Raw genomic sequence first — 72,089 nt, 5'->3', positions numbered from 1 at the left:
AGATTCAGGAAATTCCATGTCCCTACGAAGGGAATCCATCCATGACCTCTTAGTAAAAAACGAAAATAAAAAAAGCCACAAACCCAAGAAGAAATTTTATAATGAATAATTGCAGTCCCCAAAGAAAAGAAGCACCAAGCAAGATTACAGTGGGGAAGAAAGGGATCCACCAAACCTGAGGAAGAGATTGAGACCTTGCAGGATATACACAAACTAAAGCCCAGGAGACCGCCACATTTACATTGCACATGCGCAGTGAGCACTATTTGCTCCATGAACTGTCACTTATGCCTGAGGAAGAACGAGCATGCTTTTGTTTACCAGTGTTGCTTAGCAACGACTGTTCTATAACTGGATGCTTCGGTTTGACTGGTCAAACTATAGCCTCAAACTTGTGGGAGTCACAGGGTTAGGCTCTGGTTGTTAGACGGTCAGTGGTTAAAAGTCCATCATTTCCTAAAATTACTTAGTGTTGAGTTGATAGAAAGGTGGTCGCAGCTATGTTGTCCACCCCGAGGAAGCTCTTATGCTTTAAGAAGGAGCCGAAAACTCCCTTGGGGTTTTGTGATGGCCCAAGCAGGGCAACGGGATACTTGTCCTGCTTTTACTGTGGAACTGAAGACAGGTACTGCCAGCCTTATGACCCTGAAAACGAATTTCATGAAGCAGTATGCATGGGAAAGCTCAAAGTGGTGCTGCGTCTCCTCATGAAGAAGAATTTTCATGTGAATGATGAGGATGAAGGGAAACGGTAAGAACACTTGGAAGCTAATGATGAGGGGCCTTGAGGAAATCGGGTGATGGGAGAAGCCTACCTTGACTAGCTCTGTTGAGGGCACCAGGGGTGAGGAGAGACCAGCTGTGCTTTCTGGACTACAGTCTCCTTGGTACCCGTGATCACACAGAGGTCCAGTGTCCAGATCTTCTTCTGGAGCAGGAGAACCATAGACCAAAGCTCCAGCAGGTTTACTGTCACCCCGCAATCCCCCTATGGAGCATTTTCTTATGGAGCATCGAATACACAATGGAATAATCTAACAAACTATAAGGAAATGGGATTTAATTTCAATGTACCTAATAAACACAATGTTGTGTGTAGATGTAACCAATCGTCTTATTAAAATAAGAAACACAGGGCCAATGTAAAAGAGAAAGCCAAGAGGTCAGAGCTCAGAGCTAAAATCTTACTTCCTGCAGTGCTCCTAGCTTCCCGGAGAGAGAGCTTCTTCCTGTTTGCCTGTCTTTAGTCTTTCTGTTGTGCCTTCTCATTGGTTGTAAACCCAACCACATGACTGCCTCATCACTGCCTGTAAGTACCGCCCTCCAGGTCTTAAAGACGTATGTCTCCAACATTGGCTGTATCACTGAACACACAGAAATATACCTAGCTCTTCTAACCACCACTCTCTTGCTATGGCTCTAATAGCTCTGACCCCAGGGCAACTTTATTTATTAACATACAATTAAAATCGTATTACAGTACAAATAAAATACCACCATATTTCCCCTTTTCTATTTTAATAAAAAGAAAAAAGGCAAAATGTTATAACAAAAGAAAAACTATATACAAAAGTACAATAACTATATACAATATATACAAGTAACAAATACCTAAACGATGTCTAGTCCATTTGTATTTGACAAATCAGAGAAAATAATTCCCTTATCTATCCTATTTTAGTAAGTCCAAAATGTATCTAATTCACTTTCTATCCTTATTAATCTTCAACTATAACTAACTAAACTTCAACTCCCTCAGAGACCCAAGAAGGAAATAATATTAGCTAACAAAAATAAAAACAGGAAGTGCACGCAAGCAACTTCCAAAAATTTTGTGAGTTGACAGAAACAGCCAGCTGCCTGCACAGTCACCTGAGGTTTCTCCACAGTGTTGGGGCATCATATTCAGCCTATAGGCTTAGTGTATCTGACAGACTCATTTGTGAAGTAGGTTGTACACAAGGTCAACAGTTCAACCTCACATTGGGTGAGAGAAATCCATGTACCAGAAACACCTGAATTCCACTAGTGTCATGTCATAATTCAGGTTTTTAAATTCTGGAAATTGTTGATGATTTTTGAATTCAGCTGTCCATTCTTCTTGGCTGTGTATATATGGCTTCATCTCAGCATCGCCTTCTTCTCCACATCCCTCTATTAAATGCCAGTCTACTATTGAGAGGCGTGAGCTTTCAGTTGCTGTTCCATTGCACAACAGAAGCCATTGGCCCACTGTCTGTTCAGCTGCCTTCATAGAAAATGACACTGTACCTTTTCTGGATTGCGAAGGCCACTTCAGGGATGGTGCCACATTGTCCTGGCCTCAGCAGATGCCTTTTGATAAAGCCATAATCACACTTGTTTTGGCAGGAATCGGTAGTCCTTTGTTTCGTGTCTTGTCTGTCCATTTTGTCCTGTTGATTCGAGCATACTTTGTTGTCCAGTGGCTAACTTTTGCCACAATGAAAGTTAACTCCATATGCAGTTTCTTCAATGCCCATATTTTCTCTGAAGTAGATTGGTACTGCCAGGAGCCAACATGTCTCAAAAAAGAAAAATTTCTAAGTTATTAAAACATTTTAAATGCCATATTTGGTAGATCTCTGAAGGGTTTGACGATGACCTGTCTAAAATATATCTGCTCAATTTTTAAAACATATCTAATATGACTACAAGTTCTATTGTAATGTCTAACTATTAACTTTCATTTCTTTATATCCTAATAGTTGGTAATAATGTAAAGTATTTAAAACTAGTAATTGTCTTTTTCTTTTCTTTTCTTTCTTTTTTTTAAACAAGAACCTTAAATCTAATCTCCTTTGCGTAGCCTTTTTCCTAACCCTTGACAACAACTTGTAACCAAACCCCCTAAATAATGAAAATTATCCCAGACCCCAAACCCATTAAAAGAACCAAAAAACCACCTGCCCCACACCACCTCTTTGGGAATGTGGGTGTCGTATTCTTAAAACTGCTTCCTTCTGGGTATGGGCGAAGTTATCTTTATCCTGAAAGAAAAATTTTAGGTTAATTGTCAAATTCTAGGAAAGGTAACTATATCCTTCATTATTATCCCGTCTGTGTATAATGCCAAAGTTCAAGGTTTACCTCAAGTCCTTATTCAAGTAGTCCTTCAGACTGGTTCATCTCAGCTAGTCATCTCAAAATTGCTCTGAGTACCTTGTAGTTCAAAGCTGATCTGTAGATGATGTTTGTCAGCTTAGTGATATTATTATTGTCCACGTGGAATTGTTGTTGTTGTGGGGCCCCATCTTCTTCCTGGAGACTTCAGTTGATGTTAGGCCTGGCCGTGATTTCCTGCTGAAACCTGATAAGAGACTTGAGCACAAAGACATATATATGCAGCTAATTGAAGCCTTTTTTTCTAGAATTAGTACTCTATATGACCATTCATATCTTAACAAATTTTAAAATGTATATATATATATATATATATATATATATATATATATATTAACCTTGTAAATTTTGATATAAAATTTATACTTTAAGAAAAGTTTAAAGAATCAGAATAGAATCAAAGAGTTGAGATTAGTAATAGAATAGCCCCTTAATTAATTTGGCTTTTTTTCCTGTCCCATAGCAGAAAATGACTCTTTTATTCTGGCATGATACAGGAAGTTTGCATTTTCCTTTTAACAACATGCTTGTGTTTAAAGAAGGAGAGAGCCATTCTCCATCTCCAAAGTCAGCTTTAGATTTTAATTGAACTGAGACTATTAGAAGACCAATAGTGTTAAATCTTTAGAGAAAAGCAGAAACAAACATTTAGGAAGACATAAAATTTTTTAGATAATATATACCTATACACCGTTTCACTCTGTTTCCTGGGATAGATGATTTGTCCCCTTTCTTCAGTTTTCTCATTTGTCTTGTGTTCTTCAGATTCCTTAACCTTCATTCTCCTAAAAGACAAAAACAAAAACCTTTCTCCAAGACTAATTTTGGGGATGTTCCTTTTTGGCAAGTTATTATCTGAATAAATGAAAAGGCATGTGTTACTGGTACAAGTTAGTTTAAATTGGATGTTCATGCTGGTTGATGAACTATCACCTCCTCTAATTAAGAGGTTTCTCTTGTTCAAATCGAACCTTTATCAATTTTGATAGTACCCACAGCTTATCTTCTCCTGTAGAAACAAAAGCAAAACCTTGTCCCCAACGTAATACATACCCTGGTTTCCATTCTGAGGTCAGCACAACCTTAAAGTATATAGGCTGATTTAATTCTATAGTTTTTTCTATTATGCAATGTCTCTCTGCAGCCGTTGTTCCTTTCTCATTGGCATTGAGAAAATTCAAAGTTAATAGAGCATTAAGCAGTCTATTTCTGGGGGTTATTGTTACTCCTTTCTGTTTATTTAGCATATCCTTTAGAGTTTTGTTTGATCTTTCTATAACTGCTTGACCTGTAGGATTATGTGGTATACCTGTAATATGCTTTATTTTGTAATAAGCAAAAAACTGTTTCATTTTAACAGCAACATATGATGGAGCATTGTCAGTTTTGATTTGTGCAGGTATACCCATGATGGCCATAACTTCTAGCAAATGAGTGATTACAGAATCAGCTTTTTCAGAACACAAAGCAGTTGCCCATTGAAATCCTGAATAAGTATTGATGGTGTGATGTACATATTTCAATTTTCCAAATTCTGCAAAGTGAAACACATCCATCTGCATGATTTCATTCCTCTGAGTACCCTTTGGGTTACATCCTGCTGGTAATGGCGTTTGATTGTAGAAGGAACAAGTAGGACATTTCTTTACTATTTCTTTGGCTTGTTGCCAGATTATGGAAAAATCCTTTTTTAAACCTTTACTATTGACATGATGTTTTTTATGAAATTCTAAGGCCTCCAGCACATTTCCTATCAATAATTTATCAATCTCATCATTGCTTTGTGCTAAAGGGCCTGGCAGACCAGTATGAGATTGGATGTGAGTTATATATAAAGGATGATTCCTTTTCCTGATTATATCTTGTAATTGAATAAATAATTCAGTTAATTCTGAAGCATCAGGAATAAATTCTGCAGACTCAATATTTAATACCACTCTTTCAGCATACTGAGAGTCAGTTACTATGTTGAGAGGTTCTGAAAAATCCATTAATACCAACAGAATAGCATACAATTCTGATTTTTGAACTGAATTATAAGGACTTTGAACCACTTTACTTAAATTTTCTGATTTGTAACCTGTCTTTCCTTGTTTGTTGGCATCTGTATAAAATGTATGAACTCCAGATATGGGATTTTGCCGTACAATTTGAGGCAAGATCCAATCGCTCTCTTTATAAGATCAATTCTATCACTTTTGGGATATTTGATGTTAATTTCTCCAAAAAAATTACTGCAAGCTCTTTGCCAAGGTTCACTTTCTGTCCATAATTTTTCAATGTCCTCCTCAGTTAAAGGTATGACAATTTCTGCTGGGTCTATTCCTGCTAATTGACGAAGTCTTAATTTTCCTTTCCAAATCAAGACAGAGTTTTTTCCCCATAAGTTTTTAATTTTTTATTTGGTTTATTTGGTAAAAATATCCATTTCAATATAATATCTTCCCTCTGCATTAATATTCCAGTAGGAGAATGCCTAGAAGGTAAAATAACCAAAATGCAATGCAGCTTTGGATCAATATGATCTACGTACACTTCTTGTACTTTCTTTTCTACCAAGGCTAATTCTTTCTCAGCTTCAGGTGATAATTCTCTTGGACTATTTAAGTCCTTGTCACCTTCTAAGGTTTTGAACAAATTAGTCAGTTCATCATTTTTTACCTCAACAATAGTTCATAGATGAGAAATATCTACAAATAATCTTTGAAAGACATTAAGAGTCTGTAGTCTATCTCTCCTAATTTGCAACTTTTGGGGTCTAATTTTTGTAGCTCTATTTTATATCCTAAATAATTAATAGAATCTCATCTTTGTATCTTTTCAGGAGCAATCTGTAATCCCCAGCAAGGCAAAATTTTCTTTACTTCTTCAAACATTCTTTCTAAATATCTGCATTTGAGTCAGCTAGTAAAATATCATCCATATAATGATAAATTATAGATTTAGGAAATTTTTTATGTGTCACTTCCAATGGCTGTTGTACAAAATATTGGCACAGATTTGGGCTATTCAACATTCCCTGTGGGAGGACCCTCCATTCAAATCTTTTAACTGGTTGAGAATTATTATAAGTAGGCACTGTGAAAGCAAATCTTTCTCTGTCTTTTTATTGAAAGCGTATTGAAAAGAAATAGTCTTTTAAATCAATAACTATGAGAGGCCATCCTTTTGGTAAGATAGGAATTTGGTAGGTAAAGGAATTCCAGATTGTAGGGAGCCCTTTGGCTGAATGAATTACTTTGTTAATTGCTCTAAGGTCTGTTACCATTCTCCATTTACCAGATTTCTTTTTAATAACAAATACAGGAGAATTCCAAGGGCTGGTTGATTCTTCAATATGCTGAGCATTTAACTGTTCTCCTACCAGCTCTTCTAAAGCCTGGAGTTTCGCTGCTGTTAAAGGCCATTGCTGAACCCATACAGGCTTGTCTGTTAACTATTTTAAAGGTAGAGCTGTTGGTATCTTTGGAAGATTATCAATTGTTGTGCCCTGTTCTTGTATAATATGGATGGCTGTGACCACTCAAAATAATGCCTTCTAACATTTCTCTCAGAAACATGTGCTAGTTTATTATTTGTTTCTGAGATTGGAGGGATGTTAATCTGAGTATTCCATTGTTGCAACAAGTCTTGACCCCACAGGTTCATAGCTATGTTAGCCATATATGGTTTTAATTTTCCTCTCTGTCCTTCTGGACCTATACATTCCAGCCATCTTGCACTCTGTTTCACCTGAGATAATGTCCCAATTCCTAACAGTTGAACGTTTACCTCCTGAAGAGGCCAAGCTGGATGCCAAAATTCTGGTGTAATTATGGTAACGTCCGCACTTGTGTCTACCAGACCAGACAACAAAACACCATTTATTTTTATCGTTAATTTTGGTGTCTGTTCATTAATAGATGTTTGCCCAAACATTTTGTTTATGTTTTCTCCTGAATTTTCTATTCTCTCTGTTTCATCATCCTGACCAGCATGATTTATTCCAATAGGCATTTGGTTGTTTAATCGCTATGAGCAGGGGTTTCCTCTATGGCTGCAGGAAAGATTTGAATTGGATTTGCTATAGGGGCCTGCATGAGGCCCCTCCGGGAATTTCCCGAAAACTGAGGCAAAGGATTACCCTGTCTGTCCTGTGTTGATCTACATTTGTTGGTCCAGTGTTTTCCCTTACCACACCTTCTGCATACTCTAGAAGAAAGAGGCATTCTGTTGCCATTGTTCCTTGAAGAATCAATGTTTCTAGGAATGACCTGTTTACAGTCCCTTTTCTTTTTTTTTTTTTTTTTTTTTTTGGTTTTTCGAGACAGGGTTTCTCTGTGTAGCTTTGCGCCTTTCCTGGAACTCACTTGGTAGCCCAGGCTGGCCTCAAACTCACAGAGATCCGCCTGGCTCTGCCTCCCGAGTGCTGGGATTAAAGGCGTGCGCCACAACCGCCCGGCCTTACAGTCCCTTTTCAAATGACCTTGCTTTCCACATCCAAAACATTTAAAACTCCTCAAACCTTTTGAAATTGCTTCTCCTACCCACATATCATCATGCTCATGAGCCTCAACATTAACTGTATCTCTAATCCAATCTTCCAAAGGTGCAGATCTTGCCTTTAACAGCCTGATTATTCTTTTGCATGCTGCATTTACATTCTCAAATGCCAAAGCTTCAATTATTGCCTTACTAGCTTCTGATTCTGAGACCATTCTCTCTACTGCTGAAGCAGTCTTTGTAAAAAATCTGTGAAAGATTCTTTTGGGCCTTGCATATCCTTTGTAAATGATTCAGGTTTTTTTTCCTGGTTCTTCAACTCTGTCCCATGCATTCAAGGCTGCCGTTCGACATAAAATTAGGGTTTGGACATCATATAAACATTGTGTTTGTACTGAAGCATATTGGCCTTTTCCAATAAGCTGATCCTGACAAACTTGTATTCCTTTATCCCTCCATTGTTTTTCTATGTTTTTAGCTTCATCCTTAAACCATGTTAGAAATTGAAGTCTCTGACTGGGTTCCAGAACAGCTTGTGCCAGCTCCTCCCAGTCCTGTGGTACAATCCTATTATATGTTGACCAAGATTTTAACATTTGCTTTACATATTGGGAATGCATGCCATAAGATACTATTGCCTCCTTAAACCTTTTAAAATCCAACAGTTCAATTGGAGCCCAAATATTTTGTGTAATTATTTGATCAGGCAACTGCTGTACGGTTACAGGATAAGTTAACGGTGATTGTGTGAAAACAGGCTTTCTTTGGATCAACCTTATGATCCAAACTTGAAAGAACTTCACTGTTAATTTCTTCTGTCTGAATTTTTACAGGTTTAACAAGTTTTTCTAAAGCTGTCATCCTGTCACTTAAATCGACTATCTTTTTAAATAGTAAAATGAGGATAAGCATAGTGATAAACTGCATAATTCCAATAATACTAATCTTCTCATATAGTTGTTCCATTGTCAGTCTGCCTAAAATTTCAAACAAAACCCAATTTTCTTCCAATGTACACATAAAACCCATTTTTTTAAATGTGGAAAAACTTTGTTTTTTAAATAGTTTCCTTTATGACTTACCAAATCTGTGTAGAACAGTAGAAATCCGAGCGAATTTCAAAACTGCCACCAAGTGTCCTAGGTGTGAATCCAGAGAGAGAGAGAGAGAGAGAGAGAGAGAGAGAGAGAGAGAGAGAGAGAGAGAACAAAAGCTAAAGTGAAAGCAAAGGCGTAGCCGGCTAAAGCTTAAATCCAGCCACTTGTTCCCTCTTGAGCAGAGTCAATGCTTGGCTTTACAGGCAGGGGCCCTGTTTAGCAGGGCAGGCCCGAGTTGTTTGTAGCACTGGCTATAAGCAAGCATTTCCCAGTTAGTCCGGCCTGAGGCCAAGCAGACCTGGGCGGGGGCTAGGGAGCTGGCTGCTTGGACTAGGGAGCCGACCCCAAGCAGTTTTTAATGGATTCTTGTCACATTGGGCGCCAGATGTAGATGTAACCAATCGTCTTATTAAAATAAGAAACACAGAGCCAATGTAAAAGAGAAAGCCGAGAGGTCAGAGCTCAGACCTAAAATCTTAACTCCTGCATGCAGTACTCCTAGCTTCCCCGAGAGAGAGCTTCTTCCTGTTTGTCTGTCTATAAATAGTCTTTCTGTTCTGCCTTCTCATTGGATGTAAACCCAACCACATGACTGCCTCATCACTGCCTGTAAGTACTGCCCTCCGAGTCTTAAGGCATATGTCTCCAATACTGACTGTATCCCTGAACACACAGTAATCTACCTAGCTCTTCTAACCACCATGCTCTTGCTATGGCTCTAATAGCTCTGACCCCAGGGCAACTTTATTTATTAACATACAATTAAAATCATATTTCAGTACAAATAAAAACATCACCATAGTTGTATAAACTGTAGAAACTACAGAGGTCAAGTAGTGTTCCTCATAATGATTTCCTCCCACCAAAAATCACTCAAAAACATTCAATATGAATCTTTTATTTGTGTGCACTAACATTTATATTCCTCACTGAAAATAATAGAAATAATCAACGTTTGATAGATGGTTGTGTGTTCCTCTTCCTGTGCTCTTTCATTTTCTTGTTGTTTCTCACTAGTTTCCTGGGGATATCACTCTCCCATCTCCGTAAATTTCTCTTGGGTTTCTTTACTCATTACTTCGTATATTTCTGAAAGTTTATTCAGTGCGGCCTTGATCAGCCACAATTTTAATAACACAATGTGCTGACAAACTCCAACTTCTCTGAAAGTTAATTCTGACATCTTAACTTACTTTTGATAGAGGTGATTGAAGCTTGCTGTGAATTTCATAATTTACAAATCAACAAACTAACTTGCTTTCCCAATTTTGGGTTTAATTGAGGTGACCCAAAATGTCCTAAATCCCCCTCATGAAATTGATATTAGATACTGATGTTAGGCATAGCATGCATCTAATTCATATGTATGCTGTGAATACAACTATTGTCAAAAATGGCCATTCTTATGTATTTGAATTGAAGTTCCATACTGACTTCCTTTGAATTAAAGTTCCTTAAAAATCAAAGCCAATTTTGCTGTGCATTTAGATTTTGCTCTTGACACATTTCAGTTTTTATCAATAGTATACTTCATAACTATGTTAAAAACAGTATAAAGACTAATAATGATGTGTGTATAGCACATTACATACCACATTTCACTTAGTAGGTATATCATGCATGGCACAATGATATGTATTAAGAATTGGTTTTAAGTGTTGACAATCATTGTTGTACATTATGAATTATAAATGACATTTATCTTTAGCTTAATTAAAATGTAAGAAAAATCAAATCTCAAACTCAGTGCTGTGCCATATCTACAATCCAGGCTACCTGGAGGCTGAGGTCTCAGGAGCATACATTTACAGCAGAACAAGTCTCAAGTTTTGAAGAGATCAACTTAGACTTGAAAATATATACTTGTTCTGTACATTCAGTATTTCTTATATGTATATGTTTTAGGTCTAAATACATGGGACTGGATAATCTGTCCTGGTACACATCTCTGGAAAAGAATAATTCTTTCTCTGTCAGAGGTCATTAATTATTTCTTACAGACCATCTAGTGATGAGCTCTCATGAGATTTTCCTTATCCAAATTAGCATTTCAACTGATGGTTTCATTTTTCAGATCTCATTTAAGCAGCCATATTATTGAGATTTCATAGGTATAGCTTCCCTGCCATAGCTGGAAGACACAATCTTTTAACAGATATATTAATACTCCAACTCTTATCTTTCCACCTCTTTTTCAGTGATGTTCCTTGACCTGGAGATGTAAGAGTTGTGGTGTAGATATTTCAGCCTGAGTTTTGTAAATATGTAAATACAGATGTAATTTATGAATGCTCTAACTAGAACCTTATACCAGTGTGTACAGACCTATAAAGAGCTATCCATTATATGTGCATTTAAGATGGATTTTTATTTTTCTAGGTGAAAGATTAATCATAAAATTTCTTTTTTATGTTTTTTTTGTTTTCTTTTATTTAATAATTTAATTTTACACATCAGCCACGGATTTCCTTGTCCTTTCCCCTCCCGCCCCCCCAAACCCCACCTTCCCCTCAACCCACCCCCCATTCCCATCTTCCTCAGAGCAAATCATAAAATTTCTTGTACGATATAAAAAGTTCTACTCTAATTCCTTTACTCTCTGTTACTGGATTTGAGAAACATATTCTTCTTCCCACTAATCCAAATAGTCTAAAAAGCTACAGGGTCCATGCACTCATAAGAGGAAGCCATTTCTCCTAGGTTAGTGATGCATTATATAAATGCTTGTCTAAAGGAATGGGACAGAATGTACATTCTCATGCGCCCTGGTTAGAACTGTATTTCACAAGTTCTCTAATAAGGTATTTATAATAAAATGATATAGACCTATAATGACCAGAGAAAATGTCTTCCTCTGAAATAGAATCCTTATGAGGTATTCATCATAGGAGTTCTCTCATGGCCTGAAAGAATGCCACATCTTTACACCTTCTGTTTAGTAATCATCTCTATTCTTCCAGAGCAATGCATTTGATTGATAATCATGTAAGGAGAGTATGTTCTTGAAAGATAGATTTCTTTATTCCAGATGAAATATCCTCAAATATAATTTTTCAAATTAAATGGACAGTTCTTATTTTCTTCCTTCTGTATATTGTAATAGGAGTAATGCCAAAGATATTTTCCATAACACTTACATTCCTATAATGAGCTGGAGGAAATGTGGGCTTATAAAATGGGACCTGGGTAATATAGAAGAAATATTGACTATAGACACATGAATCTCTCCCACCTGCCTATTCCCAAATAATGAGTTGGAGGTTTATTATCAATTACAAACTGTTTCGTGTATGGCTCAGGCTTATTGCTAGCTAGCTCTTACCTCTTAGATTAGCCCATTTCTATTAATTTATGTATTGCCATGTGTTTCGTGGCTTTACCTGTGTTCTATTACATCTTGCTCCTCTAGAGGCATGCATTGTCATCCCTAACTCAATCTTTCTTCTCCCCGTATCTCTCCTTGGATTTTTCACCTGGCTCTAAGCTGCCTTGCCATATAGGCCAAAGAGCTTCATTCATCATCCCATAAGAGCAACACCTATTCACAGGGTTCGGAAAGACCATTCCACAGCAATCGACAAAACTTTCATTGTGGATTGGAGAAATTAGCCACATTCTTATCCAGCTACATAATTTAAATGTTCTCCTACGTGTTTTGCATAAGTTTGCAAGTAACTCAATATTGTACAGTTGTAAAGATGTGCTCACAAAATAGAATCTACTCATTCTGTGTTAATCATGCCTCATAGACTACATTTCAATTATCAAATATTGGATGAACGTGGTGTCTTCCAACCTTTTATGTAACCAATTTCAAAAAATTCTAACATTCTTCTTGTCCATAGTGCTATAAGATTTAAAAATGTGATAGTGTATACTTTTCACACAGCTTCTTCATTAATTGTAAAGAATGCACCATTCATAAACTTTTGTTTTGGAAAACAACAGTGTTTTGTTTTCTTCTCTATCATGTAACTGCATTATCCAATGTGGTAACTATTTCTCCAGGGTGAAAATTTACCTAGATCATGCTCATGTGTTATATATCCTAAAATGAGAATACAGAATCTTGGTACATAAAAAGAATATATTCATTCATGACAAAATTTTAACATAAGTTTCTGTCATGAAATGAAAAAAAAAAACACCATGGACATGATGTCTTCTAGACACAATGGATCTGATGCACAAGTGAATTCATAAAGACTGTGGCAGAACACAAAAAACTTGCACAGGTTCAACTACATGGAGTTCCAGCATTGAGGAGGGTGAAAAATGAAATAGGGTTCCTATCCCTAACAAAGAAGGTATCTGAAATGTATACCTACCAGAAAGGGAAAACCTGTTTTCTATAATGGAGTGACTCTGTGTGTACAAAATCCCATGGCCAAGAGTAGTTGGCCAACAAAAATGAATTCCAGGTTTTTTTGTGTATGTGTCAGGGGGAATTTGTGTTTTCTCATTTTTGTTTTTATATTTGTTTTGTGGTATTATTGCAAAAGAAAAAGAAAAGAGGAGACAAAAGCTTAGGTTCATAATGTGGAAGGGAGGATCTTGCATGAGTTGGGGGAATGGAAAGCTTGATCAAAATATCTTGCATGAAATTTTGAAAACCAGTAATCTTGTAATTGTTAAAAAATATGGATCTAAAAAATAAACATTTTAAACATTAAAAAAGTAATTTATAAAAGGAACAATAGACAGCTAACCACTACTGAAAGAGGGAAAATTAGTCTTTTCCAGGGATAAGTCCCCTAGTGGTCATGCAACAGTATTTAATCACACACTCTAAATAGCCAGACCTCCAACTTAGGAAGGAACCTAAGGCTCTTGCTCAGTGAGTTTCCCATGACCTTCATGTACATACCCTCTGCTCATCCATGCCTTTTCAATCATGTCCATTCTTGCTCTTTTAACAATAGCTAGCAAATGAAAAAAATCTTAATGTACTTCAACTGATAGATGGATAATGAAAATGTGGTACATATACACAAAAGCAACATGAAGTGGACTCAGCACGTTATATTCTCTCTCTCTCTCTCTCTCTCTCTCTCTCTCTGTATATAAAACAGTAATAATTTTAAAAAGAGGCTATCAGTTTAAGAGGTAATGGAAAAACAGAATAATTTGGAAGGTGAAAACATTGGAAGAGATCAAGGAGGGAAAGAAAAAGGTAAAGTGATATATTTATATGTTAATCAAAATATAATATGGAATTAAAAACCAGAACTGGAGATATTCTGTAGTGCTTAAAGTGTTTCTTACTCTGCATTAGAACTCAAGTTTAGTTCTTAGAATGCAGTTCAAGTGGGCACAACTGCTTGTTACATCAACTACAGGGAATACAACACTTTATTCTAGCCACCTCAAGCACCTTCACACACATAACATATAGAATTACACAGAGACAGAGAAATTTATTTTTTCATATATTTGTATTTTATTTTATTTTTTTCTTTAGAGTTTTTTATTCATTTTACATACCAATCAAAGATCCCTTCTTCCCTCCCTCTGCCCCTCCAGCTTCCCCTTCCCAACCCACCCTTCATTCCCTCCTACAAGAAGGTAAGGGCTCCCATGGGGAGGTACATTTAATACAGGCAGGTCCAAGCCCCACCCCCTGAACCAAGGCTATGCAAGGTGTCCCATCATAGGTAGTGCTCTCCAAAAAGCCTGCTCATGCACCAGGGATGAATTCTGATCCTACTGCCAGGGGGCCCCTTAAGCAGATCAAGCTACACAACTGTCTCACGATGCAGAGGGCCTAGTCCAGTCCCATGCAGGCTCCACAGCTATTGATCCAAATTGCATGAGTTCCCACTAGTTTGGTTTGGTCATCTCTGCAGGTTTCCCAATCATGATCTTGATGCCCCTTGCTCATACAATCCCTCTTCTCTCTCTTTGACTGGTCTCCTGGAGCTTGGCCTGATGCATGGTTGTGGATCTTTGCATATGCTTCCATCAATTACTGGAGAAAGGATCTATGATGACAGTTAGGGTATTCACCGATCTGATTACCAGGGTAAGCCAGTTCAGGCACCCTCTCCACTATTGCTACTAGTCTAAGCTGGGGTCATCCTTGGGGACTCCTGGCAACTTCTCTAGCACTAGTTTTCTCTCTATACCCATGATATCTCCCTTTATCATGGTATCTCTTTCACTGCTTTCCCACTCCATCCATTCCAGTTCCCTTATGTTCTCATCCATCCCCTACCCCCTAACCTCCATTGCATACCCCTCATCCCCAGTTTACTCATGGAGATCATCTCTTTCCCCTTCCCAGGGCAATCCATGTGTCCCTCTTTGGGTACTCCTTGTTAGCTAGCTTCTCTGGAGCTGTGGGTTGTAGTCTGCGCAAGTACATACCATGTTTGAGTGAGTATATACCATGTTTGTCCTTCTGAATCTGGGTTACCTCACTCAGGATGATATTTTCTAGTTCTATCCATTTGTCTGAAAATTTCATGATGTCATTGTTTTTCACTGCTGAGTAGTACTCCATTGTGTATATGTACCACATTTTCTTAATCCATTTTTCTGTTGAGGGGCATCTAGGTTGTTTCCAGGTTCTGCCTATTACGAATAATGATGCTATGAACATAGTTGAGCATGTGTCTTGTGGTGTGATTGAACATTCCATGAGTATATGCCATAGAGTGGTAGAGCTGGGTCTTGAGGAAAATTGACTCCCAATTTTCTGAAACACCACCATATTGATTTCCAAAGTGGCTGTATAAGTTTGCACTCCTACCAGCAGTGGAGGAGTGTTCACCTTGCTCTACATTCTCTCAAACATACGCTGTCTTCAGTGTTTTTGATCTTAGCCATTCTAACAGGTATAAGATGATATCTCAGAATCAGTTTGATTTGCATTTACCCGATGGCTAAGGATGTTGAGCAATTTGAGAAATTTAATTTTTTTAATTTAAGAATTTTTTATTCATTTTACACACCAGTGACAGATCCTCCTCTCATCCCTCCTTCCACTCCCCCACAGCCTTCCTCCCCCTGACCCAACCCCCATCCCCTCCTCTCAAAGGGTAAGGCCTCCCATGGGGAGTCAGCAGAGCCTGCTACATTCAGTTGAGGCAGGACCAAGGCCCTCCCCCTTGCATCATGGCTGAGCAAGGTGCCCCATCATTGGTAATAGGCTCCTAAAGCCAATTCATGTACCAGGGATAGATCCTGGTCCCATTGCTAGGGTCCCTTCAAGTAGACCCAGCTACACAACTGTCTCCGGTGTGCAGAGGGTCTAGTCCAGTCCCATGTGGGGTTCCAAAGCTGTCTAAAGTTTGTGAGTTCCTATGAGCTTGGTTCAGTAGTCTCTGTATATTTCCCCATCATGATCTTGACCCTCTTGCTCATAGAATCCCTCCTCCCTCTCTTGGATTGGACTCCCTGAGATTGGCCTGGTGCTTGGCTATGGATCTCTGCATCTGCTTCCATCATAATGATGACAGTTATGCTATTCACTAATCTGATTACCCAGGTAGGGTAGTTCAGGCATCCTCTCGACTATTTCTGGTAGTCTAATCTGGGGTTGTCTTTGTGGATTCCTGGGAATTTCCCTAGCACCAGGTTTCTCCTTAACCCCATAATTTCTCTCTCTATCAAAATATCTCTTTCATTGCTCTCCCACTCCATCCATCCCCCCCCTTGACTATCCTGTTCCCACATGTTTTCATCTCCCATCCCCTCCCCATATTGCCCACCATCACCAGTTTACACATGGAGAACTCATTTATTTCCCCTTCTCAAGGTGATCCATGTGTCCCTCTTAGGATCCTCCTTGTTTCCTAGCTTCTCTGGAGCTGTGGGAAGAATAACTACTATTATATAAATAAAATTTAAAATAATTAGAAATGAAACATCCATTATTACAGTGAGGATACAAATAAAACAACTGAATGTATAAGAAAATTAATACACAACTTGGATGTGAAATTCAGGAGAAAGAATGTGAAAACTATCACAGTAATTTTTCCGACATAATATTTGTATTGCTTATTGGGAATTTCAAAAAGTGTGTAACAATCACATTAGCTTCCCATTTCTCCCAGGTCCACCACCCAACACCTGTGTCCCTGCTCCAAATACACCAAGTAGAATTTGTGTTGCTCATGTACTCATTGGAGTCACTGGCTATTGGGAATTTCACTTTTGCAGGTTTTTTTTTTAATGGAAATATGTCTCTATACACAAAGCATAGAAATTCTTTCAAAAGAATCAGCATTAGAGTGAAAATCCAGTACAAAAACATTAGAGATACAAAGGTATGTGTATTATTATATTTAGATATTAATAAATTAAAAGTAATGAGCACATCTTTTATGATCCCTGAGATGCTACTGTTCAGAGATTGCGTTTGTTAATTTTCTGTTTCTATGATAAAACATCATGACCAGAAGCATCTTACAGAATGACGAGTGTATTTAGGCTTTAAGTTCCAAAAGCATAGGAGTCTATCATGGTGGGGAGACTTAGCACAAATGGCCAACCTGGGGGCAGGAAAAGGAAGCTTAGAGGTTCCATCTCAACCACACTCAGGAAGCAGAGAGCAAACACAATGGGCAGAGACTATGACCATTCAAGGCCTGTCTCCAGAGACAGATGTCATCTATCAAGGCTCCATCTCCCAGATGTTCCACATCCTCCCCAATTAGCACCACCCTCTGGGACCAAGTGTTCAAATAGCTGAACCTGTGTGGGACATTCTCGTTCAAAAGTAGCTCAGACAGCAAATATAAGTATCTAACACTACAGATAGTGTGTGGAGATTTTCAGGGATAGAAAATATGCTCTATGAAACAACAGCAGAAATTTCCTCATATCAAGAGAAATAAATACACCCAGGTGCACAGAATAAATTTAGAATCACAACAGACATGACCAGATAAAAACTTCTCCTCTTAGTATTGAAATCATGTAAAACTAAAAACATCTTTTCATTTCATTTTCTTAAGGAGGTTCTCACTATGCAGCTCTGGCTCATTAGACCAGGCTGACCTAGAACTCACAGAAATCCATATGTCTCTGCCTCCTGCCAAAGGCTGGGATTAAGGTGTGTACCATCACTCCTGAGCTCACAAAAATAGTAATTTTACAGCTTTTCACTACATTGAAAATTCAAAGAACACTGAACCAAAAATATCAGGGAGAAGCTTCAAGAGAGAAATTTCCTTACAAAGACATGCCCATCCTTGATCTCTTAGTGAAAAAGGAAATAAAAAACCAACACTCAGTAAAATAAGAACAAAACCAAAAAAAGATATCATAATGAGTAATTACACCCCCAAAGAAAGTAAGTACCAATCAAGATTGTTGTGGGGAATAAAGAAATAAAGAGATCGAGATCTTGCAGGATATACACAAACTAAAGCCCAGGAGACCACCACGCTTACATTGCACATGCGCAGTGAGCACTATTTGCTCCATGAAACTGTCAGTTATGCCTGAGGAAGAACGAGCATGCTTTTGTTTACCAGTGTTGCTTAGCAACGACTGTTCTATAACTGGATGCTTCGGTTTGACTGGTCAAACCATAGCCTCGCACTTGTGGGAGTCACAGAGTCAGGCTCTGGTTGTTAGACGGTCAGTGGTTAAAAGACCATCATTTCCTAAAATTACTTAGTGTTGAGTTGATAGAAAGGTGGTCACAGCTATGTTGTCCACCCAGAGGAAGCTCTTGTGCTGTAAGAAGGAGCCGAAAACTCCCTTGGGATTTTGTGATGGCCCAAGCAGGGCAACGGGATACTTGTCCTGCTTTTACTGTGGAACTGAGGACAGGTACTGCCAAGCTTATGACCCTGAAAATGAATTTCATGAAGCAGTATGCATGGGAAAGCTCAAAGTGGTGCTGCGTCTCCTCATGAAGAAGAATTTTCATGTGAATGATGAGGATGAAGGGAAACGGTAAGAACACTTGGAAGCTAATGATGAAATCATTAATGATGAAATCGGGTGATGGGAGAAGCCTCCCTTGACTAGCTCTGTTGAGGGCACCAGGGGTGAGGAGAGACCAGCTGTGCTTTCTGGACTACAGTCTCCTTGGTACCCGTGATCACACAGAGGTCCAGTGTCCAGATCTTCTTCTGGAGCAGGAGAACCATAGACCAAAGCTCCAGCAGGTTTACTGTCACCCCGCAATCCCCCTATGGAGCATTTTCTTATGGAGCATCGAATACACAATGGAATAATCTAACAAACTATAAGGAAATGGGATTTAATTTCAATGTACCTACTAAACACAATGTTGTGTAAACTGTATAAACTACAGAGATCAAGTAGTGTTCCTCAATGTTTTCCTCCCACCTAAAATCACCCAAAAACATTCACTATGAATCTTTTATCTGTGTGTACTAACATTTATATTCCTCACTGAAAATAATAGAAATAATCAAAACTTGATATTTCTCCTCTTCCTGCTGCTCCTTCATTTTCTTGTTGTTTCTCACTAGTTTCATGGGGATCTCACTCTCCCATCTCCATAAATTTCTCCTATGTTTCTTCACTCATTACTTCATGTGTTTCTGAAAGTTTATTCAGTGCGGCCTTGATCAGCCACCATTTTAATAACACAATGTGCTGACAAGCTCCAAGTTCTCTGAAAGTTACTTCTGATATCTTTACTTACTTCTGATAGAGGTAAATGGAACTTGCTGTGAATTTCATGATTTACAAATCAACAAACTATCTTGCTTTCCCAATTTTGGGTTTGTTTGAGGTGGCCCACAGTGTACTAAATCTCCCTGGTGAAACTGATATTAGACACTGATGTTAGGCTTAGCACGTATCTAATTTGTATGTATACTGTGAATTTAACTATTGTCAAAAATGGCCATTCTTATGTATTTGAATTGAAATTCCATACTTTGGAATTCCTTTGAATTAAAGTTTCTTAAAAATCAAAGCCAAGTTTGCTGTGCATTTAGATTTTGCTGTTGATACTTTTCAGTTTTTATCAATAGTACATTTCATTACTTTCTTTAAAAAATCCAGTAAAAGTCTAGAAATGTTTTATATACATGGATATGTATATATGTATATATATATATATATATATATATGTATATCATATTATATATCACATTTCACTTAGTAGAGACATCATGCATGGCACAAATGACATGCTATCTTATGTATTAAGAATTGCCTTGCCGGGCGGTGGTGGCGCACGCCTTTAATCCCAGCACTCGGGAGGCAGAGCCAGGCGGATCTCTGTGAGTTCGAGGCCAGCCTGGACTACCAAGTGAGTTCCAGGAAAGGCGCAAAGCTATGCAGAGAAACCCTGTCTCGAAAAAAACCAAAAAAAAAAAAAAAAAAAAAAAAAGAATTGCCTTTAAGTTTTGGCAGTCACTGTTGTACATTATGAATTGTAAATGACATTTCAATTTTAGCTGAGTTAAAATGTGCAAAAAACCAAATCTCAAGCTCAGTGGTGTGTCATATCTACAATCCAAGCTCTTTGAAGGCTGAGGCAGCAGAAGCATAAGTTTATAGTAGAACTTGTCTCAAGTTTTGAAGAGATATCCTTAGACTCCAAAGTTTATACTCCTTAATATATTTACAAAATAGAGATAATGGAACTAATATTGACTTGAAATATGTTTATTATAGTGTTAACGTTCATAACTTAAATACCTAAAAGATTGTTCAGTTGTTGTTGAAGAATATTTTCTGAATAGTTGCAAAAAATCTAATTGAGTCATCCTAATTTGATAGAAGTATTCCTTTTAACACTCATTTTCTGGACAAGAATTCACAACACAGGAAGGCTGAGAAGTAGGTGGTTGATGGCAGTGTCTAGAGTAGGATTCAAACTGAAAATGAGTTCACCCAATAGTCATGTTTTTTTTGTTCAAATAGGCTGCTCTTTACTACGTAGTTCACTAATAGAGCACTTCTCTAGGCTGCAGCAGGTGTGTGTATTATTCACACTGCCATAAATGATAGTTGTAGTAAATTTTTAAATACAGTAAATTATAAGAGCAAATAAAAATAAATTTTGAAGTTAAATATTTTTAGAGGTCTATGGACTTAAATGTTATATAATATTTATAAATGCCAGAGTGATTGTGTATGTTGATAATAGTGCCTTACAGTTTTCCTTCAAAATGTCTCTCATTCCCACAGAACTGCGCTCCACTTTGCGTGTTTCTATGGTCATATCGATATGGTTCATTTACTGTTATTTAATGACTGTAAGATAAATGCCCTTGACAATCAAAAGTCCACACCACTAATGAAGGTATTTCAAAGACTTCAATTTCAGTAATTAAGTTGATCTAAGTGTTTAGAACGAAAGTAAAATTAAAGTCACTTAAATATAAATCATGGTGAAAGCTGGGGAAAGTTTCTCGTGTATTCTTTAAATTAACAGTGTTTTCCTGGTAACAATATCCACAGGCTATACAGAGCTGGGAGATAGAGATCGTGTCTGTCCTACTTCATCATGGAGCAGATCCCAATATTAAAGACTGCAATGGAGAAGCAGCGATCCACCATGCAGTGTATGTAGACAGGCCAGATATTGCCAGCAGTCTTCTTGAATTTGGGGGAAACATTGAAGATACTACAAAGGTAAAGATTTTCTAAATTGAATTCCCAAGTATTTGAAAACTATATGCTTTAACAGTTGTCATATCTTGGTCCAAATTTTTCATGTTTAGAAGTTTAAGTATTACTTGACCGGCCCTTTGAAATAACTTGATCGGTATCCATCTAAGTATTGATATGTTGTTATTGTTTTTTACCCCCATTGAGTCCAATTTGTGCTGCCCACATACTCTTGGGTATATGACCATCCACTGGAGCATGATCAGTCCACCCAGGCCACACCTTTAAATGAAAATGTCTATCCAGTCCTAGCAGCTGTAACTATAGAGAAGTCCTCAGCTCAGAGCAGACCTTCATGCTAAATTCCTGCTTGCATAATGAGATTTTGTGTCACTTGAGCTTCCAAGGGTCTTCTGCATGTTTTCACGGTGACTGTGATGTCATATGAACATCTACGCTGGTGTGCCCATGAGACACTCTTTGCTTTTGATCATCCAGTGGACCTGGCTCTTACAAGCTTTACCTTGATATTCTACAGTGACCCCAGAGACTTGAGAGGGGGTTTATATCAATAAGGTTAGAAAGATGGATGGGTACAGAAGAGGGGTGCATTTGGAAAGTAGTGAAAGGGAAGGGGTGAATATGATTAAATTGCATTGAATATAGCTCTCAAAATTATTTCCAAATGGGGAGAAGTAAATGTTAATTTATTGAAATCAGTATTAGAGAATTTAGCTTACTTTTATGGAGCCATAGAAAATATTTATAAAAATAGATAATGGACTAAAAGGATTATTTGACTTACATTTCCAAGTTATTATATATTACTGGGGAAAGCACAGAATCAGGATCTTGAGAAAGCTGTTGACATATCATCTATCCTCAAGAGAGGGAGAAATGAATGAGTCCAGAGTGCCTGTTTGCTTACTATGCAGCTATCTCTGTAAAGTCTTACACAGCCATGTTCTGAAACAAGGCTGTGGTGCCGCCCACCAGGGGCTGGGTTCTCTTCATTGGTTAGCCATCAAGATAACTTCCTATAGGCAGCTGGAGATAGCTTGGTCCGTGGTATCAGGAACTTGTGATCCTTCCTTTCTCCTCTTATCTCCACAGAAACAGAATCAGTGGCCCCTTGAAAAACTCAGAATAGGTGTACCCCCAAACTGCCTACATACCAATATCACACCCATCAAATATCCAATTCCAAAAGTTTCAACACCTACCCAAAATATTGACAAGCTGTGCTGGGATATAAATCACTTCAGGCTGTGGGTGATACTTAACCTTCAAACTGCTATCACAGACTGAATATTTGCAACTGAAGCATGGTACATTGCACTACAAGCACTTGATTTCCACACATCCATTAGTATGCATGCAGCAGAGGTTAAAATTTTAGTAAACAAACCAAATGGCTATGGAACAGCGCAGTCCATTCATACCTCCGTTTTCTCCAGGAACGCAGTGCATGCTCAATCTCTAGGAGAATTTTAAAAACTATGCTTCATCCTGACTATAACAAATCAAATCATTTTGCTTTTGAGCCCCTATGATGGAATGGTTCCCTGCAGGAGGTACTTCCACGATCCAAACTCCAAGTTTTATTTGCTAACAAACCAGAGCTGTATTCCCCCATTTCACCTGCTTTGCCAATACAGGTATTTCATTCTACTAGCCTTATTTCTTAGTGCTTTGATATAAATTTAAGATGTCTGAAGATTCCTTTTCTCCTTTGGCAGTTTGCAGAGCACCACAGATTCTAAGGAAGCTAGTACTTGGGTAGGAATCACTGGGTTAGTTCCAGCTTTATTCCTGCCAGTCTTCCCTCCAAAGGATTTGGTGTCTTTTGTAACAAGATCTTACACTTAAGTGACTGGAGGCAACCAAGAGCAGGGGTTGTTAGCTCATATTGTTTGGGAAATCTCTGGAACTCCCAAAAAGCCTAGGGAATGTTACCTACCTGGCACTGTGTCTTTTGTTAGCTGTGGAGTTGGGCAAGGCTTTTTCACTCCTGTCAATTACAATACATCTTCTTAATCTCACAGATATTGATAATCCTAAAATCATCATAGACTTCCAATATTAATTTTTTAGATAGGGTTTCACTATGTAGCCCAGACTTTCCTAGAAGTCATGATCCTCCTGCAATACCCTGCACTCTCTTGATGGGATTACAGTTGTGCCTTCATTTCTGAATCACCTAATGTTTAAAATACTTTTAAATTATTGCTCTATTTTGATTCCTGCTTAGATTGTTTTCTAAGCAAAATATAAATCAGAAAGAAAGCAATGCCTTGCCCATCTCTAAAACTTCAATTACACAGATCTGTATAGCTATAGCACAGTACAGTCACTCAGTAAATTGAACTTAGATGCAATGATGATTAAAATGCAGCAAATACAGAGTATAACAGAGATCCACAACTAGTGAAAATGCAAAAACCAAAGGAGCATGGGTGCCTACCACAATCCTACATCTACAATACAACACCCACACTTAAGTTTTAGGTGACACCAAGAAAGAAAGTTCTAAAGAAAAAAAGCCCAAACAATCAAACAAACAAACAAAAAAACAAAACAAAAAAAACCTCTGAGTTCCAGTGACCAGGATGACTGTTGCAGAAAAGTGTCTTCTAGATACAGAAGGGATAATTCATCTATGAAATCTCAATAATATGGTTGCCTAAATAAGACCTGCACAAGGAAAACACCAGTTGACATGCAAACACTTGATAGGGGAAACTTCAAAACTACACTCGTAAATAAAGAGTTGCCCATTATCCATAACTGCTGAGAGTAGATTTCAATTTTCTCCAGCGATACACTCTAAACTCCTCAATAGTTTATCCAGCCACAGTGGCCATCCTTAAACACACACATTTACACACATGCACATACACACACATGAACACACACACAAACCAACACACATACAGGAAGAGAGGGAGACAGAGGGGGAGGGAAAAAGAAAAGGAGAGGCAGAGACATAAAAAAGAGGCACACAGAGAGTCTGTTCACATTACATGGAACCAGTAAGTTGTACATAATACACATGTGTGTGTGATAGTAATAAAAAACATGTCCTGAATTTCAGAGGGAGTTAGGGGGAGTTGGAGGAGTGAGGGTGTAGAAACTACGTAAATACAGATATCATGTAGGAAATTGTCTAAAAATAATATAAATAAAAAACATTTTAAAAATGTACTGGATTTTCTAAACACTAAAACAGTTTTCAACTTGTAACAGGACAGAATACATTTCAAGGTAAGCAATAAAAGATTCTTTGAGTTGGGCAGTGTTGGCGCACGCCTTTAATTCGAGCACTCGGGAGGCAGAGGCAGGCGGATCTTTGTGAGTTCGAAGAATGAAAAAAGATTCTTTGAGATTGTACTCATTTTGAGGTCATTTCTTTGGTGACCTGTTCAGAGCAAGAGGCAGACATTGTTACCCCTGGCCCTTCCTGAATGGAGAATCAAGCAGAGCTTCCTCTGTGTCCTCAGCAAATACCACATCATTACAATACTCGGAGAATTGTGCCTGAGAAACAACTTCTGCTGTCGCTCATGTTTGCCCCACAGAAGATTTGCCAAACAGTACTTCCGAAATCAGGTTTAAAATACTGGACAATTCCATAGTTTTGTCATCATGCTTAATTGAATTTTTCTGTTGGGAAATGGTACATCTGCCACATAACTGTCTTTTGAAATACAGGAGAATTTTTGACATAGAAAAGACAATTTTGCTCATCCATGCAACTTAGGATCTAACACCTTTGCTACTGTGTGTCGGTGTGTGTCTCTTTAGATAAACTCTGAGGGGAGAGGGCCATGGCTTCAAAGTACTATGACAACTTCTGTGACAGGAACCATAGGTCCATGGGTGTCACATGAGTTCTGTAATGGACTAGAGGACTTTGTGATGACTGTAGCCGTGGTTAGAATATTGCAATCTTGAGGATCGTTAGAAGGTGCATTAGGCTAATAAGGAAAAGACTACTGTGGTCAAGTCTATGGTAAACATTATGATCACAGGGCTACATACATGATTTTCAGTTCAGTTGTGAAATATGCAGTATTGTGAATGATTAATTGATATCATTACAGGATGTGTTGACCCCTCTGCTGCTAGCCCTCCGAGAAAGGAAACACCGCATGGCAGCATACCTAATCACAAACGGTGCGAATCTTCACGTATGTGATAAATATCAAAGGTACTACACTTTGCATTTTTAAAACACTGCTTGTGTTGAAAATAGCCTAGAATAGTAAAAATCATTCATTTCAAATGTGTTATTGGAATAGATTAGAAAAAGTCAATAAAACATCAGTTACATATCTAAAAAATATCTATTACATGAAATGGTTATGCCAAAGAATGATAGTCAGGTTCATATTCCCTTTGATAATGAGAGGTTGTTTTTTTGATTTTTATTTTGACTGCCATATGATCTTATATGAGTTGATAGCATTTTTATTAGATTTTACATTTACAGTGTCAGTTCCAAAGTTTTCAAGTTTGCAATCACACAACCTTGTGAACAACCTTTAATCTTCAAATACTTTTGGTGGTGTGCAGAGAAGGATGATATATGAATGGTAGTTGTAAACTTACATATATGGCATGATATTAGTATCAGCAATTGAAAACATTTATTTTAACATTAAAATTATTTGATAAAATTATTACTATTATTTTATGCAAATTGCAGTTCCGTATTTAACAGTGAATTATATTACAATAGAATAGAAAGGAAATGGCATTCTTTTTCATATAAAGCTTTCTGTACTTCTGGTCACTTTTCTCCAAACAGTTATTCACCATAAACAATTTAAAATACAAATTTTACTCTATAAAGTATCATAGTGGGCTAAGAAGTTTTCTAGTTTTAGCCTTGGACATATTTTAGGAATCTGAACTCTGCTTTCAGGATGCTTAAGGCTACTTAGTTAATGGTCAATTCTACACACAAAGGCTTTATACTTATATGGTAAAATGTATACAGTTCACCATTTTAGTAATTGAATTGCCTCTGTCATTCTAGAACAACACTCATGTATGCAGTTAAATGGGATTGTGAAAATATTGTTGAAATTTTATTGAAGAAAGGTGTTGATCACCACTTAAAGGACACATTTGGATGGACTGCTCTTTATTATGCCGTTATGGGGAAACGCAAAACGTAAGTACAGAAGTTAAAACGCTATTTGAAACTAAATTCAGACATGAAATATTTACCAATGTTGTATTTTAACCAAGCGTGACTTCATTATTTAAATGCTTTTGGAATGGAAGCATTTTAGTCAACTCCACTTGCCATGAGATAAGCAAAGGGATAGATTGGTCAGAATAACAACGGGTGTACAAGAGTCTTAATCTCAAGACTGATCTGTGATGATTCTGAGAATCACACTCAGGGACTTGAATGTATGAGGCATTTATTTTACCACTCAACTTCATGGCTAAACTCTCCTTTGGAAGCCTTAATATCTTTATCTTTCAAGATCCCAGCATGCTCTGGTCGTTCCAAAAATAAAGCAATGCATGGCACAGAATTTTAGTTTTTGAGTTACTTCTTTGAATCTAAACATTTGTAGTTTGACAGAAAATCTTGATACTTATCTTCCAAATATTTCATCCAACTTATTACCTGAATGCTCAACAATCTAACATGCTCCCTCAGTCCAAGAAAGTAAAAATTCCTACATATATCAGATAGATATGGCATACATGAGGAAAACTTAGGAAGCATTTATTCATGGGGATTTAATGTGATTACACCTCTCTTTTAGTCCAGTGTTAAATAAACTTGATTATCAGGTTGTACCTACTGATCTGTATCTTTATCATAATAGTTATGGAGCCATGAGAAAAGGGTAGTTGAAAATTCAACTATGTGCCTGAAAATTCAAATTTTCTCCTAATATAACATAGTGTTCTCTGGCAGCTAAAACTCTTAAGATTTCTCCAAAGCTGTTGCTAGGCATCTGAACCTTATCACTTATTCAAAGCATTCCAGTATCCTAGAAGACCATCATGGCACGATACTTTGGAGGAGTCTCTCTTTTTAGCCATCAGATGGGTTTGCGGATATACTAAATTATCACATGAATCCAAGCACTTGCAGAAAGAGGCCAGAGATGCTTTCTTTCTTTCATAGTAATCTGTAGGCAAGGGTTCCTTTATATCATCCTCTGTAGCACAATCTGTGTTTGTGACAGATCTCTAGCGCCTTTCCCAGGGAAGTTGAGAGAAAGTGATTGGCCTACTAAGTGCTTTTTCTGTGTAAAGGAACATTTTTCAAGATACTTGAATCTTTACCTCAAGATTTCAGGATATTTCACAACTCTGCCTCAGAAGGAAGACAATGAATACAATTTTGTGAATCTAAATTATATTAACTGTATTCAGTATTTAAGCCCCATCACAACCCATGAGTATACTTATAGCATTTATAAAAAACGATTTTTGTCTTCCATGTAGGTTGATGATAAGCATGGCGATTCAGGATCATTATGACAAAACTCTGATCATTGTTCCCTTCTTGGCTAAAGGAAGACCAGCAATAGAGCAACCTATGTCTTGGAATCCATTAGTGTTCTTACCATGGGCTTACTCTCACCATGGGCTTACTCTTTATTTCAGTAATATCAAATTCTGAATTCTGTAGCATTTGATAATAGGTCCATTCATGAATTACAGTGTGCTTTCATTTAGGATTCTAATCAGTTCAAGACTGAGAAGCAAGTTAGATACTGCTTTACTATTTCCGTGCCTGTTTTTAGGTGGTGAAATGTTCATAGCAAACTGTTAAACTAAAATAGGGAAATCCTGAGTTTTGGAAACTTAAGCTGGAGCCTAAGGAAACACTTTCCCAGAGCAAGAATACTTAGGACTCCTTCCTATATTAGGGCACTTTCCATCCTGTCAAGATAATCCAGATGGTTTGAACCGTAGTAAATCTACACCATTTCACTCTGTTCTTTCCTTCTAAAATGAGAAACTTTGTAAAACCTTTTAGAACTAATAAATTTGAAGGGTATATCCAGATGACCTGATGGAATCTTATATTGTATTTGAAATATCTTAAATATTTAATATATTGATAAATGGTTTTCCATCCATATTAAAATAATGACATTGTCTACCACCATTTCCATACTTGGCAGAAAAACGGTGATTATTCAGCATGACTTACTCCTCTCGAGACAACAAAATACCTTCACAGGTAAGTCTTTTAAAGTTTCTTCTCTGTAGCCCTTCTTTAGATTAAAAATGTTGCATTTAGAATTTTTTCAATTCTCTGTAATTAGATATTATTTGGGTAGCTGGATCTTGAGGTAGATCCATAACCAGCTTCTTGAATAATGGCCAAACAGATTTCCATAGTGGTTATAAGTTTGTACTGCCCTTACCTTTGGGTGAGTGGATGAGTGTTCCTCTTACCCTTCACCCACAAAGAGCAGTTTTTATTTTTAAAATGCATTTAAATTATGATACAATTAATATCCTTTCCCCCTTTCCATTCCTCTTTCCAGCTCCTCCTAGGCAGTTTTAAAAATCAAGTGTCTATTGACAGCTGAATTGTTTAAGAAATTAGTTGTATGAAACTGCTTTGTTAAAAAGTTTCTCAGTTTTGCACCAGAATTACATACTTGCATGTAAAAATATTTTTCAAATTACCATACTGGGGTGACATGCCAGCCTCTCCCCAGCTCACAGCACATTTTAGTTTACTTCATACATTTTTTTTCCTAAAAATGTTGACATAGTGTCTAGTTCATTAATAGTTCCACTACACTGTATTGTAATTCATTTTATTTGTTTATTTCATGTGTGAGTGTTTGCCTGCATGTACACCAGGCATGTGCACCATGTTCATGTCTGGTGCTTGTGGGAGAGAGAAGATGGTGTTGTATTCTTTGTAACTGAAGTTACAGGTGATTGTAAAATACCACATAGGTTCTGAGAACAGAACACAGGTCCTCTTGAAGAGCAAAGCATGCTATTAACTTCTAAGTTGTCTTCTTAGCTACCCACACACATTATAAAAAACACATTAAATGAATGCATTGCAGTAAGTGAACATAATTACTTTGTTATACATATCATAGAAAACATGATTTGTATGGGTAAACATGACACAATATTCAATTCTTTTATGATTTCCTTTCTTGTGTATGTTATTAAAGGAATGTTTTCTTTTCTATAGATTTTAACTAAAGTACAATTGGATCCCTTTCCCACTTCCCTTTCTTCCCTCCAGCACTCCCCCCATGCTCCCGCTTCTTCCATGTCCCCACAGGTCTCAAATCGATAGTCTCTTCTTCCCTTATAATTACTCTTCAATGCACACATTCACACACAGAGGCACAAATGGATAACTACAACCTACTGAGTTCAGTTTTCTTGTTTGTAGTTACATGGTTTCAGTGTTGACTACAGTTTCATTGGTCAAGCAATTAGGCATTCCTGTCTGAGAGAGACTCATTATTCCTATCTCAGCAGTCATTAGTTTCCTGCAGTTCCTTGTCCAGGAGCATGACCCTCAGAGATTCCTCCCCACTTCTTCCTTAGCATGTCTATTGATATTGTCTCTGTTCAGATCTTGTTAATGTAGCCATTTCCATGAGAGACTATTTGTTTCACAGCAGACTTCCTGATGTTTGCAGTCTTTCCACCTGCCTCTTCTGTGATGTTCCTTGAGCTATAGATGCTTGAGTTGTAAAGTTGATGTATCAACTGGGACTGGGATCCCTAGACTCTGTTGATCTCTGCTTCGTGTCTACTTGTACATTCTGGTGTGGGACTCAAGAGAATCTTCTTGATAAAGGGGTCAGTGGGTCATCTTTATCTTCTCAGAAAAATAGCAATTAGATTCATTAATTCTTTGTACAGTTTTCTTTGTTTCTATTTAATTCATTTACTTTTTATTATTTCTTACTATCTACTGTTTGGGGGTTTGGTTTGTTCTTTTTTTTTTTCAAATTCTTAACTTGGATCATTAGGTTATTTATTTGTTTATATGCATACTGGAGTTTATTTTCCTGTCAATTTTAACTTTTATGACTCAATGGTTACATACTGTACATGGCATTATTTCAATTTTCTGTATTTCTTAAAGTTTCCTTTGTCTCTAGGCATATGCTCTATTTAAGAGGAGCCTCTTTGTGCTGCTGAGTGGAATATATATTCTTTGGTGTTGAGGTGGAATATTTAATTATTGGTTAGGTCAATTGAATGAAGATGTCATTTAATTCTGAGATTGTATGTATGTATTTGGGCCGGATGACCAATCAATTGGAAAACTCGGTGTTTGCAATCACGTAATGTTATTGGGTCTGTGTTGATCTGTGCCTTTTGTTCCATTAGGTTTCTTGTGAAGTTGGGTGCAGCTGAAGATATGACTCTCTCTTTCCTTCTCTCTCTCTCTCTCTCTCTCTCTCTCTCTCTCTCTCTCTCTCTCTCTCTCTGTGTGTGTGTGTGTGTAAGTATTCTATTTTGTATTTGTTGAAACTTTAATTAGTATGAAGTACATATCTTTGTCTCTTCTGCATCATTTTAGTTTGAAAATGATTTTTCAGATATTAGGATGGTGATACCTGCTTGCTTCCTGACACTGTTTGCTTAGAATACATTTTGCATCCATTCATTGTAAGATGGTGCTTGACTTTTAAACTAAGATGGGATTTTTCATAGACAATAGATAGTTGGATTTTGTTTCTTAATTTGTTTAGGTAGCCTTTGTCTTTTGACTGGAGTGTTGAGGCCATTGATATCTGGATTCGTTGTTGAAAGTTGTACCTAGATTGCAGTGTTTTATTTTCCTGTTGTTTTTTGTTGTTAGATGCCCTTTGTATTTCCTTTAATTCTAGTTTTGCTTGTTTTCTTTCTAAAAGTCTCCTCTCACACTTACTCCTCTGTTCAGTTAGAAGTATTACATGTAGCAGTCTGTTTAGACTTTGTTATTTGCTATGACTGTTTCAGGCTGCTTGTATCATGGAAGTGTTTCTGCTTCAGCTATGGCAGACAGATTCACTGGGTCCATGAGTCCTGGTTGACATGCATGGCCTTTTAGTATTTGAAGTTCATTGCTTCAGGTTCTTCTGCTTTTCAGAGTTTTATTTGATAATCCAGCTGTTCCCCTGGGCATGTTTATTTCCAAATGACTTGTATACTTTTTTTTCTTAAGCTTTCAATATTTTTCTTAGTCCTGTATATTTGGTGGTGCTACTATCATATGCTTTGGAGTTTTCTTTTTCTGATCTTGTCTGGTTGGGGTTTTGTTTGATTCTTGTATCAGTGTGTGTATATATTTCCTTACTTGGATGAAGAATTCCTCTGTGATCTTTCTATTAATCTTGTCTATGCTATTGATTGAGAATACTGTTTCCTCATGTATCCCAATAGAATTCAAAGATCTGAGCTTTTGATGGTATCTCAAATTTCTTGCTTGGTCTTGTAGTAGATGTAACCAATAGTCTTATTAAAATAAAAAACACAGAACCAATGTAAAAGAGAAAGCCGAGAGGACAGAGCTCAGAGCTACAATCTTACCTCCTGCAGTGCTCCTAGCTTCCTGGAAAAAAAGCTACTTCCTGTGTGTCTGTCTTTAAATAGACTTTCTGTTCTGTTTTCTCATTGGTTGTAACCCCAAACACATGACTGCCTCATCACTGCCTGTAAGTACCGCCCTCCAGGTCTTAAAGGTCTCCAATGCTGGCTGTATCCCTGAACACACAGAGATCTACCTATCTATTCTACCAAGTGCTAGGATTAAAGGTATGCGCCACCACCACCACGCTCTTGCTATGGCTCTAATAGCTCTGACCCCTGGGCAACTTTATTTATTAACATACAATAAAAATCACATTTCAGTATAAATAAAATACCACCATATTTCCCCTTTTCTATTTTAATAAAAAGAAAAAAAAAGGCAAAAGGTTATAACTAACAAAAGAAAAAAACAATATACAAAAGTACAATAACTATATACAATATATACAAGTAACAAATACCTAAACAATGTCTAGTCCATTTGTATTTGTCAAATCAGAGAAAATAATTCCCTTATCTATCCTATTTTGGTAAGTCCAAAATGTATCTAATTCACTTTCTATCCTAATTAATCTTCAAATATAACTAACTAAACTTCAACTCCCTCAGAGACCCAAGAAGGAAATAATATTAGCTAACAAAAATAAAAACAGGAAGTGCACTCAAGCAACTTCCAAAAATTTGTGAGTTGACAGAAACAGCGAGCTGCCTGGACAGTCAACTGAGGTTTCTCCGCAGTGTTGGGGCATCATCTTCAGCCTATAGGCTTAGTGTATCTGACAGACTCATTTGTGAGGTAGGATGTACACAGGGTCAACAGTTCAACCTCACATTGGGTGAGAGCAGTCCATGTACCAGAAACACCTGAATTCTACTAGTGTCATGTCATGATTCAGGATTTTAAATTCTGGAAATTGTTGACAGTTTTTGAATTCAGCTGACCATTCTTCTTGGCTGTATATATATGGCTTCATCTCAGCATCCCCTTCTTCTCCACATCCCTCTATTAAATGCCAGTCTACTATTGAGAGGCATGAGCTTTCAGCTGCTGTTCCATTGCACAACAGAAGCCATCGGCCCACTGCCTGTTCAGCTGCCTTTGAAGAAAAGGGCACTGTACCTTTTCCGGATTGTGAAGGCCACTTCAGGGAAGGTGCCCATATTGTCCTGGCCTCAGAAGATGCCTTTTGATAAAGCCATAACCACACTTGTTTTGGCAACAATGAGTAGTCCTTTGTTTCGTGTCCTGTCTGTCCATTTTGTCCTGTTGATTCGAGGATACTTTATTGTCCAGTGGCTAACTTTTGCCACAATGAAAGTTAGCTCCATATGCAGTTTCTTCAATGCCCATATTTTCTCTGAAGTAGATTGGTACTGCCAGGAGCCGACATGTCTCAAAAAAGAAAAATTTCTAAGTTATTAAAACATTTTAAATGCCATATTCTGTAGATCTCTGAAGGGTTTGAAGATGACCTGTCTAAAATATATCTGTTCAATTTTTAAAACATATCTAATATGACTACAAGTTCTATTGTAATGTCTAACTACTAACTTTCATTTCTTTATATCCTAATAGTTGGTAATAATGTAAAGTATTTAAAACTAGTAAATGTCTTTTTCTTTTCTTTTCTTTCTTTTTTTAAACAAGAACCTTAAATCTAATCTCCTTTGCTTAGCCTTTTTCCTAACCCTTGACAACAACTTGTAACCAACCCCCCTAAAGAGTGGAATTTATCCCAGACCCAAAACCCATTAAAAGAACCAAAAAACCACCTGCCCCACACCACCTCTTTGGGAATGTGGGCATTGTATTCTCAAAATTGCTTCCTGCTGGGTATCAGTGAAGTTATCTTTATCCTGAAAGAAAAAATTTAGGTTAATTGTCAAATTCTAGGAAAGGTAACTATATCCTTCATTATCCAGTCTGTGTATAATGCCAAAGTTCAGGGTTTATCTCAAGTCCTTATTCAAGTAGTCTTTCAGACTGGATCATCTCAGCTAGTCATCTCAAAATTGCTCTGAGCACCTTGTAGTTCAAAGTTGATCTGTAGATGATGTTTGTTAGCTTAGTGATATTATTATTGTCCATGTGGAATTGTTGTTGTTGTGCAGCCCCATCTTCTTTCTGGAGACTTCAGTTGATCTTAGGCCGTGATTTCTTGCAGAAAACTGATAAGAGACTCGAACACAAAGACATATATATACAACTAATTGAAGCCTTTTTTCTAGAATTAGTTAGTACTCTATATGACCATTTATTTTTATCGTTAATTTTGGTTTCTGTTCCTTAATAGAAGTTTGCCAAAAAAATTTTCTTTGTTTTCTCCTGAATTTTCTATTCTCTCTGTTTCATCATCCTGACCAGCATGATTTATTCCAGTAGGCACTTGGTTATTTAATCACTCTGAGCAGGGGTTTCCTCTACAGTTGCAAGAAAGGTTTAAACTGGATTTGCTATGGGGGCCTGCATGAGGCCCCTCCGGGATTTTCCCAAAAACTGAGGCAAAGGATTACCCTGTCTGTCCTTTGTTGATCTACATTCATTGGTCAAGTGTTTTCCCTTATCACACCTTCTGCTTCTAGGAATGACCTGTTTACAGTCCCTTTTCAAATGTCCTTGCTTTCCACATCCAAAACATCTAACACTCCTCAAACCTTTTGAAATTGCTTCTCCTACCCACATATCATCATGCTCATGAGCCTCAACGTTAAGTATGTCTCTAATCCAATCTTCCAAAGGTGCAGATCTTGCCTTTAACAGCCTGATTATTCTTTTACATGCTGCATTCGCATTCTCAAAGGCCAAAGATTCAATTATTATCTTACTAGCTTCTAAATCCGCGACCATTCTCTTTACTGCTGAAGCCAGTCTTTGTAAAAAATCTGTGAAAGATTCTTTGGGGCCTTGCATAACCTTTGTAAATGATTCAGGTTTTTTTTCCTGGTTCCTCTGTCCATGCATTCAAGGCTGCTGTTCGACATAAAATTAGGGTTTGGACATCATATAAACATTGTGTTTGTACTGAAGCATATTGGCCTTCTCCAATAAGCTGATCTTGGCAAACTTGTATTCCTTTATCCCTCCATTGTTTTTCTACGTTTTTAGCTTCATCCATAAACCAAGTTAAAAATTGCAGCCTCTGGCTGGGTTCAAGAACAGCTTGTGCCAGCTCCCACCAGTCCTGTGGTACAATCCTATTATATGTTGACCAAGAGTTTAACATTTGCTTTACATATGGGGAATACATGCCATTAGATACTATTGCCTCCTTAAACCTTTTTAAATCCAAAATTTCAATTGGAGCCCAAATATTTTGTGTAGTCATTTGATCAGGCAACTGCTGTACGGTTACAGGATAAATTAAGGGTGACTGTGTGAAAACAGGCTTTCTTTCTGTAACCTTATGATCCAAACATGAAACAACTTCACTGTTAATTTCTTCTGTCTGAATTTTTACAGGTTTAACAAGTTTTTCTAAAGCTGTCATCCTGGCACTTAAATTGACTATCTTTTTAAATTGTAAAATGAGGATAAGCATAGTGATAAACTGCATAATTCCACAAGTACTAATCTTCTCATATAGTTGTTCCACTGTCAGACTGCCTAAAATTTCAAACAAAACTCAATTTTCTTCCAATGTACACATAAAACCCATTTTTTTTAATGTGGAAAAAATTTTCTCTTTTAAATAGTTTCCTTTAAAATATCTGATATGTTGTTACTTACCAAATCTGCGTAGAACAGTAGAAATCTGAGGAAATTTCAAAATAGCCACCTAGTGTCCTAGGTGTGAAGAGAGAGAGAGAGAGAGAGACAGAGAGACAGAGAGAGAGAGACAGAGAGACAGAGAGAGAAAGTGAAAGCGTAGCCGGCTAAAGCTTAAATCCAGCCACGTGTTCCCTCTTGAGTAGAGTCAAGGCTTGGCTCTGGCTTCCTTAAGCTCCCACCAGGTGAGTTGGCTTTACAGGCAGGGGCCCTGTTCAGCAGGGCAGGCCTGAGTTGTGTGTAGCACCGGCTTTAAGCAAGCAGCTCAAGGTTAGTCCGTCCTGAGGCCAAGCAGACCTGGGCCAGGGCTAGGGAGTAGGGCCGACCACTCGAACTAGGGAGCCAACCCCAAGAGGTTTTTAATGGATTCTTGTCACATTGGGCGCCAGATGTAGATATAACCAATCGTCTTATTAAAATAAAAAACACAGAACCAATGTAAAAGAGAAAGCCAAGAGGTCAGAGCTCAGAGCTAAAAATCTTACCTCCTGCAGTGTTCCTAGCTTCCCGGAAAAAAAGCTACTTCCTGTGTGTCTTTCTTTAAATAGACTTTCTGTTCTGCCTTCTCATTGGTTGTAAACCCAAACACATGACTGCCTCATCACTGCCTGCAAGTACTACCCTCCAGGTCTTAAAGGCGTATGTCTCCAATGCTGGCTGTATCCCTGAACACACAGAGATCTACCTATCTCTTCTACCAAGTGCTGGGATTAAAGGCATGCACCACCACCACTATGCTCTTGCTCTGGCTCTAATAGCTCTGACCCCTGGGCAACTTTATTTATTAACATACAATGAAAATCACATTTCAGTACAAATAAAATACCACTATATTGTCTTGTAGCATGGCTTTTTTTCTTTTTTATATTATTTGCTAATTAATTCTAGATTTTCTACTTTTTCTTTACATTCTCATATTCTATTTTTTGTTTGATTTGTTATATTGGTAAGGTTTTTCTCTGAACTTTCTAATTGGGATGCTGCAATTTTCAGTATTATATCTATTGCAGCCATTGATCTGGACCTAGTCTTCTGTGTATGGTGACAGCCACAGGCAAAAAAATGTGGGGCCAGAACAGGGAAGAAGTGACTTACCCAGAAAAGGTTGTGATATATTGTATACTCTAATAAAATTTGCTTAAAGATAAGAGGACAGAACAAGCCACTTGATTAAATATAGAGGCCAGGCAGTGGTGGCACACATCTTTAATCCTAGCACTTGGGAGGCAGAGACCCATTTGGATCTCTGTGAGTTATATCCACCTTGGATTACATGAGATTGAATCAGTCTAGGAGAGAAACAGAGCCAAGCAGTGATGGCACCCACCCTTAATCCCATTACTGGGAAGTCACATGCCTTTAATCCCAACACTAGGAAGGACGTGATGGCTGGGTAGAGAAAGGTATATAAGGCTCGAGGAGACAGGAACTAAAGGCTTTTTGGCTGGAACCCCTTTTGTCTAGAGGCTTTTCAGCTAGAGAGCTTTTAGCTGAGGACTCAGAGGCATTCAGTCAGAGGATTCCTGGACTTGGCGAGGTTAGACTTGGCTATGACTTGATTCTTTGTCTTTTTGATCTTTCAGCATTTTCCCCAATATCTGGCTCTGTTTTTTTTTTTTTAATTAAAATAACATTTAGGATTCCTGCAACAGAGGGTTCACAGCTTTGGGCCTGGTATAGGCTTGTTGGCTTCCAGAGAAAATGAAGTAGCCACCTAGCTAGCAAAGGTAGCTAGGAAACATGGAGGCCATGCCTGCTGCATTTCTAAAGCAAGGTATGTGGGTTTGGAGAAAGTAGTAGGGGATAATAGGATGGGAAATGGAAAGAGAGACTTGCCCAACAATGGTGACTCACAAACAAAGAGGGTTGTCAGCTTGGATCTGGAACAAGTGTGAGTTTACTGATGGCAGTTTTTGGGGGGTTACGAAAAAAAAGAGACTTATTCAATAAAGGTGGCACAAAATCTAAAATAATGGTAATTTTGTATTCAAATTCTTCCATTTAAACAAATACATCATATAGTGTTACTGAAATGTTTACATACATGGTGATTACTTCTGGCTCTACTGTATGGCAATGGTTTGGTTCCTAAATGTATAATTAGAAATTAATATTCTTATCTGTGAGGTGTTGAACTCAAGGTTTCATACTTTAAGAAGGAGGTGCTCTATGTATTTGCTACTCCAATGACCCTATTTTTATTTTTATTTTTGTCTTCCTGCTTTGTGTTGCCAAATAGACTCTTGAGTGCCAAAAGGCAATCTCCAGAGGTCAAACTGTAGTCAAGTCTTTCACATGATTTTTTCCCATATGCAGTTACCTTTAGAATGTGAATACTATAGATGAAGCAAATAATGAACCTCTTCTTTCGGGGAAAAAAAGAAGAAACTAGTCTACTAATTCCAGATTTAAATTCTGTTTTTATTGTAGGTGGTTAATATCTGTAGTGTTTATCAGTAAATATGAAGCCACTCATACACCAGATAATACTTGACTATCCATCCACAACCCCATTTTATCTTTTACCCTATTTTGCAAGACAGGTGCTCTGCCCCTTGGGCACATTTCTAGTCTTCATTTTCCCTGGGAAGATACTTTCTCAAGGGTAATGTCAATAGGATCTCACCATGTGTTGTCTTTCTTATTTTATATAAAAGGGGAACTGTAGACAAAATTCTAAATGGTCTTAGTAAATAAAAAACACAGAGCCAAATACAGAGTTAAAAGTCCAAGATATCAGAGCACTAGTGAAGAGCCAAGACAGCCTTATCTTAATACCTGGCCACTGTCTCTTCTCTAATGAGAGAGACCTTCTTCCTCTGTGACTTATCTTTTTATTGTCTTTCTGTTCTGCCTTCTCATTGGCTCTAAACCCAACCACATGACTTCCCTGTCACTGCCTGTCTATACAGACCTCCAGGTCTCTATGGTTGGTACTGGGATTAAAGGTTCAGGTCACCACTGCTTGCCTGTGTCCTTGACCACACAGAGACTCTTCCTGCATGGGATTGGATTAAGGGTACGTGCCACCACCGCCTGACGTCTGCTTAATGGCTCGGTTTTACTTCTGATCTCCAGGCAACTTTATTAACATACAAATAAAATCACACTTCAGCACAAATAAAATACCACCATAGGGGACTAGGTTTCTATCCCAGTAGAAAGACCTTAAGTGAGTTATTAAGTGATATATATGTAGATACCTACATATGGATTTATAGTTTTATAATAAACAAATTTCCAAAGCAACTTTCTTTGACCTAGCCTTGCTAGTGCATACTTTTAATCTTCTGTATAATAGCCATGTGCAGAATAGATATGTTCTTAAGAAGGGGATCTTACCAGTAGTTATGTCCAAAGGTGACAATAGCAATTGAGTTTCTACCTTATTGCATCATAGGTAAGAATGAGAATTATAGCCAGATCTAAAAGAGCTCATCAGAACCTACCTAACCACAGAGGAGATCGGGAGGGTGGGCAGCATTGATTTCACCTTACCTCTCTTTTCTAATTCCTTGCAAGTCTTTATGAGAAACATTGTCCTGATAGGTTTCCATAATTTTAGGGGAGATTGATAAGTACAATGATCATTGCTTCAGGTTCTCTCTGATAGGTTGTTTCATTCTTACCTGAAGGATTGCAGCCGTGTATCTGGGGAATATTTGTTGTGTTATAACAAAATATTTATACTCTCTTGAAATTGATCCTGGTACCATTCTTCCAGAAAACTACTCTCTTTGCTATTTATTTATGATAGGCACTGATTCTGGCAATGGCACTATTTGCCGTAAGTTGGAATTGTTGTGAGTATACATGGTCACCTACTTTGAGGTATCAAATGCTGATAATTTCTTTCATTGTTTTATTCAATAAATCCAAAGAAGGTGATTTCCTGATGCATTTGTTATATTCCAGTACCATAGTTATTATTTATCCTAGAAGATTTTTTACTCTAGAAGATTTACCATATGATATTTTATAGACTAATATAATCGACTGAAATATGTTTACTATTCATTCAATTATAGGAAATGAGCCTGAAGATGTCGTTTCATCAGGGTAAGATTTTAAGGTCTTTGAATATGAATGTTAACTTATAATTAGAACCAGGGAAAAGAACTAATGTTTATTGAATATTGTGTTCTTCACTGATTCCATCTGATTTATTTAGTGTCCATGATGCATTAATATAATCATATGTTTTAAAGCTTTTATGTCCTTGTGACTAAGTGTCTTACTACTTTAACAAAGGTCATGCAGAGAGTTTGATTAATTCTATAATCCCATAGGTAACAAGTTGCCAGCTCTTGACTGAACTGTCAGCCTCTTCATTCTCTTGTTCCTGTGACTACATTGAGATGATCTCATGTAGAAAGCCAGTTTTCCTTATGTGTCAACTCTGGATTAGAGTTTTCCTGAGAAACCTATCTATAACTCCATAGTTTTTCTTTTTGAAAGTTGTTCTTAGATACTACATTGCTATCAAGATTGGAGGGGGAACCTCTCTTAATTGTGTCTGTAGTGCCATAGGTTTGAAATGAGCAAGATGACAGAAGGCTTGGAATTACATTATTGGAATGGAAGTCCATGTGCACATACACCATGTTATGCTGTTACAATTGAGCATCTATATAAGGGACATTATGAACTTATACTCAGTTTTGTTTTCTCTTCAAACTACTAGACTGCCTGGGCACAAGAGGGTTTTTTTTCCTCGTTTTATCAAGTCTTTGTTTCCCCCATGACACTAAGTATTTTGAAATTTTTACTGTACATTTATTTTTCCTCATGTTTCTTGACCTATAGTTTAGAATTTTTGACTGCCAGGTACTCCTTCTTGTTTTATTAGAAAATTTCAGATATGAAAAATTTGTAGTTTTTAAGGGATTTTGAAAACTAATAAAAGTATCCTGAGCACAGAAAACTAGATCCAACATTATACATAAACAGTTGCTCTGAGGGAGAAGCCAAAACTAAAACACAGTATTCTACGGAGGTGGAAATACAAATGGCCCAATTTAGGTCTTTTAGTTCCTTCACTAAAAGACCAGTCATTACTGACCAGTATTTGATTGAGAATTCCTGTAGGAAAATATGGGAATGAGTCAAGTGTTCCAAGAATGGCATTAAAAGTAGCATAGTGGTGGATGATTTGAATGACTTTAACAGGGGAAGGGCAATTTTGAAAGTAAAATCATGGAGGTCAATAGGACTAAGAGTTTGGCCTCGTGATTAGTTTTTTAAAGACAATAAAGTTAATTACATAGACACAGGATGGTGAAAATCATCTGGGAATGGATAGGGTTGAATGTAATTTGGAAACTATATTACCTTTTGTGCTTAATTGATAGAAATGACAAATAAATTCTTCTGTTGAAACTTTCTTTAGAAACCTGAAGTCTTTATAGAAAACAGGGAATGTGGTATCACAGAGGGTGGGCTAGAGAATGTTCAGCACCAAGGGCTGAAATGAAATCTGAATGAAAAATATCTATGATCCACTGCCACTGCTTCTTTTCCTGTTACCTTTGCCAAATTCCTGTCCTTTTCAGATTGGAATTGCAGAACATAATCATAGAATTTTATAACATGCCTAGGCTTGGGATGTGTGTTGCTGACCCTCCATTTAGCTTATATGCCTGAACCAGGGAACTAGCTGTCTTTCAGGTTCTTTGAGCCTGTACTTTCAGGAATCTGCACCTTCCTGGGATGAATATTTAAAGGCCAGAGAGCATCACTGAAGACTGCAAAAGAGGGAACGAGGAGTGGTATCCTATATAAGGAAGACATCTAGAGAACATAGAGGGAAACAGAGGCAAAAGTCCCAGGGATCTGCTTTTCCAGAAGTCTCTGCCATCAACCGAGCACATATGAAGGTTTTTAAGTGCTTGGTAGTTTTTGAATCAGCCTGCACCAAGTAGGAAGCACAACTGAATTATTATATTTTAATGTTTGAACACCCATGATAAAAGGATTTCAAATCTCAATGTGCACATTTGTTTGTTCACTTATAACTTTAATGTTCAAGGATTTCACATTTGTTTCATGACTTCATTAGTTATTTTACAATGAATGGATGTGATGGTTTCCTTTCAATGGGTATTTTCCATGCTCAAGAATGAAGGTTGCCATTTAGTAGTTATACAGTTTTGTGCTTTATTAATAGAGTAGAACGAGGTCACTATTGCTTTGCTTTATTTGGGGCTATTACCTTTATTTAAATTAATGGTTAAAGAGTATGTGAGCAATTAATTGTAATTTGCGTTCAATCATCAGGACAGTTTTCAAAACAAATGATTTTCAGGTTCCACAAATACATTGACTGACACTATTTGATGTGGAACTATGTGTAACTCTTTCTTGACAAGTGCAGAGATTAGGAGAAGTGGAGACAGAAATTAACAGCTGAACAAATTTTATAAAACAGTTGTCTAATAACAATAGAAACACCATTTGCTATTCAAATAACTAAACATTCAGGACAAATGCTTTTGTCCACTACTCACTTATTTGTTGTGTGTTTTGCTTCAAAGATATCACTTTGAATCCAAGTCACTGACGTCTGTGTGTGCAAGAATGGAGGACACAGCTAATTTGAAAACTCAGGTAATCAATGCCTTCTTGAGGTAAATTCTTGTGCTGAATTTCTTCTTTGTGGAGTTTAAAATGGTATAATATAGCAGTTGTCAAAATGTCATCACTTTAGATGAAAAATTGGCTAGAATTATTTTATAAAATTATGAAAATATTACTATATTGATGGTGAAAAATACCAAAACATAATAACTATTTTAAGGTTCTGAAAGCCAAAAATGAGATAAGAAATAAGTAATCACAGAAAAATTAGTTTGTATAGTTTTACCACATTGGAGGGAATTTGAAATTTGGGAATGTTTGGACAAATAAACATTAGTTGTTTTATTTTTATTTTTTTTTTTTTATTTTATTTTTTATTTTTTTTTGGTTTTTCGAGACAGGGTTTCTCTGCGTAGCTTTGCGCCTTTCCTGGAGCTCACTTGGTAGCCCAGGCTGGCCTCGAACTCACAGAGATCCGCCTGTCTCTGCCTCCCGAGTGCTGGGATTAAAGGCGTGTGCCACCACCGCCCGGCGTTTTATTTTTATTTTTATAGCATGACTTACATAATTTTCAGGCTTCTCTAAATATGTAGACTAACCTATTCATTATGTTACTTAAGGTATCTTATCAATAGCTTACATTTCCAACCCATGTATTGAAGGGCTCAGAAATTATCATTAGTTTTTAATGTACCTTTTAAAAAATCTTTTACTCATGATACTAACTTTTAAAAACTGTTAACTGGCTGTCAACTACATGTTAACTGGATGTCAACATGCAGAAGATTGCATATAGATCCGTATCTGTCGCCATGCACTGAACTCAAGTCCAAGTGGATCCCAGACCTCAACATAAATCCAGTTACACAGATCTTGAGAAGAGAAAGTAGGAAGTAGCCTAGAATGCATTGGCACAGGAGACCACTTACTAAATATAACACCAATAGCACAGACACTGAGAGAAACAATTAATAATTGGGACTTTCTGAAACTGAGAAGCTTTTGTAGGGCAAAGGACACAGCCAATAAGACAAAACAACAGCCTACAGAATAGGAAAAGATCTTTACCAACCCCACCTGACATCTGACAGAGGGCTGATCTCCAAAATATATAAAAGAATTCAATAAGCTAGACATCAAAATTCCAAACAATCCAATTAAAAATGGGCTACAGGACTAAACAGAGAATTCTCAAAAGAAGAATCTCAAATGGCCAAAGGACATTTAAGGAATTACTCAACATCCTTAGCCATCAGGGAAATACAAATCAAAATGACTCTGAGATACCATCTTACACCTGTCAGAATGGCTATGATCAAAAACACTGAAGACAGCTTATGTTGGAGAGGATGTGGAGCAAGGGGAACACTCCTTCCTCCACTGTTGGTGGGAGTGCAAACTGGTACAGCCACTTTGGAAATCAGTATGGCGGTTTCTCAGAAAATTGGGAGTCAATCTTCCTCAATACCCAGCTATACCACTCTTGGGTATATACCCAAGGAATGCTTAATCATACCACAAGTACACAAGCTCAACTATGTTCATGGCATCATTATTCGTAATAGCCAGAAACTGGAAACAATCTAGGTGCCCCTCAGATGAAGAATGGATAAAGAAAATGTGGCACATACACACAATGGAGTACTAGTCAGCAGTAAAAAATAATGATATTATAAAATGTGCAGGCAAATGAATGAAAACCCAGACTCAGGAGGAAAAATATGGTATGTACTCAGTCATACATGGATACTAGATGTAAAGCAAAGAATAACCAGACTACAACCCACAACTCTAGAGAAGCTGGCTAACAAGGAAGACCCTAAGAGGGAATCATAGAACAAACAGTGAAGGAAAAATAGATGAGATCAACATGAGCAAACTGAGGGTGAGGGTGAGTCATGGAGGACAAGGAATGGGGGATGAGAACACAAGGCAATGGGAAGTTTGAGCTGGAACAGGGACAGAGTGGGATAGCAAGGAAAGAGATACCATGATAAATGAAGACATCATGGGAACAGGGAGAAACAGAGTGCTAGAGAAGTTTCCAGGAATCCACAAGGATGATCCCACCTTAGACTACTAGCAATAGTCGAGAGTGTGCCTGATCTGGCCTACTCTGGTAATCAGATTAGTGAATACTGTAACTGTCATCATAGAGCCTTCATCCAGTAACTGATGGAAGCAGATGCAGAGATCCATGGCTGAGCACCAGGCCAAGCTCCAGCAGTTCAATTGATAAGAGAGAGGAGGAATTCTATGAGCAAGGGACATTGAGATCATGATGGGAAAATGTACAGAGAGAGCCAGCCAATCTAGTGGAAATACATGAAGTGTGGACCAATAGTTGTTGAGCCTCCATGGGACTGGACTAGGCCCTCTGGATAGGCGAGACAGTTGTTTGCCTTGAACCGGTTAGGGGACCCCCAGGCATTGAAACTGTATCTGTCCCTGGTATGTGAGTGTGTTTTTTGGAGCCCAATGCCTATGGTGGGACACCCTGAGCAGCCTTGGTGCATGAGGGAGGGGCTTGAGCCTGCCTCAACCAAATGTACCAGGCTCTGCTGAGACCCCATGGGAGACCTTGCCTTGGAGGAGGTGAGAATGAAGGGTGGGTTGGGGATGAAGGCTGGGGGTACAAGGAGGGAGGATAGGGGAATCTATGGTTATTATGTAACATGAATAGAAAATTTCTTAATAATAAAAATACAAAAAAAAACCACCTTTACTCATAACACTAACTTTTGAAAACATTTTTTTCAAGTCTGGTGTAGATGGAAGTTTTCCTGTGTCCTGCAGCCACTTGGTCCCAAATAAACACACAGAGGTTTACATTAATTATAAACTGTTTGATATATGGCTCAGGCTTATTGCTAGCTAGCTATTATATCTTAAATTAACCCATTTCTATTAGTCTATATGCCTCGTGGCTTTACCTGTATTTTATTACATCATGCTCCCCCTGACAGCTTGCAGCATCTTCCCTGACTCTACCCTTCTTCTTCCTCTATCTCTCTTGGTTTTCCTGCCTGGCTCCATCCTGCCCTGCCATATTTATTAATGCAGCATTATTTATTAACCCATGGGAGCAACATATATTCACAGCATACAGAAAGACCATCCCACAGAATTTTGGTACTTTATCTAGAAAAAAAGTATTATTTAAAGTGATTAAAATGTAGAAATACAAAATCTTTCTCTCAAAATTAGTATAATAATAGCTTTGCATTATTCATTCTCATAAAATATTGGATCCATTCATCATGGCACAGTCTTTATCCTAAAATTCAGATGACAGAGGCAGGTTGAACTTTCCAAGAGTTCAAGGATGTTCCTAATGAGTTCTGTCTCAGGCTGCCAATATATAATGAGGTAGAAAAAGAATGTTTGAAGGCTCTTCATATCCAAGAATAAGTTTGCACTTTCTTCAGGAAGGAACAAGTGTTTCCCTTTCCTTGCATACTCCCAAGCTGAGCTGTCATTTGTTTTATTGATCTTGGCCATTTTGACTTAGGTAAAATGAAATCTCAGAGGGGCATTGATTTACATTTACATTGATGACTAAGGATGTTGAACATTTATTGAAGTGTTTCTCAGGCATTTGTGTATCTCTGCTTAGTTGTATACCCCATTTTTTAGAACATGTTATTTGTTTTCTTGATATTCAGTTTATTAGTTCTTTGTGGTTTAGATGCTAATCCCCTATCAGATGTATAATTGACAATGGTTTATTTATTTTCCATGCCATAATTTTTTCCATGATGCTGTTCTTTTCTAAGGAGAAGCTTTTCATCTTCATGAAGTTACACTTGCTAGTTTCAGTTCTAATGCCCATGTTATTGGTATCTGGTTCAGAAAGTCAGTCATTGAGTATAACAAGGAATTGAAGCCTTTTCCAGACATTTTCTTCTATCTTAATCAGAGTTTATGGTCTTATGTTGAAGTTTTTGATCCATTTGTAGTTGAGATGTATGCAGGGTGATAGATATGGATCTACATAGTTCTTCTGCATGTGGCCATCCAGTTTGACCAGAACCATTTGTTGATGATGCTATAGGCACATAGAATTATCCAAACATAACAGGCTATGGCTAAGGCCTTTAGTCTCACTCCACAACTAAATAGGAAGACCCTATTGGTGAAGGAACCACATATTAAATCACCAAACATAGAGTAGTTGCATTTGTGCCCAAATAGAATCCTTACACCTTCTAACTAATGTTCATGGTACTAGAAGATACACCTCATGCTCCCAGAGGAGAAATGTAACCATCAATATCACCAGCTACAACCCTGTGACCTACAACAGTGACCTGTATGAAACATATGCTGGTCCAATAGTAGCACAAACATTATGGGAGTAACAAATGACTTTTTCATTGGACTTAAAGACTGAATAAGATGGAATACAAACCTGACACTGCCAAAGGGGCCAATAACATGTGACAATATAGGGTATGGGCCATGGACAAACCCAATGCTACTCTTCTTCTGAATGAAAATGAGCAAGAAAATGAGTCCTAGAGACATGTCACTATACCTTTCCCAATCCTCCTTACAGAAGTTTTCTCTTGCAGTAGATGGGAATCAGCACAGAGATCAACTGGTCAAAATGCAGAGTGAGAGACTTTGGACCACCTAGTCATAAATTGGATGTCTTCATCAAACCTCCTCCAACAAGGCTCAGTGTTTATGTAGAAAAAGTAGAATGATTATAAGAGCCAGTGCTTATGGATAAGGTCAAGGAAACTTTGTCTTCCAGACACAGCAGGACCAAGATCAATGCACATATGAACTCAGAGACTATGCCAGTACACAGATGATTTGCACAGGTTCCAACAAGACAGGTTGCCAGCACTAAGAGGCAGAAGACACAGGCTGCCATCCATACCAGGACACCATTTGTAATTGATAGCTGTTGGCAAAGGAAAAATCAGTGTTCTACTTGAAGCATTACTGGGTATATCAAAGGCACTCCTGAGCAGACACTATGACCAGGGGAAGTTGATCAACACAAAGGAAACAGTGTTCAATTTTGTGTTTGTGGTATTGTTGGGGGCTGATGTGTTCTCTTGTGGCATTTTTGTCTTATTGGTTGTAAGTTTGTATTTTCAATTTGGGGATAGATTTAAGAGAGAAAGATTACAAACTTGGGGGGGTAGGTAGATGAGGAATAATCTGGGAGTATTTTGGTTGGGAAATTATGTTCAAAATATATTGTACATGCACATTTTTAAATCAAAAATGGAAGAAAATACTCTTCATATAATTGAGGTATACATGTTTCCCCCTAATTATAGCAAGTTCTAGAATAAGGTCTTTGATAACAAATGCTAAAGGCAAAATTTCAATTTCATCTTATTTTTGCACTCAAAATCTTGAAAATTAAACTGAAATTCTTTGCATCATATGTAACACTTCAAATTTTAAAGGATGTCTATACAGTAGTTTCATTGCTCATTTAAATCTCCAGAATCACTCTGAGGTTAGGCTTCCTGTTTCTGGGTGTCCAAGATCACTTGTGATTGGTGTTTTTTAGTTTTCCTTTTTGTTTTTTCATTTATTACATCAACTGTGAAATTAATGAATGCAAGGCAAATTCTCTACCACTCAACCACACACCCAGTCCTTTGAGTTTTATTGTGATAAGCTATACATAAATTCTTCAAATGTGGATTTCAGCATACAGTCAATTAGGCTTTTTTATTCCTTTCTTTGTGTGTTTTATGAATGTTGGGACCAGACTAACATATATTTCAACAGTATTTGAAGACTTAAAAATCCTCAACTGGCATAATGACATTGATGTTTCATCACAGAATCTTTCTGAATTAAAACTACCAGTTCATATGACTTAAATATGAGGTGATAACTATTAGTGTTATGCCATTTAGAGAATAGTGAATCTATGTGAACCTTAAATTTTCTTACCTATCTTACAACTAAATGACTAACAATGCTGAGTGTGTAATTGCATAAGGACATCTCTACTATTTCAAGTATAAATAAGCACCAGGAACATTCCAGACATCGGATGAATGTTCTGATGGTCCCTTCATGTTAATGCTTGTTATGCTCTAACGATACCTGTTTTTTACTGTGAAAGAGTTTGAGATTTCATTGAATAATTACATGCATTGTATAAAGAGAGAAGAATCACTAACTGCTTTTTAATTTTATGAAACTATTTTCTCTATATCTAAGATTTTAACAAAACTATTTTTGTACATCCTTCTTTTCATAAGCAAAACTGATTCTAAAATATTTCAGTTCTTCTCCACATGGCATAGTCTGTATTTTCATACTAATCTAAGGGCCTTACTATAATATTAAATTGATTTTCTCAAGGAATTGATTTTTAAATCAAATACTTTGGTATGGCAAGCACATTAATAGTTAGTACTTAAATGTATTCTTTAACTGTTTGATTTTCAGTGAGGAATAAAAGTTTCATATTATGAGTTTAGTTCCTTATTGAATTCTGCAGATGATCTTTTTCTATTTCTGCTTCAAAGCTTGATTTTAGCATATGTGACTGTATGAGGTGAAAAGATAGGTTGATCTCAAGAGCATGCAAAATGTTATCTATGAAAATATGCTATCCTATTTTTAAGTTTAGTTGAATTCAAAATAGGAAATTCAACTATATTCTCATTATTATTTTTCATTATTTTAGCAAGATATTCCTGAGAATAGTCTGAAAAGTGGTGTGGATGACTTACCAATAGCTTCCAAACAATATGAACATGTAGAAGAACAAGAAGGTAATGCACATGCTTAACTTGTAAGATCACTTGGCAGAGAGGTTTGCTTAAAACATGACAACAAATACCTTAGCCAAATAAAATAACCCACGTAATATATATTAAATCAAACAAAAGTAAAAATGTAATGGTAGACAAGAAAAATTTTCATCCAAAGGTTGAAATAAGAACGTCAGTAAAAGAGTTGCCTTTTATTTAACTTTTGATAATTTCATGCTTGTGTACTATATTTACATCTTTTTCAGGTTTCTGGCTATTTCTACAACATTCCCTGTGCTCAAGTCCTTAGTAACTCTGTGTGTGACTTCTCTTCTATACTATTAGTAAAGACACACTATATTTGTGTGTGTTTATGCACGTATGTGCATGTGTGTGTGCATGTGTGTTTGTGTTTCTGTGTGTGTATAAGTGTATGCATGCTTGTATGTATTTGTTTAGTGTGTTGCTTATATGTACATGTGTTTAGGACTGATCACTGGAATTGCACAACCTATTATCCTACTAGGATGAGCTCATCTCTGGAAAATCACCTGATTTATCTTTGTTTATCAGCCACTGATTGCCTACAGATCTTCATCTAGGGGTTGTGCATTGTGAGATTCACTTCACCCACAGTAGAATTTCATCTGGTGTTGTCCTTATACAGGTGTTTTTTCAGATATCATACCTTTGAAATTTCATGGTAGCAATATCTAAGTCATGCATAGAAGATGCTGTGTAGCTTCAAGAGTGCTGGTACTTTGATTTTACAATCTATCTTCCCAATTCTTACTATTTTTTTCTGATCCTTAGATTTAGGACTTTATAAGTGGAGTTGGGGCATATTATGGTCACTCCTTGGATTTTGATTAATTGTATATACTGTAATACTTTTATGTACTGTGAAAAGTAAATTCTTTGAGGAAAAATGTCAGCTACATTCTTCTGTGGGTATAACTGTGACTATAAAAAACAATATTTAGAACATAGTAAGTATACTGTTATGAGAAAATGGGAGTAATTGATGACTCCTAGTGTTTATGATTTCTCCATCCATGGATATTTGATTAGTTACCCAGTACTTGGAATGAATTTCTCATTGAGTGGGTGTCCAGACCAATAGGACAGCTGTTGGTTACCCCAAAAATAAAAGTTTCGCTATCCTACCATGAGCGTTATCTTGCCAGGCTTTTCAACATCTTGGTGGTGTACCATTTTCTGCTGGTGGGATTACTGATTGCTTATCTCCCTTGGCACTTTGCAAAGCATGTTCTCATAGTATGAGAGCAGGTTTCTATGTCAGGTCCAGTTAAATTACTCCAAATTCTGTGTCTAAAGTGTGGAGTCTTGAGCAATAGGGCCTTACAACTAAAACTATTTTGATAGTTTCAATAAAAAACAATTATTTCAACTGGGCACTGGTGGCGCACGCCTTTAATCCCAGCACTCGGGAGGCAGAGCCAGGCAGATCTCTGTGAGTTCGAGGCCAGCCTGGGCTACCAAGTGAGTTCCAGGAAAGACACAAAGCTACACAGAGAAACCCTGTCTTGAAAAACCAAAAAAAAAATTATTTCATAATCCTTTTCCAATTTCCTTAATTTGTACATTTTTTGAATGTGCTTGTGGGTATAAGCACATGATAAATGTTCTGAAACATTGATGACATCTGAAAGTGTAGATTTTAGAGAGCTTGGTCATTTATGAGAGGTGTGTGAATTAGTCAAGTATTTGGATGTCTTGAAGCTGGCAACATGCAGTTTCTATACAAGTGATATACAGGTATTTCTACAACTTGGGCATTTATCTAAGCATGTGAATATTCATCTATAAAGTACATTTAATTGAAATATTTGATAAGAGTAAATTTTTTTCTAAATTCTAATTGTGAATGTATTTCAATCTATTGTCATAGAAAATTATGTATCTAATTGTTATATTTATTTTTTAAATAAAATATGTGGATATGTCAGAAGAACTAGAATTAGAAACAATACCGGATTTAAAACTGGAAAATGAAAATGTTTGTAATAAGAATGAAGACTATGAAAAATTGGTATGTAACTGTTTAAAATTAAATTTCTCACTTAATACTGTTTGGTTTGATGATCTTACCATAGGCCAAAAGAAACTACACTTCAGGCTACTATATTCAGTCCATCAATGATGATTTAACATTGAAATGAAAGTCTTTTACCTATTATAAAACACAGGGTATTCTTAGAATCCAGTCACACAGCTAATCATTGTCTTTTATATGTAATTTAGTAAATAATTATATGATTATTACTTGTGCTTTATGTTAAGCTCTTTACATGGCTGGAGAGCCATAGACTCTCTATTTAAAATAGTGGACGATATAAAATTATGACTTTAGAGTTGGACTTATTTAATAAAGTTGATTCTTCCTGCAAAAACTAAATTTGTTATGTGATGATTATACTCAATTATGTCAAGGAGAAATTTTTTCCTTATGGTCATTGGGTTATTTCAAGGTCCTCATTTGAGAAGATCATATGGCTATATAATCAACTAATCTTCCAACAAAAAGAATTTTTGATTCCATAAAAGAGACCTAATTGTGAAGGAAAAACTCAATTATTTTGCTCAATTCAATGAAGGAAATTAATTATTTCCACATTATTGTCCAATATGCTCAATATATATATATATATATATATATATATATATATATATATATATATATATGGAATTGAGTTAATGTAGAGAATTCAAATAGATTCAAGACACTATACTTTCTCTTTCACACAATCTGTTCAGAGACATAATACAATGTTAGGTACTTACTGAAGTATGAGTATGTTCTGAAGACATTTTTCATGTTTTAAACCCACATAAATCTGTATAGTCAATATCTCCTCTATGTTGAGAAATCAAGAACTGAGATTTCAGAGGGAAGCCTATGCCATAGTAATAGAACACCAAGCAAGTAAAAAGCAACTGTTTTAGTTCAGATAGGTGCATTTTGTCATAAAGAAAACATATGGTAGAGAGAGATATTTAGGCAAAATTGTCGTTAATACAGGGTAGGAGTGAGAATGGTATTTTGTCATCAGAGATCAAAGTATGAAGCCTAACATGTTTTAGAAGATGAGGGAGTGTCCACTCAGTAACTGTCAAATAGGATGGCATTACTGTACATATAGAATAGTGGACAACATATTCTCATAACTTTTAAAATTCTTGAAGAACGAGAAAGCAAGATTTGTTTATTCTGTTAAACATGCAAAAACTGTGAAATGGTGTTTGGGGAAGATTTCTGTTCATTGAGAAACATTTGTAAAATATTAAAAAACTGCATAATGGTCTAATGTTATTGTCTAAAGGTAACATAGGAAATAAAAACTTGTCTGCTAATCATTTTGATCCAGAATTACCATGTATAAGAAATTAACAAAATATGTCAGTTTTGTTTGTTCACTTTTACCGAAATTGAGCCCATTCTGCCTTCTTCACTACACAATCAGCATGATACAATATCAATGTTTTTAACATAATACATACCTCCTATCAAGCCTAACCACACAAATAATGTCATTGTACAACACCTCATAATTAATGTTAATTGTGTCCTAGAGGAATGGCCCTACTAAAGATGTGAACATTTGTCTCATTAACATCCTCCAACTTTACTAATAAGAACAAATTAGTTTCATGCATTATAATACAAAATGATTACTTTTATTGATACATGCACATCAGGCATTACTATGTCTGTGGATGTTTTTCCTCTACTCTATATTTCTTGTATATAATTGGGAAATGAAAGGCTTAAACTTGACTGTGTATATAAGATTCTCCATTCAAATACCATGGTTTTTGATATATACTGCATATATTCTCATGAACAATTTCCTTAAAGTCAAATATCATGATATGTTCAGAAATAGAAAATAAGACCTTTTGGAATTACACTACTAATATCATGTGACAGAGTGTGTTTTATCCTAATCCACTGCAGAAAGCTGCCCAGTCATCCAGCATAGGAAATGGTCCAGAAGAAAATGAAATAATTGAAGGTAAGAGTCATCATGAAAAGACTTTATGTAAGACAAATGCTGGTATGTTATGCTACCGAAAGAAATCACTGAATTAATTTACTCTTAAATAAAAGACAACAAAAGTGGTAATAAGTCCCATATGTTAATAAGCATGAGCGATGTGTAAAATTGAGATAGTCCCAGAAAGATCTCTGAGTTTTCTTCTACCTGAGATACCTAAGGTGCCCCATTTGTCCATTGACTCAACAAGGTATAACTAAAGGTTTCATGTTTAGCAAAAGATGTCTAATTGGGGGTTTATCTCCTCTCTTATTTGGAGACTCCATTTGTATTTATTTTATATGCTTATGTATTTAGAAATCTTCTACAGTAGTATGTTTCCATACGGTTTTTCACGTGGATGTTAGTAAATTGGTCATCCCCATATTCCTACCCTAACCTCTCACTTGCATCGCCCTTCCTCCCACTGTCTCTCTACAATTATATATTCTATTTCCCTTTACTTGAATGATCCTCACAAGCAATCCCTTACTTGATGCAGAGTCTCTGTGGTTATATGGATTTTAGCACACATGTTGAAGACTTAAATGCTAACACTCACATATAAGGAAAATTATACAGTATTTGACTTTTGGATCTGGGTCTCCTCATTCGTGGTGATTTTTTCTAGCTTCATACATTTATATGTAAATTTCCTTTTTTGATAGAAGCAAAACACCCCATCGTGTAAGTTCACCACATTTTCATTATATATTTGTCAGTTAAAGGACATCTAGACTGTTCCTAAATCTGGCTATTGTAAATAGTCAATAATGAGCATGTATGAGCAGATATTTATGTAGTAGGATATAGAGTCCTTTGGGTATATGCCAGATAGGTGTATAGGTGAATTTAGAGAAGAATTAGTAGCCAGCTTCCTGAGAAAATGCCAGAGTCATTTCCATAATGGCTCTAAAAGTTTACATTCTCATCAGTAATGAGCAAGTGTTCCATTTTCGTCATATCCTCACAAGCATGAGTTGTCATTTGCTTAATTGAACTTCGCCCTTTAGACAGGAGTAAAATGAAATCTCAAAGTACTTTTGGTTTGCATTCTTCTGATAAATAAAAATGATGAGCATTTCTTTAAAAGTTTGTCAGTAGTTTGTGTTTTATCTTTAAAAATTGTCTTTGTATTCCCAAACACCATTGTCATTGGGTTATTTGTTTCCTGGGAGTCCAATTTTTTCTTCTTTATTTATTTTAGATACTAACTGTACGTTAGAGGTTTAAATGATTAAGTTCTTTTCCTATTATGTAGCCTGATGATGGTGTCCTTTGCCATAAAGAAGCTTTCAGTTTCATGTGGTCCCATTTACTAAATTTGGGTCTTAGTGCTGTGCTACAGGTGTTCTGTTTCCTATGCCAGTGAGTTCAAGCCTGTTAAAAATTTTTCTTCTGTCATATTCAGGGTATCTAGTCTTATTTAGAGATTCATGATCCATTTGGAGTTAAGTTTTGTTCAGGGTAATAAATACTCCTATGTGTATTCTTCTTCATGTATCCATGAAGTTTGGTAATCTCCATGTATGGAGGCTATTTTTATCCAGTGTGTATTTCTACTTTCTTTGTGAAAAATCAGGTATTCATAGATGTTTTGACATTAATTTGATTTCATTGATCAACATGTCTATTTTGATGATAGAACCATGATATTTTTATTACTCTAGCTCTGTAACAAAACATACCATCTGAAATAGTGATTTCTCCAGCCTATTTTAGTATTGAGAATCTTCTTGAATATATCCAAGACTTTTTTGTATTTCCATATGAACATGAAAGGCTTTTTGATGCTATTGTGGTTGTTTTTTAAATTTCTCTGAATTTTGATGGAATTAAATTGAATCTATAGATTTCTTTTGATATATTTCAGTATATTTCTTGTCAGCTGCTTTCCTACCAGTAAAATAATAGATGTTTATTTTGAAAGAAGGGAATAGAACTCATTGCCCTCTGAAGCCTTCATAAAGGTAGGTTTGGAATTCTCATTGTGCATAAGATTGACTGTACTTTCTTTTTCTTTCAGTTTGGGCTGAAAAATGTCCACATCCAGAGGTAAGTGACTTTTAATATTTATATTGAATAATTATATATTGTTGAAATCCAAAATATTGATTAAATATCTCTTTTCAAAATAGCTGAGGGATTATTGTCATCTAGCCTCCAGACCCATGCCTGAAACACAGCAATCTCAAACAGGTAAATTTTGTTAAGTCACTTTCTTCTGATCAATTTATTCTAATACATTTCAAATGCACACAGTCTTCCCGATGCCAATTATATCTCAACTATAATGTTGGAAGGTTTTGTCATAAGCAATGCCAACTCACTAGTGGCATACATGCTTCAAAATTATTACATTGACAATATAAAACATTTAGAAATGTCAGCTCAGCTTCAATGTCTAATACTCATGTTTGAGTGCTTATCATTTCCAGTGTGCAATCTCTGTTTATTAGTGACTTATAGAAGTCAATCATGAGACTAATGATACTTCCCCAATGTGTGACCATAATTTCTTGATGGATCTCAGAATGCGCACCTACACACATAGCTATCTGTAAGGACAAGGTAGAAACTTATTTGAGCTCAGAGATTCTGATCTGGACTGGACAAACAGCAATGTACAATATCTTCAGAAAAGAAAATCAATTTTTGTGTTGCTCTATAATTCATAGTGCACTGCTTCACTTCACTCATAGTGCACTGTAATTTAATTACAAGGAATAGGAAATGCATTTAGAATTCTTACCTACAATCTATTTCAATAGCACAGCATACACTATCATATAGTGGAGCAGTCATTGACAATCCCAAAACTTACATAGATATCTTGCCATAGGAAACTTTCAGCTTCATGTGGTCCCATTTATTAAGTGTGGGTCTTAGTGCCTGTGCTACAGGTGTCCTATTCAAAAAGTCTTTTCCTGTACCAATGAGTTCAAGCCTATCACACACTTTCTCTACTGTTACATTCAGTGTCTCTGGTCTTATTTAGAGATCCTTGATTCATTTGGAATTAAGTTTTTATTTAGGGTAGTAAATACAGATCTATGTGCAGTTTTCTCCATGCAGCAATCAAGATTAGTTCACTATCATGTTGGAAGATGTTTTTTACCCAGTGTGTATTTCTGGTTTCTATATGAAAAATCATGTGTGTGGACCTCCATTTGGTGTTCAATTTGATTTCATTGATAACATGTCTATTGTGATGCTAGAATCATGCTGTTTTATTAGTCTAACTCTGTAACAAAACATGAACTCTAAGATAGTGATTTCTCCATCCTCTTTTCATATTAAGTATCCTTTTATCTCTATTCAATGTTAAGTCTTTCATTATTTTGTTCTTTTTATTTAAAATTTTATTTTACATACCAAGCACAAATCCCCCTCTCATCCCTCTTCCCACTCCCCTCCAGCATAACCCCAACCTCACCTCCAAAAGTGTTAGGTCTCCTATGGGGAGTCAGTAAAACCTGGTACATTCAGTTAGGCAGGATCAAGCACCTCCACACTGCAGCAAGGCTGAGCAAGGCATCCCACTATAGGTAATGGGCTCCAGATTGCCAGCACATGCACCAGGTATAGATCCTGATCCCACTACTGGGGGGCCTTCAAACAGACCAAGCTACACAACTGTCTCCCATATGCAGAGGGCCTAGTCCAGTCCCATGCTGGTTCCACAGCTGTTGGTCTAAAGTTCCTGAGTTCCTACAAACATGGATTAGTTGTCTCTGTAGATTTCCCTATCATAATCTTGACCCTGCCCCCTTGCTCATATAATCCCCTTCCCTCTCTTCAACTGGACTCCCCAAGCTCAGCCTGGTGCTTGGTTGTGGATCTCTGCATCTGCTTCCATCAGTTACTGGATGAAGGCTCTATGATGACAGTTAGGGAATTCACCAATCTGAATACCAGGGTAGGCCAGTTCAGGCACCCTCTTCACTATTGCCAGTCTTCTAATCTGGAGTCATCCTTGTGGATTCCTGGAAATTTCCCTAGCAACAGGTTTCTCCCTTACCTCATAACTTCTCCCTCTAACAAGATATCTCTTTCATTGCTCTCCCACTCTGTCCCTCCCCCAGCTCAACCATCCTATTATCTCCTCATATTCTCATCCTCCATCCCATGCCCTTTATTGCTCCCCATCCCCACTACTCATGGAGATCTCCTCTGTTTCTCCTTCCCATGGCAATCCATGTGTCCCTCTTAGGCTCCTTGTTTCCTAGCTTCTTTGGAGCTGTGGGTTGTAGTCTGATTATTTTTCTCTTTACATCTAGTATCCACTGATGAGTGATTAAATATCATGTTTGTCTTTCTGAGCCTGGGTTACCTCACCACAGGAGTCCTGCCTGCTGGCTGGCAGCTGGGGCTGCAATGGGTGGGGGAAGGGGGCTTGGGTTGTGCCTCTGAAGCAGGGTGACCAGCTGGGAATATGGTGAGTCACCTCTTGGTCCAGGGAGAGCCAGCTAAGTCTGTGTCTCAGGGAACAGCTATGGTCTTGGGGGATGGGTGGATTTGGGGGAGCAAGTGGGACTTGTAGATAACAGGGTCATATGTGAAGTGGAGGTTGTCAGGTTGTCAGTTGCCTGCAGGAAACTCTCCAACTGGTCTGCAATTGGGGCTGCAATGGAGAGGGAATGGGGGCATGGGTTGTGCCCCTGGGCCCAAGGCCTGGAGGCTGGGGTGACCTGCTGGAAGAATGGTGACTCACCTCTTGGTTCAATTGGACCTAGTAGAGTCTGTGTCTCACGGGGCAGCTGCAGTCTTGGTGCAGTGGGTAGATTTAGAGGGCCAGAGTAGTAGGACTTGTGATTAAAGGATCTGATGGGGTGGTGGTAATCAGACCTGCCTGCAGGAGTATTGCCTGCTGGCCTGTAACTGTGCCTAGGAGAACAGTGACTCACCTCTTGGTCCAATCTGAGCTGGTGGAGTCTGTCCATTCTTTTGTTTGTTTTATTTTTATTCTTTTTATTTTTATTTTTGAATTTCCACATGAACCTGAAAGGTGTTTTGATGCTGTTGTGATTGTTTTTTTGTTTTGTTTTGTTTTTTTTCAATTTTTCTGACAAATTATATTGGAATCTTGATGGCTCTTTCACTGAATCTTTAAGTTGCTTTGCTAAGTTTCAGTATATTTGTGTCAGTTTTTGTCCTAAGCAGTAAAATAATAGGAGTTTATTATGAAAGAAGGGAATGAAATCTCACTGCCATCTGAAGCCTACATAAAGGTAGTTTTGGTGATCTCATTGTGCATGAGAATGACTCTACATTCTTTCTCTTTCAGTTTGGGCTGAAAAATGTCCACACCCAGAGGTAAATGTTTTTTAATATTAATATTGAATAATTACATCTTGATTGAAGTCCAAAATATTGATTAAATATCTCATTTCAAAATCCATTCAGCAGAGGGATTATTCTCATCGAATTTCCAAACCCAAGTCTGAAACACAGCAATCTCAAGCAGGTAAATTTCGTAAGTCACATTCTCCTGATCAAGGTATTTCAATAAATTTCAAAAGCACACAGTCTTCCCGATGCCAATTATATCTTGATGATGGTGATGATAGAATTTGACATACGCAGTGCCATCTGATAGTGGCATACATGCTGGAAAATATATTACATTGGAAATATAAAACATTTGCAAAATAAGCTCAACTTTAATGTTTAATACTTATGATCTAAGGCCTTATCCTTTCCAGTGTGCAAACTCTCTGTTTATTAGTTACTTATAGAAGTCAATCGTGAGACTAATGAGATTTCTCCAATGTTTGACTATGATTTCTTGATACCTGGGTCTCAGAATGAACACCTGTCATACTCAAAGCTACCAGAAAGGACAAAGCAAAAACATATGTTACCTCAGAGATTCTGTTCTGGACTGGACAGCCAGCAATATACCACATCTTCAGAAAAGAAAATCAAGTTTTGTTTTGTTCTAGAACTTATAATGTATATCTTACCTTCATCTGTAGTACACTACTGTAACTTAGTAACAAGAAATAGGAAATATATTTAGAATTCATATCTATAATTTATTTCAATAACACTATCATATGGTGGAGTGATTATTTAAAAGCCCAACACTGATATACATATCTTGCCATAAAGAAGCTTTTAGCTTCATGTGGTCCCATTTATTAAATGTGGATCTTAGTGCCTGTGCTACAGGTGTCCTATTCAGAAAGTTTTTTTCCTGTACCAGTAAGGTCAAGCCTATTACACACTTTGTCTTCTATCTTATTCAGGGTCTCTGGTCTCATTTTGAGATCCTTGATCCACATGAAGTTGAGTTTTATTCAGGGTTAGAAATATAGTTCTCTGTGCATTCTTCTTGAAGCCATAAAGTTTGGTGAGCACCATGTATTGAAGTTGTTTTTTTTCCAGTGTGTATTTCTAGTTTCTTTATCAAAAGTAAAAGTGTCCATAGGTGTGTGGACTTATGTTTGGTGTTCAATTTGATTTCATTGATCAACACGTGTACTGTGATGCTAAAAACCATGATGTTTTTAGTACTCTAGACCTGTAAAAATCATGAAATCTGGGGTGGTGGTTTCTCCAACTCTTTTTGTATTGGGGTTTGTTTTACCTCTCTCCAGGGTTTTTTCTTTGTTCGTTTGTTTTTATTTCTATGTGGAGCTAAAAGGCTTTTTCATGGTGGTGTGGTTATTTTTTTCAATTTCTCTGAGTAGTCATGTTGTAGTTTTGATGAGGATTACATTGACTCTAAGATTGCTTTTAGAACATTTCAGTTATTTCTGTCAGCTGTTGCCCTAACCAGTAAACTAATAGGTGTTTATTTAGGAAGAAGGGAATAAGAACTCACTGCCATCCAAAGCCTACATAAAATTACTTTTGCAGTTCCCATTGTGTAGGAGATTGATAAATTTATCCTTTCTTTTTTAGTGTGGGCTGAAAAATGTCCTCACCCAGAGGTAAATGACTTTTAATGTTTATATTAAATGATTAATGTTTATTGAATTCCAAAACATTAATTAAATATCTCATTTGAAAATCCATTCAGCTGAGGGATTATTCACATCCAATCTCCAAACCTGAGTCTCTACCACACCAATCTCAACCAGGTAAATTTTGTATGTCACATTCTTCTGATCAGTTTATTTTATTACATTTCAAATGCACACAGATTTCCTGATGCCCATTATATCTTGATGATGGTGATGACAGGGTTTGACATAAGCAATTCCATCTCACTAGTGGCAGGCATGCTTCAAAACATTCACAAGGACAATATGAATTATTAGTAAATGTAAGCACAGCTTCAATGTTTAATACTCAGGTTCACTCACCTTAACCTTTCCAGTGTGCAAACTCCCTGTTTATTATTGACTTCTGTAAGTCAACTATGAGACCAATGTGACTTCCCCAATGTTTGAACATCATTTCTGGACACCTAGGTCTCAAAATGCACACCTATAGTAAAGGTCTCTGAAAGGTCAGGGCAGAGACATGTTGAGCTCAGAGATTCTGTTCTGGGCTGGACAAACAGCAATATACCACATTTTCAGAAAAGAAAATCAATTTTTGTGTTGTTTATAAATCATAGTGCACTGCCTTCCTCCATCTGCAGAGCATTGTAATTTATTTACAAGGAAAAGGAATGGCATTTTAAAATCGTATCTACAATCTATTTCAATAAATTAGGATACACTTGCATATGACAGTTCAGTCACTGAAAATCTCATTACTTATATGCACATGTTGTATGCTTTTACACCTTTTTATTTTTCTGTACTCTGTTGTCTGAAACTCATCTCTCTGTGTCACAACAGGCATTGTATCAGTAAAGAAACCATGTCTACAATGACTTACTTACTTTCAAACTTAAAGTCAAAACCTATCAGAATCACACAAAGTAATTAAAAGAAAAAAGGAAACAAAAGCAAAGAGATCTTTGGAGCTTAGAATAACCTTTAATATAGGTCCTACATGTCAAGGAGAAAAAGTTATAACTGTAAAAAAGTGGGTTCGAGTTGAAGTCACAAAGAAGAGTTTAAGCATTATCTTAAGCTAGGGTAGCCACAGCAATACCCATTTTTCCTGGGGGAAAAAAGATGTACAGAATGACTCCATGTGATAAAGTGAGTCAAAAAGGAGCAATTTGTCAGGCGGTAGTGCCTTTAATTCCAGCACTTGGGAGGCAGAGGCAGATGGATCTCTGTGAGTTCGACATAAGCCTGGTCTACAGAGTGAGTTCCAGGAAAGGCTCCAAAGCTATACAGAGAATCCCTGTCTCAAAAAACAAAAACAACAACAAGAAAAAAAATCAATTTGTCAGAGCAGAGCAAAAGCATGTTATCCTGTTCACAGAAAAATGTGTGGTAAACCAAGTATCATTTGGGGGAAGTTAACAGTGAGTTATTTCAAGTTACTCTTGCAAGGCAAGGATAGTTTACAGGGTGAAAGTGTTATTTTCCCACAGTTTCTGCAGATGTGGATGTAAGCATATATTTATGAGTTTCCTGACAAATCATATAAAGCATGTATGACTCAAAACTGGCCAATATGTAGTATATGTCCAAGTGTTGATTTGTCTACAATTACAAGTTTTCTTGAGGATGTAAATATATACCTATACCATGTGGTTAATTGAAATAACATATAAAATGTAAAACCCTAACTTTACATTATTTCCATTTTTATAGAGTATTATTTTGCCTAATTGTTGTTCATATTTTTTATGTAAAAGATATAATTTCTTCAGAAGAAATAACAGAATCTAAGGTGGAAAATAAGAGAAGTTTTGTTAAGAGTGCAGAAAATCAAGAATTTGTACGTAAAATTTAAATTTAAATTTCTCATTTCCTATTGTTTGCTTCAATGACTTTGCCATAGGCTCACATGCTATATTTTAAACCACATTATTCAATCAAAAAATTAATTATTGAATAATAAATTGAAAGCATTTAGTATTCTTAGAATCCCATGACATTGCTAAATATTTCCATTGATGTATAGTAAGTAAATTTCTGAAAATTGTAATTGCTCTATTTTTAATGTATTTGCACACCTGGGTAAAGATAAGACTCAATGTGAATATCATGGATCAGTTTTTGTGGATCCTCAACCCTTTTACAGCTGATAAAATCCTACCATCTTTAAGTAGGGACATTCTGAGTTCTCTTACACTTTGAATGCTTTAATATCCTTCTTACCTTATTGGGTCTATCTAGAACTTCAGTTCTTTATTGAAAAAGTATAGAGACAGTGAACAATGATTGCCTTTTTTCCCACCATAATGGTTAGATTAATATTTTTTCTCCATTTTAGAAGATGTAGATTGTAAGCTTGTTATTTATCACTTGTATAATTGTGGCATATTCTCTACAAATACCTAGACTCTCCATGAATTTTATCACTAAGTTCTAAATGTTCAATTGTTCAAATGTTCAATGACCAAGTTGTTTTTATCTCAGAGAAGCAGAGATGGTTTGAAATACACAAGTCAACAGATTTAACAAAGCACAGAAACAGACTTAGACAAAAAGTCACCTAATCTTCTCAATACATGTAGATAAGGCACATGCCAAAATCCAATATACCATCATGATAACAATCCAGAGAGTGTAAGACAAGAAGGAGCATACCTCAATGCAATAAAAATTATGTAATGAGAAACTCAGAGCCAACATCATCCCCAGTGGATGAAAACATGAGTCCCATGAGGTCATAAGAGACAAATTTGTCTTATCATCTTGAATCCTTTTCAATGTTGTGCTCAATCTATTAGCTGGAGCAATAAAGCAAGAGAACAAAATTAAAGGAGACAAATAGGAGAATAGAAAACAATACTGTTTGTATTAGTTATGGTTTCTATTGCTGGGAAGAGAATCCATGACCATAGCTACTTTTATTAGGGAAACATTTCATTGGGATGGATTCCTGTTTCACAGGCTTTGTCCACTATCATCATAGCAGGACATGGCAGCATGCAGGCAGACATGGTCCTGGATAAGGAGCTGAGAGCTCTACATCTTGATCAGCAAGCAGTAAAAGAACCTATAGATGTAACCAACCGTCTTATTAAATAAGAAACACAGAAACAATGCAAAAGAGAAAGCCGAGAGGTCAGAGCTCAGAGCTGAAATCTCACCCTTCCGCCTGCGGTGTCCCAGCTTCCCAAATCAGGGCTCTATTTCCTGTCTGTTAGTCTATTTAAAGAGACAGAACAAGCCACAGCTATCTCACCTCACCAGTTCCTCAGCTGGTCCTGTTTCCTCAGACTGGAAGCTTCTGTGTCCTCATCCCAATAGCTCTCAGCTGAACTGTGTTGCTCCAAAGCCTGAAAGCTTAACCAGCCAAATGCTTCTAGTTTCTGGTCCTCACGCCTTATATATCTTTTTGCTTTCTACCACCACTCCCTGGGATTAAAGGCTGGCTTTCTGGGATTAAAGGCATGTGCCACCACCGCCACACTCTTGCTATGGCTCTAATAGCTCTGACCCCCGGGCAACTTTATTTATTAACATACAATCAAAATCACATTTCAGTATAATTAGATTACCACCACAAGAACCTGTGTTTAGTCTGGGTGTAACTTGAGCACAGGAGACCTCTAATGGCCCCCAGACAGACAAACTTCCCCCAACAAGGTCACACCGCTGCCAACAAGGCCAAACCTTCTGATAGTGACACTTCCTATAAGCTTATGGGGCCCAATTGCATTCAAAGTACCACACTGTTTAAAGAAATTTTCCTGGTAATAGGGTAGGCACTTCTTTATTTTATAAATATCCTCCAAATTATTTTGGGAATATAAATAGCATTAACAGTTCTTATATAAAAGTAGTTGCTTTTATTTTTGTTAATTTTGTGCATCAGGTCATATCCTCTGAATGTGTTTCCTTTTTCCTTTGTACCTCTTACATAGTGAAGTGCCATGAAAAATGAAGGATAGATTTAAACTTTACTGTGAATAATAGATTTGCTATTAAAATGACTTTGTCTTAAATATATACTACATAGAATTTCAAGTACACTTGTCATGAAATTAGGAATTCAAGTATGTTCTTAGAAATCAAATAAGACCTTTCTAAAATATACTACCAATACTCCTTTTGATAGAGTGTGTCTGACCCGAATGGACCACAGGAATCTTCCACAGAAGCTCCTGACTCATCCAATATGGACAATGTTGCAGAAAAAAATGTAATAATGCATCAGGAGAAAAGTAAGTAGTACATTTTAAAATATACTTGTTCTATAGAATGATTGTGTATAGAACAGAACACTGTCTGTTATAGACAGACAACTACATATATAGGAAGCCAAAGGATTAGTAGAACGGTAATAATACACACATTATCAAATCTGAGCAACAGATAAGATTTTGTTTGTCAAAGACAGAGTCCTTGCTCCCACCTCTCAGGTGTCCATTTTCTTTTGCTTTATCTTCAGAAATATATGACATCAATCTGAATATGTAAGTGAAGGGAACTCCCATACAGTGGGGGCTGCTTCCCAAACCTCTGTTTAGAGAAAAAAGACACACCAAACACCTGTTTTTGAGAGAGATCCTTTATTAAGCAGAGAAGATGAGTTAAATATTTCCACTGCAGTTTATACTTAAGTCAAACTATTGCTTGGGAAAATGAAAATAAATATTTTCCCATCCCTAGTGTGTCTTCATTATAGCAATGGACAGCTTTTCCCCTCAATGTTCATTGTACTTTGCTTAGTGAGATGTGTGCACTTCTTAACAGCATCTGTCATGGAAGACCAAGCGCATGCCTCAGAAGAAGAGCAGAGGCAGCCCAGTGCTAGAAAAACTAAGCAGTCATTTGTAAGTAAATACTTCAGTTTACATTGCACATTTATGCTATTTCCACAGTAATGTTCCATAGGCCAAATAAGGTTAAATTTAGTATGTCTTCTAGAATTAATACATAAAATGTAAATGTTTTTTAAATATTCTTATTATTTATTCTTTGAAAACTGCATTCACCACTGACTTCCTCCACCTTGTGCTGGTGGAACTCATCCTTCTTCTTCTTCTTCTTCTTCTTCTTCTTCTTCTTCTTCTTCTTCTTCTTCTTCTTCTTCTTCTTCTTCTTTCTTTTTCTTCTTCTTTTTCTTCTTCTTCTTCTTCTTCTTCTTCTTCTTCTTCTTCTTCTTCTTCTTCTTCTTCTTCTTCTTCTTCTTCTTCTTCTCCTTCTCCTTCTCCTTCTCCTTCTCCTTCTCCTTCTCCTTCTCCTTCTCCTTCTCCTTCTCCTTCTCCTTCTCCTTCTCCTTCTCCTTCTCCTTCTCCTTCTTCTTCTTCTTCTTCTTCTTCTTCTTCTTCTTCTTCTTCTTCTTCTTCTATTTATTCTTTGCTTAATGTCTCTTAAAATTATTTTTTTGTTTTTGTTTTGTTTTCTGAGACAGTGTTTCTCTGTGTATCTTTGTGCCTTTCCTGGAACTCACGCTGTAGACCAGGCTTGCCTTGAACTCACAGAGATCCTCCTGCATCTGCCTCCCGAGTGCTGGGATTAAAGGTATATGCCACCACTGCCTGGCTCTTAAATTATTATCAATAGCCCAGTGAGTCCAAGTGGGGCTGACCATCTGTGAATGTGTGTGAAGACACCTTCTGGGACATGAGGCAATCTGTCCTAAGCCACAGCCCACAGATAAATTAGGATCCTCCTTTCACAACCAGCCATGGCCAATTGCTCCTCATCTAGTCCTGGGGCCTTGAGAGATGCTTCCTCACTCATGCTGGCAACTTGATTTGCTTGAGCTTGTGCAAGTCTAGTGTAAGACACAGCTGTTCTGAGTTGATCTGTGCACCCGTTATTCCTTGTCCCCAAAAGAACATTTCAGTGTACTTCTCTCCAGATTCAAACTCCTACATTGTTTTCAGACCATTCTTCCTCATTGTTTCTTGAGCTTTCAGTAGTGGGAGGTCAATACAAATGACCCATCTGCAGATGAACCTTCACCCTGGCTTATCCTTATCATGTTAACTAGTTATGAGTCTCTATATTAACCATTACTCCCTGAAAAAAAAAAAAGAATCATATGACCAACAATGAGGGCAGAACAAACCTATGGGTATAAACACAAATAATAATAGCACTAGTTGCACTAGCTTATGACTATTCCAGACATGAGCTTTTGACAAGGTTTACAGCATCAGACATTTAATCCATTGCTTGGAGCAGCTCTCCCATCCATTCCTAACAAGGTTGGTTATTTACATAACTACCACACAATCATTGTGGACAGCTTACCTCGCTGGTCACTGTTGTCATAGGAAAGGTCCAAGACTGGATAGACTCTTCATGTATTTCATGACCAGTGGCTGGAACTACAACTTTTATTGTGATGAAAGGCAGAAATTCCTTGTCTGCTAGAGATTGGATTCTAAATGCCCTACATAACCAGACTGTGTGGTATCTTCAACAAGAGAGTCTTACCATTTAGTTATGACAAACAAGCAGAATGTGTAGAAATAGACTGTGTTATTTGGGGTGACATGGAGGCCTAATTGACCAATAACTCATAAGGAGGTATCTTGTCCTTTGTTTTGGAGTTTCAATATAAATCTCATGTCTTATGAGGGAAGTCAACACATTCCAGGTACCTCTGAACAAACTCTTTTTAGTATGTCTTTTAAACTATTTTACAAACGAGTCACTTCTACAAGCCTTCATACGGTTCAGTTACACCTTAGTCCCTGCTCTGACTTATTTTTCCGCCTTCATTGCCACTTAAACCTTAGCCCAGAGTACTTATTGATCCAGTGTTATTTCTTGTCACCTGTGTTCTACCTCCGTTCAAAATGTATTTTCCTTAATTTGCAACATCATAGTTCCTATAAGGCTTTTTTCATAGACCTTCATTTTTGTTCAGCACTCATCCTTTTGTCCTTTATCCTCCAGTCCTTCCATGATTGAAACTGTCAACATCCAATATTCTCCTTCTCTGATTTAATTTTACATATATTTTACTATCTCCCTTTCAATGGGTCCATCTACAATAGACCATGTCTAATTTCTAGGCTTCCTTATGTAATCCTATTTGAACACACGAAAGTCTAATATCTACACACGAGGACAGCATATCACATTTGCTTTTCTAATCCTAGCTGGCCTCATTGAGTAAAACTCTTCTAGTTCTATTAATTTACTTGCAATTTTTACTATTTCATTTTTTTCTTTATTGAGTAATATTCCATTGTGTGTATATACCACATTTTCCTTATCCATTCATCTGCTGATGGCTATCAAGATTGATTCTATATCCTAGGGCACATGAGTGGGATTCTTTTGTTGATTTTTTATTCAGTTTGCCATCATTGATTTAGGTGTTAAATTTGTGAAATGCTAATTTGTTATAGTGTTTATCACCTGTAAGACTTTTTGTGGAGCCTCAACCCCTTTTACAGCTGATAAAATCCTACCATCTTTAAGTCGGGGCATTCTGAGTTCTCTTACACTTTGAATGCTTTAATATCCTTCTTACCTTATTGGGTCTATCTAGAACTTCAGTTCTTTATTGAAAAAGTATAGAGACAGTGAACAATGATTGCCTTTTTTCCCATCATAATGGTTAGATTAATATTTTCTCTCCATTTTAGAAGATGTAGATTGTAGGCTTGTTGATTTTCACTTGTATAATTGTGATATGTTCTCTACCCATACCTAGCCTCTCCTTGACTTTTATCATTAAGTTCCAAATATTCAATTGTTTTAGTGGTGGTTTATGCATATATTGGGATAATCATGTGAATTTCTTCATTCTATTTATTTGATATGTTGTATTTATTGATTTACATACATTTGTCTTACCCTGCATTCTTGGATGAAACCAAAAGGGCCATCATGGATAATCTTTTTGTTATGGTCTTAAATTCTCTTTGCCATTGCCATTTTTAATTTTATATATATGGTTATTTGTCTACATTATTCTTGTCCATGCCATATGTGCTTGGTATATTCATAGGCCAGAAAAGAGCATCCAATTCCCTGGAACTGGAGTTACTGATAGCTGTGAGATATGATATGGATGCTGGGAATTGAAAGCGGGTCCTCTGGAAGAATAGGCAGTGCTTGTCAATGCTGGGTCATCTCTCAAACCCCAGCTTGTCAATCTCACATTTAGAAGTTTTGTAACTGTTCTCATCATGAAAATCAGTCTGTGGTTTTAATTCTCTTCATGTGAGTCTTTCTTTAGTTTGGGTATCAAGTTATTACTGGCATCATAAAAAGGATTTAGGAGAAATCCTTCTGAGTAGCAATGATATTCATTTTTCTTTGGTATTCTGTAAAATTCTGCAAATAATCCATCTTGTCCTGGTCTGTTTTTAGTTGAAAAATATTTTACTTCTTCAATCTCAATATATATATATATATATATATATATATATATATGTATATAATCATCTCCTTCCTCTTGACTTAATTTCATTACATACAATGAATCTTGAAATACATCCATTTCTTTTAGATTTTAGAATTACATGCACTGGAGATTTTTAAATATGTTTGTGATTTCTGAATTTCATTGGAAGTTGAAAAACAAAACAAAACAAAAAGAACCTTGTATAGAAGCAGTAGTGTGGCCTGCTAAGATACACAATTTACCTCTTAATCTGTTCACCTTAACTTGCAAGTGTTAATTACCATGAGTAATTGGTCTGCTTCAAATCCTCTGGTTTCTGTTTCACCACCAATAATGGTCTCTCCCTGGTGCTCCTCTTGGACATCCTGTTGTTGTCCTGTGTCTTGGAGGTCCTGCTGTTTTGAATCTGTAGGTTTGTCCCCTTCACATTCTCCTACAGTACATAGATTTGGTGGATTTGGTGGGAACCAACTCAAAACCCCGGTTCTGGGCCTGGGTTTTAGCTGGGTTGGCCAGCTTGCTAGCTTTTCATTATTATCACTACCCACATGTGTTCTCCAACACTGCCTAGGCTAGGTCACCCAATACAGACCAGAGCAAAGAAGGCCAATTCTCCTTCTCTTAGGTTCTCAGATCCAGTTCACCCTCACTCATATTGCCAGAGTGAGCTCTATGGAAACATTGTCATTTCTATTTTATTAGTTTCAGCCCAGATTTTTATTATCTCAGAATTGCTTGGACATTGTTAAAATCATTCTCTTGAATTATTTCTCCTGAATTTCATCCACATCGTTCTCTTTTATAACTCTCTATTAAGTGATCAATAATTTTTCAGAAGATGTTTTCGGTTGTTAGTTGGATTTTTCGTATTCCTTTCCTTTTTTCAAGACACCTTATGTTTCAATGGAGGCATTTAAAACCACCAGGAGAGACTAAATTTTGGTAGGGTTGATATGCAGTTTTTCCTCTGTGCCACTGATATTGAGGGCCACAGCCTTAGTCCTATCCTTCATCTGTGAGTCAGCCTCTGTCTAAGCCTAGAGCGGGGTTCCTGTGTCAGTACAGGTGGTGCCTGGCAGGTGAAACCTAGCCACCTGTGGGAATGGTCCCAAGCAAAATACATAGGTTGAATCAAAGCAGTGAGAGCCTCTCAACTGGTCATGGAGTTTGCCTAGTTCATCAGTAGGCCTAACCTCCAGAAGGCAGGGCTCCTCACTTGTGTAGGAAGTCATACTGCCTGGGATCCTGGAGAAAAATCCCTGGGCTTTATGTTGTTGTAGGATATCATGCAAGTCAGGCCCCAAGACAAAGTTCATGGGTATCATATGTGGCCCTAAAGGGAAGTCAGAATCTTTCATCTGGTTCTGGAGTTTCTGGAATATCAGAGGTAGCCCAAGCCTAGAACTCAGAGTCCCTCCCTTTTTGAAGGAGTCCTAGTACTTAATTCTCATACTATTGTAACTTATTCTAAAATTGTGAATATATGTAAAATATGCAATCAGCCATAGTTGCCTTTTTTAGTTGAATGGATGGTTCAAATCTTTCGTGACATTGTTTTAATTTTCAGTTTAAAAATTCCTTATTTTACATAATCTCTTTCAGATTGATACTATAAGAGCATGTTTTTGTGCATGTTTCACCAAAAAACGAAGCTCTTCTCGCCACCACAAGAAATAGAAGAGAAAACATAAAAAAGTGATGGTAAGAGTTATATTTTGTTTTAAAATGTATTAGTATTAGAAAGAATGTTTATCTAAAATACATACTCAGTTTTCCAGCTCAGGAATATAAGTATTTCAGTGCAGCACAGGGGATAAAAAGAGTTAACTGTCAATGGAATGATTGTCTCATGAGTCAACAACTGGCTAAATCAAGATTGTCATCAGTCACACACACACACACACACACACACATAGTTATTTAGATAGATTAGATAGATAGATAGATAGATAGATAGATAGATAGATAGATGATAGATAGATAGATAGATAGATAGATAGATAGATAGATAGATAGATATTGATGGATAGATGATAGATAGATAGATAGATAGATAGATAGATAGATAGATAGATAGATAGATAGATAGATAGATAAGCGATTGATAGATATCTAGAATGTATGTGTATGTATGTTTTGGTCACATTTCAAAGGTTCAAGAATACTAGGAAACAAAGCTGAAGAGAGAAAGCTGGGAGCTAAAGAATATGAACAGTTTCAAATACTGGGCATAAAGGAGGAAAATGGAGCAGTGTGTCTGGTGGTGGGAGAGAGAATAAATTCTTTAGAAAAGGAATAGCATAGTGTTGAATATGTAATAAGAACATAAATCAATTTCTAACACAAAGGTTTCATTCATAAGAAGAAAAGGTATTCCTAACCATCTTCCATGTTTTCCTCACTGTTATTACATACTGAGTTAGGATCCAATTTAGAGTTTAAGGCTAGGTTGAATTTTATGATTAGGCTTCCTGTTATATAGTTAGAGTAGATTTAAGGTTAGGTGTTAGCATTAAGGTTTACAAATGTCATGGTGCATATAGGTCTGTCATGAAAGTGAAGTATTAAAGGGAATATTCATGATGGATGAAAGGTGAATTTTACAAAAACGTCTCCATTGGCACACATGTTCTAGAAATGCATTTTATGAGTGCTCTAACTAGCTCTTTTCACCATATAGTTTATAAAACAGAAGAGAGCACTGTGCATTTAAATTGAATTATTCTCATCCTAGAACTTGGACAAGTCTACGACAATTGGCTGACAACTTCTCTGACCATCTACAATAAAACAACTCAGGAAAACAATCTGACCCTTCTCCAATAATTGCTTCAAGAAAAAGCACATTTTTATTTTATGTTTTAGAATATTATAGTATTATATTACATAATCTTCAGTGTTATTTTCACCTGTTTATTTTGTTTCATTATATTGTAGTATATTACACTATTATATTATCTTCAGTTTTTATTTCCATATGTTTATCTTGTTTTATTAGATTATGTTATATTATGTTAATATATTATACTATCTTCAGTGTTTATTTTATGTTTACCTTCCTTCCCTTGATGTAAATAGTTCTTGTATATGTGTATATATGTATATATGTATATATTTATATGTATATATGTTTATGTGCTTTGTAATATATTTTTAGAAGATATCATTTTTGAATGTACAAAGTTATTGAATAATTAATAATAATTAAATAAAAATAATTTAATTATCCATTCAAAGTTGTTTGAGTCCATTTGATTGCTACATTTCCCTTTAGCTCTTCTAGTTACTAATGCAGCTATACAGTATTTGATGATGGTCATTAATGGTTCATCCATACCTTCTTTATGTAAATGAGCACTGCTTTAGTTTTCTTAGTTTATCCATTGTTTATTCATTTACCCATGAATTGATTTCTTTTTGGTGGCTTTCAATTACAATGAGTAATGAGGAGGTGTGTTTTCTCAGAGGTACATGAGTATCTGAGGCCTGACATAAAATTCTTTGGGGAATAAATATAGATGTGAAGTAAATATAAATGTGTATGAAAAAATCATATGGTAATTCCCCATTTAGCTTTGTGAGGAGGCACCATACTGTATGCCCCGCCAGTTCCTGCCTGCATCACTCTCTGTCCCTATCAGCAATGCACAAAGGTTACAATTTCTCACACCCTTTCTGGCACTTCTTCCTCTTATGTATAGTAGCTATCCTGACTGCTTTTGCAATATCTTTCTTACTGCTATTCCAGTGATTCAGGGTAAAATAAAACCTA

At 36.8% G+C, this 72,089-nt stretch overlaps 1 protein-coding gene across 1 annotated transcript; it reads left to right on the top strand.

The window, feature by feature from the left end:
* Nucleotides 1–18,269: 18,269 nt before the first annotated feature.
* Nucleotides 18,270–71,553, top strand: LOC143273834 (uncharacterized). Its single transcript, XM_076574020.1, has 22 exons — nt 18,270–18,632; nt 20,853–20,967; nt 21,126–21,299; nt 25,379–25,485; nt 26,317–26,454; nt 28,442–28,500; nt 39,624–39,654; nt 42,129–42,201; nt 48,845–48,932; nt 50,882–50,964; nt 52,891–52,948; nt 54,996–55,024; nt 55,108–55,168; nt 58,257–58,285; nt 58,376–58,436; nt 59,879–59,907; nt 59,997–60,057; nt 61,683–61,765; nt 64,058–64,163; nt 64,696–64,775; nt 69,920–70,018; nt 71,052–71,553. Exons 1-21 carry the CDS (start codon nt 18,382–18,384, stop codon nt 69,992–69,994), a joined length of 1,791 nt encoding a protein of 596 aa, XP_076430135.1. The 5' UTR covers nt 18,270–18,381; the 3' UTR covers nt 69,995–70,018; nt 71,052–71,553.
* The last annotated feature ends 536 nt before the right edge of the window (nt 71,554–72,089 follow it).

Source organism: Peromyscus maniculatus, chromosome 6 (assembly GCF_049852395.1).
Source record: "Peromyscus maniculatus bairdii isolate BWxNUB_F1_BW_parent chromosome 6, HU_Pman_BW_mat_3.1, whole genome shotgun sequence".
Lineage (NCBI taxonomy): Eukaryota > Metazoa > Chordata > Mammalia > Rodentia > Cricetidae > Peromyscus > Peromyscus maniculatus.
This window is presented reverse-complemented; position numbering and strand designations above follow the sequence as displayed.

Bases quoted from the DNA above. Each gene is read 5' to 3' on its own strand.
- LOC143273834 (XM_076574020.1), top strand. From the start codon at position 18,382: ATGTTGTCCACCCAGAGGAAGCTCTTGTGCTGTAAGAAGGAGCCGAAA. The intron at 50,965-52,890 runs GTATGTAACTGT...AATCCACTGCAG, and splicing joins ATGAAGACTATGAAAAATTG to AAAGCTGCCCAGTCATCCAG. The intron at 61,766-64,057 runs GTACGTAAAATT...TCCTTTTGATAG, and splicing joins GTGCAGAAAATCAAGAATTT to AGTGTGTCTGACCCGAATGG.